The sequence below is a fragment of the Coregonus clupeaformis genome, chromosome 38, assembly GCF_020615455.1.
Source record: "Coregonus clupeaformis isolate EN_2021a chromosome 38, ASM2061545v1, whole genome shotgun sequence".
Classification (NCBI taxonomy): domain Eukaryota; kingdom Metazoa; phylum Chordata; class Actinopteri; order Salmoniformes; family Salmonidae; genus Coregonus; species Coregonus clupeaformis.
In genome coordinates this window covers 1,499,828-1,571,916 of record NC_059229.1, presented here as the reverse complement: position 1 = coordinate 1,571,916, position 72,089 = coordinate 1,499,828, and the positions used below count along the sequence as shown (strand labels likewise).

The window sequence follows — 72,089 nt, the reverse complement described above, 5'->3', positions numbered from 1 at the left end:
AGGTAGCAGTCCTGCTGCTGGGTTGTTTCCCTCCTACGGCCTCCTCCACGTCTCCTGATGTACTGACCTGTCTCCTGGTAGCGCCTCTCCATGCTCTGGACACTACGCTGACAGACACAGCAAACCTTCTTGCCACAGCTCGCATTGATGTGCCATCCTGGATGAGCTGCACTACCTGAGCCACTTGTGTGGGTTGTAGACTCCGTCTCATGCTACCACTAGAGTGAAAGCACCGCCAGCATTCAAAAGTGACCAAAACATCAGCCAGGAAGCATAGGAACTGAGAAGTGGTCTGTGGTCACCACCTGCAAAACCAGTCCTTTATTGGGGGTGTCTTGCTAATTGCCTATAATTTCCACCTGTTGTCTATTCCATTTGCACAACAGCATGTGAAATTTATTGTCAATCAGTGTTGCTTCCTAAGTGGACAATTTGATTTCACAGAAGTGTGATTGACTTGGAGTTACATTGTGTTGTTTAAGTGTTCCCTTTATTTTTTTGAGCAGTATATATATATAGATGCAGAATTTCCACTATGAACACTATAAGATCCATTATAAATGATGCATGTAAGAGATGTGCGAAGGGCAATGTGGAGTTCTGGGATGATAGTGCAAGGTGCTTAGTCTGAGGATGAATAGCGCAGAGTGCCAAGTCCATGGATGAGAGGATCATCGTGGCCGGTTGGTGAAGGCCGTGGCACAGGGGAAGAAACTGTTCAGTACACACAGCGTTCAAAGGATGACTGAGGACAAAACAACACCATGCATTCACTAAACACTGCACTGAGGAAAACAGATTCGTTTTACAGAAATTGTCTGATTGGAAACGACCATTGTCTATCAATTACAGAATCTCAAATTACTTCAATTTGGCATTGGAAGCTTTATTGAATACAGTCAGTAATACAGGAGTCAAATCACATAGGGAGTCTCATCAGATCAGATGTTATCATCAAGCCAGAGCCATCTGTGGAAAGAGGAGTGTCATCAGATCAGATGTTATCAGCAAGCCAGAGCTATCTGTGAAAAGAGGAGTCTCATCAGATCAGATGTTATCAGCAAGCCAGAGCCATCTGTGGAAAGAGGAGTCTCATCAGATCAGATGTTATCAGCAAGCCAGAGCCATCTGTGGAAAGAGGAGTCTTATCAGATCAGATGTTATCAGCAAGCCAGAGCCATCTGTGGAAAGAGGAGTGTCATCAGATCAGATGTTATCAGCAAGCCAGAGCCATCTGTGGAAAGAGGAGTGTCATCAGATCAGATGTTATCAGCAAGCCAGAGCCATCTGTGGAAAGAGGAGTCTCATCAGATCAGATGTTATCAGCAAGCCAGAGCCATCTGTGGAAAGAGGAGTCTCATCAGATCAGATGTTATCAGCAAGCCAGAGCCATCTGTGGAAAGAGGAGTCTCATCAGATCAGATGTTATCAGCAAGCCAGAGCCATCTGTGGAAAGAGGAGTCTCATCAGATCAGATGTTATCATCAAGCCAGAGCCATCTGTGGAAAGAGAAGTCTCATCAGATCAGATGTTATCAGCAAGCCAGAGCCATCTGTGGAAAGAGGAGTCTCGTCAGATCAGATGTTATCAGCAAGCCAGAGCCATCTGTGGAAAGAGGAGTCACATCAGATCAGATGTTATCAGCAAGCCAGAGCCATCTGTGGAAAGAGCACAAGTAGAACAAATATATCAGTGCAAACAGAATGAATGTATCATTCAACATCAGTTTCCACCTAAAACAATGACATGAGCTCTGTCTCAACTCCTCACTTCCTCTCTACTCGCATCCTTCTCAAAACCCATTGGAGGAGGTCTGAGGCGAGGAACCTTGGGTCGTCACCTCCAATGGGGTTTTAGGAGGCGCGATGGTCAGTCCTTGCATCCACAGCTCTGTCTATGAATTTGAGAGTGGTTACAAGGTGTCCCAGGCACTGTTTGTGGCCACGTCACCTCCCTCAGAACCAGGGAACATCTCCAGGTTCTTACAGTGGGGAATCAGCATAATCTATATAGGTCAGAACAATACAGGATATGGAATTAGATTTAGTATGGAGACCAAGTCCCAACATAAAATACTTGACATTGGTTAAAAAGGTCAACAAAAGTATGGCACTGGAGTTTGAGGAAAGTGGAGCGATACACATGTGCCGAGTTGTGTAAGGCATAAGATGAGTTGGTGATTCACTGGTCCAAACTTGGTGTCCTCTGCCTCGTTGGTGTAGTGGTCCAGGGCGATGAAGTAGAAGCCTGACTCCACCTGGTCAAATGTGTTCTCTCTACACACACTGACCTGTCTCCTGAGTAGAAGCCTGATTCCACCTGGTCAAATGTATTCTCTCTAAACACACTGACCTGTCTTCTGAGAACAACTGGAGTGAGAGAGAGGACACTAAGATGTCAGGAAATGTCACAGAGTTCAATTGGAGTTTAAATGTTTTAACATCAATGTTGCATTCAAGGTAACAGTCCATTTTAAGACTGCTGTGGCTGTATCGAGAGGAAACTGTGGATAATAATGTATCCAAATAAGTGATAACAAGGTGTGGAACTGGACTGAGCCCAGCTGTAGGGCAATTCCACGGTACAGAGTGATGCTGACACTCAGATCTTTCACTTTAAAATGAATGTCAAACAAAAACCATTTGCCCTGGCCTGTACCAATCCCTGCCACTTATCAGTCAGCATGGCTCAGTATCGAACAGCCTGCGGTCAGTTCATGCTCAATCCACCTCGTGGAGAGCTATCCTCCTATAGGTTTTCACTTCATCCTTTACCTACACTTCTATTATTGTTTAGCAATGACTATCACATACATTCAGTATAGAACTATCCTTCTAACCAAGAGACAAATATACTATGGCACAATGCCTCCATACAGCGCCAAAGAAATTAGAGGAACTCTCATTACCACTAATGATAGAGTTAAGGGGTTGATTGGTGGATGTCATGGTTACCTGCAGGAAGTCCCCAGAGGGCTGTGCACAGAGGAAAGCTAAGGTAACCTACTTGGAACAGAATGGACTCCTGTATCTCCTGTCTCTGTCAGCTGAGCAGAGAACAACTTCAACCACCACCTATTAGTGACAGTGGACCTGCATGGAAAGAGGGATGGAGAGAGAGAAATGGTTTAAGGTCGTTCTCATTTATTGTAACTTTATCAAATTTGTATTTCAAATCAGATTTTATCTCAAAGTATGTGTTAGCGGTTTACAATATTTACATTTAAGTCATTTAGCAGACACTCTTATCCAGAGCGACTTACAGTTAGTGAATACATTTTTTTTTATACTGGCCCCCCGTGGGAATCAAACCCACAACCCTGGCGTTGCAAACGCTATGCTCTATCAACTGAGCTACATCCCTGCCGGCCATTCCCTCCCCTACCCTGGACGACGCTGGGCCAATTGTTCGCCACCCATGAGTCTCCCGGTCGCGGCCGGCTGCGACAGAGCCTGGATTCGAACCAGGATCTCTAGTGGCACAGTTAGCACTGCGATGCAGTGCCTTAGACCACTGCGCCACTCAGGAGGTAATAATAATAATAATATTGGCTTTTATTTGGTTCAGAGCCTGACCTCTCTTGGCTCCCCCTCCTCAATCACTGACCTCTTCCCCAGTGAGGGTCTGCCCTGTTTGTTCTCCCCCCTCCTCTCCCCCCTCTTCTATCACCCAGTCATGCTGGTCTTCCAAGTCCTCCTCCTCTACTAAACCCCTCCTTGACTTAGTTAAACCAGAGACGGGTACAGAAAACGAAACCACCTTGGCTTTGGTTAAACCACATGATTAGTAAGCCTCCTAGCTAGCTGACGTTAAGACTAGCTTGCCTCATCAATAGCCTGCTTTAATAAATAAATTCTGATGAATAAATAAATATTGAAATCATTGTTGATTAACTAGCTGGTTTCTCTACTGAAAAACAATCGAACTTACCTATTTATTATCGTCAGCCATCATTCACTTTTCACCATCCCATTTCATCTCTACGTAAAAAATCCGGTTAGAGAGCAGTCAAGCCATGATTGGTCCAAAGACCTGACCAATTGCGTTTCAGTAAACTGTTACAGGCCATGTTCATTGAATATAATTTCCCCGTTATAAAAAAAATATAGTAAGCAGTTGCAAGAGCTAAATGGATTTTGGAGCACAAACTGGACAATTGGTGTGAGATAGAAAGGCCATCCATGTGAGGACGAGGTCTATTTGTAGAGAGTCCATTACAGTCTTGACATGTTGTATTTATTCAGGTGAACAAACATCTCTACTCTCGAATTAATTTAGTGTGCACAGAAATGCAGTTTTGCTCCCTCAAAGTCACACTGGCAAGCTCTCAAGTTTCATTTGCGCTCGCGAGACCCGTCCTCTGCACAATTGACCACATTTATTCTCTGTTGACTCAAGCAATGATGTTTGATCTTGCTGGCGGCCGTTCGACTTTTGAATCGGATTTGACACCATCCAACGATAGCCATGTGGAACTATTATTGGAAGCTTTAGCTTACTTCCACATTTTACTGTCACCTTTCTCACTAGGATGAGACTATCTAGCTAGATAGTTAGCTAAATTACGAGCAATATAGTTTACAGCAAACGAGATCTAAAACTGACATTTGATTTGTAATCACTAAATGACTAATGATTACTGAAATGAAGTTAGCTAGCTAGTCTCCTTAGCTATCTAACAAACGGCCTAGCTAGCCATGCTAAATTACTAGCCAGTGATCCGGGTAGCCAATGGATTTATGTCATCTTAAAGATGGACACTTCACAATTCATATATTTGACATTGTGGTCTTGATAACTAATTTGATAATTCACAACACACACACACACACAGCGTCTTGAAGCAAAACTTCCTTGCTATGATTCATTCAGCTAGTTAGCTAGCTAGCTTCTAATGGCTAGTTAGCAAGCTAATTGTTGACACAATGTTGATTGGGTGCACTTCGACAAATAATCCGACTACTAAATTATGTTTTCTGTATTTGGAAACGTTCTAGAATATGTTAGAAAGCTTGATTTTACCTTTGCACTTGATTTTGAAAGTTGACAGCTCTTGTTGGTGACGCTAAGCTAGCTAGAGAACGCCCTATTTTACGGTAACGTCAACCTAGCAACATTGTCACGCCATCATACGGGCTACATTTAAAAATAAAAGTCCCCCTGAAAGAAATGTTACATTACTTTTACAGGACGTTTTTCTGATTTAAAATCACAAGGATTATAGTTTAAAGTTACTTAAACATAAATGTATTGAACAAACTCACAATATATGTTTGAAAATCAATTCAATTATTGATTTACTGTCTCTTTTTTTTTTTTTTTACTATAATAATACAACACATTCACAATACCAACACTGTTGCCAGAAGTATGAATGGTTTTAAACTACTGTAAACTCTTAACAGAACAGGATTGAAATATATTTTGAAGATAACATTTTCACATTGGCCCCGCCCAAGGGTACGTTTTTACAGGGCCACATTTGCTCTTTGGGGGTTTTGGCTGAGTATCTGTAAAGCACTGTAAATAGCTTTATAAAATGTATTTGATTGATTAATCTACACATACAGTAACGTCGGAAAGTATTCAGACCCCTTGACTTAATCCACATTTTGTTACGTTACAGCCTTATTCTAAAATGGATAAAAAAATTATAATCCTCAGCAATCTACACACAATACCCCATAATAACAAAGCGTAAACAGATTTTTAGAAATTTTTGCAAATGTATTCACAATAAAAAACAGACATACATTATTTACATAATTATTCAGACCCTTTGCTATAAGACTCGAAATTGAGCCCAGGTGCATCCTGTTTTCATTGATCATCCATGAGATGTTTCTACAACTTGATTGGAGTCCACCTGTGGTAAATTCAACTGATTGGACATGATTTGGAAAGGCACACCTGTCTATATAAGGTCCCACAGTTGACAGTGCATGTCAGAGCAAAAACCAAGTCAAGAGGCCGAAGGAATTGTCCGTAGAGCTCAGAGACAGGATTGTATCGAGGCACAGATCTGGGGAAGGGTACCAAAAACGTTCTGTTGCATTGAAGGTCCCCAAGAACACAGTGGCCTCCATCATTCTGAAATGGAAGAAGTTTGGAACCACCAAGACTCTTCCTAGAGCTGGCCACCCAGCCAAACTGAGCAATCGGGAGACAAGGGCCTTGGTCAAGGAGGTGACCAAGAACGTGATGGTCACTGACAGAGCTCTAGAGTTCCTCTGTGGAGATGGGAGAACCTTCCAGAAGGACAACCATCTTTGCAGCACTCCACCAATCAGGCCTTTATGGTAGAGTGGCCAGACGGAAGCAACTCCTCAGTAGAAGGCACGACAGCCCGCTTGGAGTTTGCCAAAAGGCACCTAAAGACTCTCAGACCATGAGAAACAATATTCTCTGGTCTGATGAAACCAAGATTGAACTCTTTGGCCTGAATGCCAAGTGTCACGTCTGGAGGAAACCTGGCACCATCCCTATGGTGAAGCATGGTGGTGGCAGCATCATGCTGTGGGGATGTTTTTCAGCGGCAGGGACTGGGAGACTAGTCAGGATCGAGGCAAAGATGAACGGAGCAAAGTACAGAGTGATCCTTGATGAAAACGTGCTCAGGACCTCAGACTGGGGCGAAGGTTCACCTTCCAACAGGACAACGACCCTAAGCACACAGCCAAGACAATGCAGGAGTGGCTTCGGGACAAGTCTCTGAATGTCCTTGAGTGGCACAGCCAGAGCCCGGACTTGAACCCAAACCAACATCTCTGGAGAGACCTGAAAATAGCTGTGCAGCGACGCTCCCCATCCAACCTGACAGAGCTGGAGAGGATCTGCAGAGAATGTGAGAAACTCCCCAAATACAGGTGTGCCAAGCTTGTAGCGTCATAGCCAAGAAGACTCGAGGCTGTAATCGCTGAGGTGCTTCAACAAAGTACTGAGTAAAGGGTCTGAATACTTATGGAAATGTCATATTCACAGTTTATTATTTTTAATAAATTAGCAAACATTTCTAAAAACCTGTTTTTGCTTTGTCATTATGGGGTATAATATGTAGATTGATGAGGGGAAAAAAACAATTTAATCAATTTTAGAATAAGGCTGTAACCTAAGAAAATGTGGAAAAGGTCAAGGGGTCTGAATACTTTCCGAAGGCACTGTATTTGCTTCTATACCATTTAAAAATGAAATACATTATATCACTATACAGCTATTTGCTACTGTACTGTTAATTCTATAGAAGTTGTCTCCAATAAAGGTGTGTGATTCCTCAGACACTGTACTAATAGGATCTGGTGTCATATCAGGAAGATTTGCGTCATTAGGTAGTTTTTTTTGTTGTGGAAAATCTACTGTCAACTCTTACCAAAAATGTATTTTCATTACTGCACTATACAGCTATTTCTTACTGTTCTGTTGGAACTGTACAAGTTGTTTCCAATAAAGGGGGTGATTTGGAACCATCAGACACTCTGCTAATAGGATCCAGTGTCATACCATCAAAGTATGCGTCATTAGGGTATTTTGTTCTGCAGAATGCTACGGCCTTGTTGAAAAGACACATTCCTGTGAAAAAGCATGTGGTAAAAAAAACTAAATTACAGAGACAGTGTTGACTGACAAACAGGCTTGCTTGGCCGAACATCAACTTTTGAATTATGAAATAGTTTAAATGTATATATCGTTATTTGTTAAAACGACTAGCTGGTGTTCTAGGTTTTCCAGCTACTTTTGTTAGTCAGGAATTGAACAGTATATATTGGCAAAATGTAGAAGTGCTTCCCAAAATAAATAGAAATTGGTGGCAATACTCTACAATTGTTGTTCCACATAATATTAATTAGAACCATTGCGCAATTATCATTCTAAATTTGAAGAACACTGAACAAAATTATGATATTATTGTGCAAGCAATACTTATGCAACATATGAGATACATCTTGAACAAGAATTCAAATGTATTTAATTGCACAATACTATACATTCAAAAGGAGTGGTTAGTCAAATGTCATTTGCAGTCGAATATGCACACAGATTTTATTTCCAAAAACAGTGTGATGGGACAAGCTGGGCCTTTACGTATGCATTTTCTCCCAAAACATGTATGGGATAAACCAACTGTGTCTTAGTCCCACAGAAATGCCAAACCTATTGGCAACGGAATTTAACACTGGAGCATTTAAGTTGTAAATGTTTAATCAGAATTGATTTGCCATCAATAGAGTAAGGACTTGATTGTTTCATGTTATATGTAATGTATACTACAGTATTTATCTTTGAGATTTGTTTGGTTTATGCATCTCCTGAATATTACATCAGCTAGCAGGCTCAAAGGCAGATGTGCATCATACAGCATTGACACCTGTCTGGGAAAATACCTAACTTGCTTTATCATTTTCAGAAATATGTTAACAAATGTCCTGATAACACGTGCAGTAAAACAAAGCAAAAACGTCCACAATCCCCATTGAAAGTGTTTATGAATATTATTTTTAACAGATTATATATTTATAATTTGGGTAATATGATGTAAACAGCACTTTCATAAAGTTCACTCAAATGTTCATCCTTTTCTTTAACTTCAGTCGGTAGATATTATGTTCCAGTCATACTACTTGAACAAGAAAGAAGAGCGTCGCTGTGTTGGTTGGGAATCATACCCATCTCACCAGATATGAAGTGGAGCTGTTTTCTCACCAGCCCCACCTACAGCACTCTCCAACTTCCTGTTCTGGATCTGGCTCCACTTAATGTGCCTTCTGTACTGCTGGGGGGAGGAGATGAAATGGGAGGTAAACAAAGATGAAGAGGTCTACTCCACCACTGGCACCAGAGATCAACCATCTACTCTGCCGTACTGCTAAATATCAGATCACCCCCTCCATCTGCTTTCCCTACCCTCACACAATGTCAGCTTCTCTTTCCATGAGGTGGAGGAAGAGACAGAGAGAGAGGAAGAGACAGAGGAAGAGTCAGAGGAAGAGATAGAGAGGAAGAGACAGAGAGACAGAGAGGAAGAGAGACAGAGAGGAAGAGACAACGAGGAAGAGAGGACGAGACAGAGAGGACGAGACAGAGAGGAAGAGAGAGAGGACGAGAGAAAGAAAGGACGAGAGAAAGAGGATGAGAGAGAGAGAGGACGAGAGAGAGAGGAAGAGACAGAGAGGAAGAGACAAGTATGTCAAAATCTTCAACATGGAGGAGTCTGTGGGTGCGTCAGCTATATTGATCTTCTCCTTTTCTCCTCTCTCCACACCAAAAATTTTGAAATGTCAAGCATGAGGCTCCATACAAAACTGTGACCACTGCTTTTAAAAGACATGCAGGTATTACGAAAGCCACCATTCCTTCATCTGGAATAACTTCTTCAAGCACATTGACATCAAATCGAAGAAGAAGAACACCCATATTCTGGATAATAACACTTCCAACCTCATAGAGTGTGATTCCTTCTAGGAGAAGATCAAAGCTGCTGGAGGAATCGACCTCTCTGTTGGAGAAATTACAGAATAGCAACTGCTCAATCCAACAGACCGACAGACACACCCCATGGTAGAATTATAATTCAAGTTTCTAGTCTTGTTCAAATACAGTGAAGATTTAAAAATAGTTTGTTGTTTGTAATGGTATTCTACAGTGTAGGTGCTGGGGCCATCCCGTGCCAACACTCAATTGATGGTGGATGAGCTTATGACCCCCCATGCTTGCCATAGAATTGACATGGATGGATGTGCATAGCGACCAGCTGATGGAACCCATCGTCTGCATGGTGAGAAACACACCTTCACAGCACAGACATACTCACTGTGTTCACTGACATTCACATTCTCTGCTCACAAACATACTGGAACATGCTGTTTCAACGTACACATCAGGGCATTGAAAACTGACTCGTACGTTTAACTGGTGAACAACGCTATTGCTTTTGTTTGTTTTCTCTGTGTGTCCCTCTGTCCTCCAGTCTGACATGTTTTCTCTGTGTGTCCCTCTGTCCTCCAGTCTGACATGTCTTCTCTGTGTCCCTCTGTCCTCCAGTCTGACATGTTTTCTCTGTGTCCCTCTGTCCTCCAGTCTGACATGTTTTCTCTGTGTCCCTCTGTCCTCCAGTCTGACATGTCTTCTCTGTGTCCCTCTGTCCTCCAGTCTGACATGTTTTCTCTGTGTCCCTCTGTCCTCCAGTCTGACATGTTTTCTCTGTGTCCCTCTGTCCTCCAGTCTGACATGTCTTCTCTGTGTCCCTCTGTCCTCCAGTCTGACATGCTACGCTCACTATCCACCACGTGACCCACAGTCAACACTGAAGTTCACAGAGGACTTTGGACAGGAGGGCTGAATGAATGAATTTTTGAATATATGAATAGAATAAACTAATTATTCTCTGAATAAAACATGAATAAAAAAACAAACAAGATGTGCTTGTCATTACTTTTACTTCACATGATACCTGCATTATAGTAGATCACTGGTTAATAAAGACAACTTCCCTTATTTCTACCCACATTTCTGTCCATAACTTTTTTAAATCAGGTAATTATTAGAATAGATTTCTTTACCTTAATCTTACCAGGGAAGACATAGAGACCTAGGTCTCTTTTTCAAATGTGCCGTGCACAATACAACACAAATATACACAAAATATACACACACACATTAAAATACAAAAACTCAGTCAAGGGAAGCACAAGTAAAACATCACAAATCACCCAGAAAAACTGTTACATTAAAACAGATACATGCGCAGTCTGGTGAAATAACATCAATATGCACATGAAATGTTTCCGAGAGGTGAGTGTCTGGCTGGTTGAATTGAGGTAATGGAAGTTTAGTTTAGAAAGTATTGATTTATGCAGATAGAAACTGAATGGATTTCTGAAGGATATGATCCACATGTCATAACGCTTTAGTACATTTCCATATGAGAATATAAAAAAATGAACTTCAAGTTTCACAGAATAATCTGCAGAGCCTGGGGTCTAGCGTTAACACTCCCAGTTACATGTACTCTACTCCCCACTGGAGACCGGGGTTCAATTCCTGTGTCCACCCTCCCAATTTCCTGTCGACCCCTCTGTTTTCGGCTGTCTAAATAAAAAAGTGTTAAAAAGGTCAAATATATATATTTAAAAAAGGTTTAACAGAATGACAAATACAGTCAGTCAATATTAGTTAGATATGTAGTTGCCCAGCTTGGCAACACCATTATAAGGTCAGTGTTGGGCACTGCACTGTGCTTTGCCTCCTGATGTTCTTTCAGGCTTTGTTTCCATTTAAAACAAATCCCACACTGATCACAGTTGTACGGTTTCTCTCCTGAGTGTCTTCTCTGGTGTTGCTTTAAATTTCCTTTCTCACTGAAGCTCTTCCCACATTGGGAGCAGTGGAAAGGCTTCTCCCCTGTGTGTCTTCTCTGGTGTCGCTTCAAAAATAATGACCGACCGAAAGTCTTCCCACACTGAGAGCAGTGGAAAGGCTTCTCTCCTGTGTTGTGTATTCTCTGATGTTTCCTTAGGTCTCCTGCCTGACTGAAAGCCTTCCCACATTGGGCGCAGTGGTGGGGTTTATCTCCATTGTGTATTCTCTGATGACTCTGAAGGCTTCCTTCCAATTTAAAACTCTTTCCACACTGAGAGCAGTGGTGAGGTTTCTTTCCTGTGTGAGTTAGCTGGTGTCTCTTCAGAAGTGATGACTGACTGAAATCCTTCCCACACTGGAAGCAGTTGAAAGGCTTTTCTCCTGTGTGAGTTAGCTGATGTCTCTTTAGCACTCCCGTTTGACTGAAACTCTTCCCACACTGATCACAACTGTATGGCTTTTCCCCTGTGTGCATTCTCTGATGTTTCTTTAGTTCTCTTAACCGACTGAAACTTTTTCCACATTGGGAGCAGTGGAAAGGTTTCTCTCCTGTGTGTATTTTCTGGTGCTCCTTTAGATTTGCTTCTATACTAAAGCTATTCCCGCACTCAGAGCAGTGGTAAGGCTTCTCTCCTGTGTGTATTCTCTGATGTTTCTTTAGGTCTCCTGCCTGACTGAAGCTCTTCCCACATTGGGAGCAGTGGAAAGGTTTCTCCCCTGTGTGTATTTTCTGGTGTCTCTTCAAATTGAATGACCAACCGAAAGTCTTCCTACACTGAAAGCAGTGGTACGGCTTCATTCCTGTGTGAGTAAGCTGGTGCGTCTTCAAGCTGCTTGGGGTCTGAAAACTCTTCCCACATTGACCACAGGGGTAAGCCTTCTTTCTTTTGATAGTATTTTTGTGTGGTATGAGGTGAATAGGACAAATAAAACTGCCTCTGCAATATGAGCAGGGGCGGGGCCTACAAGTGTGCCTTCTCAACTCCTCTGGCTCATAGAAACTAGTGAAGCAGTCCATGCAGTGGTGATGTTCCTGTCTTGAGTTCCTCTGCCTGTGTTTATGGTTTCCTGATGCTGTGGTACTGGGATCGCTGTCTGAGCCTGGGTTGGAGCTCTCTCCTGTGAGAATATGGACAGATATGGGGTTAGAATTAGAAAGGGAACATTGAAAGGGACTTTAAAATACTTTTGATGCAAACAGAAGCACTACAATAGTTTGGGAATTCCCTGTGGTCGCCAAGGCACCAACCTCTCTCCGTACTCCACACCTGAACTTACCTGGGTCACTGATACTATCTACTTCTTCCTCTAGATCCAAGGCACCAACCTCTCTCCGTACTCCACCCTGAATTACCTGGTCATGATCTTTTTTTCCTATCCAGGCACCAACCTCTCTCCGTACTCCACACCTGAACTTACCTGGGTCACTGATACTATCTACTTCTTCCTCTAGATCCAAGGCTCCAACCTCTCTCCGTACTCCACACCTGAACCTACCTGGGTCAGTGATACTATCTACTTCTTCAGTTCCTGGACGTTGAGCAGCTCCTTCCTTGTCCTCCTCTTCTTCTTCTTTCACTGCTCTTTCCTCCACCTCTTCTTCTTCTTTAATGCTTATATCCTCCTCCTCTTCTTCTTTTTTGACTGCTCTCTCCTCCTCAATTTCTCTCTCCTCCCATTCCTCTTTGACAATCACATTGAGTTCCAGTGGTTGACTGCACTCCTCCAGCTTCACTGAGACCATCTCTGGACCCCACTGTGAGCTTCTCTGGGCTGGAACACCACAGCCAGAACCCAGGGACTCCATGGACTTGGGTTCAGACATGGAAGGCTAGAGATGGATCCAAAAGTGGAAGCACAACACGCGAAAGGTGAGTTTCACAAAAACCCTAATAAAAAAGGGATACACCATGCAAAATATTCCATGTACTAGGAATCTCTGCTTTAAATGTAGCTAGCTAGCTAACGTTGCAGTGCAGATGGCAACCATAGCTACGTGTGTGTCATGAACAACATTAGCGTTAGCAATAAGTGGAATCGGTGTTTCGCCTTCAATTTAAAAGTCCCCCAATGAAACTGATGGAAACAAATGCAAATAGTGGAATCATGCCACAATTGGACAAGATAATGCTAAAACAAGGTTGGAATGTTGTTATATAAATTCAACAAGACAATAATTAGTTAATTAGACCCAGAAGAAATCTGTTGAAATCGCAAATGTGAATATATAGACTTCAAAATTGCATTTGGGGCATAGCCTACTTATATTGCAATGTACAGCCTTCCCTATGGATCTGGGGTAGCAGCCTACTCAGTGACACCCACAGATTACAATTATGAAGAAATTACACAAATATTGGCGTCGTAGCTCTTATTGTGGGACTTTAAAAGGTCAACTTTGGGCAAGAGAAACTCCTCTTTCTCAACTTTCAAACAGAAATGGGGTGTTTATTTAAGTGGTTCATCGATGTGGCATTCTGGTCATGTAGCGCGTCACAACCAACATAGCGAGTTTGTTAGCTGAGCTAGCCACTTGTAGCTAGCCAGTGACTCCTCCAGTATGTGTTGACTTCATTTCAAAGGATTTGGCTTTTGGACGGAAGCTGTAGATATCGGTAAGAAATGGCACTTCCGTGGCCAAATATTGTATTCATAATTTGTAAGTATTACATGACCAAAGTCGACCTTTAACTGTGGGAAATAACTTCACAATTCACTATATTGTGGGAATTGGACATTCATATTACACTGTACAGCAGAGGTCTTCACGGGTCCAACAGACCTGAAATTCCGAGTTCCGACCCGGGATCAGGTCCTAAATTCTGACTTTTGTTCCGGAACTGGGTCGGGTCTGATATAATTGCCACAGATCTGGGGTATGTGTAATTCAGTGGAGGCTCCTCAGACGAGGAAGGGGAGGACCATCCTCCTCAGTGAATTTCATAAAAATGTAAATTGTAAAACATTAAAAAGGTTATCCTTTTTAGATGAAACTATAACTAAATATAATCACATCACCAAATAACTGATTAAAACCCACTATTTTGCAAAGAAGGTCTACAGTAGCCTCAACAGCACTCTGTAGTGTAGCACCATGGTGTAGCCGGAGGACAGCTAGCTTCCGTCCTCCTCTGGGTACATTGACTTCAATATAAAACCTAGGAGGCTCATGGTGCTCACCCCCTTTCATAGACTTACACAGTAATTATGACAACTTCCGGAGGACGTCCTCCAGCCTATAAGAGCTCTTGCAGCATGAACTGACATGTTGTCCACCCAATCAAAGGATCAGATAATTAATCTAGTACTGAAAGCATAAGCTACTGCTAGCTAGCACTGCAGTGTATAACATGTGGTGAGTAGTTGACTCAAAGAGAGAGAAAGCCAACAGTTGAACAGTTTTGAACAAATTAATTTCTTCCAAAACGAAGGAGAAGCAAGTGAGAAATAGTGTCATTTTTTTTCACTTACTTAGCTAACAAATGCAGCTAGCTAGTTTAGCCTACTGAAACACCCTGCTCAAACAGAGGGATGCTATGTTAGCTAGCTGGCTATGACTTTCCAATACAACACTGGAACTCTTCCAAATCAAGGTAAGCTTTTGGCATTACTAATTTATTGCCACCGTGGCCCCCGGTGTAACTGCTTACTGACTGTACACTAACGTTACTGCATGATTGTAGCGGGTTTACTAACGCGTTAGTTATATTAGCTAATATGGTAACAACGATGTAGGCTGTTTGTAGAGGTTTGGCTTGGAAAGGTTTTTTTCACCTGGTCACATACAGCTGATTTGTTGTGCATTGAAGTCCACAAGCGAAGGGAAGAGGAGGAATACAACGTGGCTGTTATGAGAGTGAACTCAAGAAGCTGTGCGGCTTGGCAAGGTCGTGTTTCGGGGACGCGTGGCTCTCGACCTTCGCCGCTCTCGACCTTCGCCTCTCCCGAGTCCGTAGGGGAGTTGCAGCGATGGGACTAGACTGTAACTACCAATCGGATATCACAACATTGGGGAGAAAAAGGGGTAAAAGTACAACAAAAAAATTAATGAAAATAATAAAACTTTACGCGTGATCAGGGGTGTATTCATTCCGCCGATTCTGTTGAAAAACGTTTCTTAAACGGAAGCAAACGGAACAAAAACATACCTGAATTTGCCCAATTTGTTAAGTTTGCTTCAGTTTAAGAAACGTTTTTCAACAGAATCGCCGGAATGAATACACCCTTGATCACAGGTACCTGGAATTTGTCCAATAGAAACTCTCGTTTGCAACTGTTGGACTAATGATTACAGATGCAGGCAAGAGTGTGCAAGACGGTATTGAATGTCATCGTCTGTCACCTCAAATCTCTCGACCTGTGTGCACCTACGTTGAATACTTTTTTGGTTACTACATGATTCCATGTGTTGTTTCATAGTTTTGATGTCTTCACTATTATTCTACAATGTAGAAAATAGTAAAAATGAAGAAAAACCCTTTAATTAATTGGTGTGTCCAAACTTTTGACTGGTACTGTATGCCTAGCCGGTTCAACACTTTTGTGAAGGTTTAAACCACTTTTATATAGAACAAGTGTTTTCTTTCATTATGTTGAGACATTTTCTCCAACTGTAATATTGTGTTTGCCGCAATATAATAGAATTACCGGTAGGCCTACTCGCAGTCTCGTCCTCAAACCATAAACAATCACTTTACTTACTTTTGATATGACCCTAATAAAGTTAATAAACTTTTGTTTAGGTTTGGTGTGGTATGGATATTATTAGGCGGACTATGAAGGCAGTGTGCACCTGCACTCCAATACTAGCTACATTACGAGAAATATAGTTTAAAGCGGAAATCAGTAGAAACAACAACAAAGCGGTGAAAAGCTGAGGGACGGGGCTGGAGAAATGTAACCACTTTCAAATTCATAGACAGAGTTATGGATGGAAGGTCTGACCATCCATAATAGCAACGTTATAGTTTTAACCATGTTTTGAGGCTATATAGTGTTTGTAAAAATGTTAATTAAAAAAAATAAACAAACGTATTGTATTTTGGGTTCTGATGAGGTGCAACAGCTCATGAGGCATTTTATAAGTTACATTCTTCAAGAATCAATGGATACATATAATTAATTAATATGTCCAAAAATGGATGTAGCAACTGCTGATTGCCACTTTAAAGCAAACGAGAACTAAAACGGACATTTAATTTGTAATCACTAAAATATGACCAATGGTTACTGAAATGAAGTTAGCCACTTTAGCTACCTAACAAACGGCCTAGCTAGCCATGCTAATTTACTAACTGATCAGGGTTGCCAATGGATTTGTCATCTTAAAAGATGAACGATTCACACTTCATATATTTGGCATTGTCTTGATAACAAATAATAGGGTGATTCACAACACAGCGTCTTGCAAATCAACAAACTAGCTTGCTATGATAGCTAGTTAGTTAGCTAGCTTCTAATGGCTAGTTAGCAAGCTAACGACGTAGCTAGCTAGATCAATAGGCTTATTGTTGATCCGGTGGACAAACAATAGGACTACTAAATTATGTTTTGTGTATTTGGAAACGTTCTAGAATATGTTAGAAAGCTTGAGTTTACCTTGACACTTAATTTTGAAAGTTGACAGCTCTTGTTGTTGTTGTAGTAGCTAGCTACCTAGAGAACACCCTATTTTATGAGAACGAGATTTATGTGCTGTCGCCGCGAGAATAGATATGAGTTCTCAAGACCGTCATGGCTGCGCTAGATGCCTACGTTGCCCAATTTAATTAATTATTTCTTTATGAATAGGATTATATTATATTTTACCCATTGGTTTGGAGATAATGGTGATTTTCAGCTCAGATCATATGTGAAGTGGCTTGAAGACCCTTTTAGCAGTTAATCACGGTTCCACACTTATGAAAGAAAGCAACTTCTTTGCTCAAGCTGTTTATATTTTATCACGTGTCGATATTCCCATTTTGTGGTTGAACGGAATGACTACACATAGTGCATTAGGAAAGTATTCAGACCCCTAGACTTTTTCCACATTTTGCTACGTTACAGCCTTATTCTAAAGTGGATTAAATTAAATGTTTTCCTCATCAATCTACACACAATACCCCAAAATGACAAAGCGAAAACAGGTTTAGACATTTTAGCAAATGTATTAAAATTAAAAAACAGAAATACCTTATTTACATAAGTATTCAGCCCCTTTGCTATGAGACTCGAAATTGAGCTCAGGTGCATCCTGTTTCCATTGATCATCCTTGAGATATTTCTACAACTTGATTGGAGTCCACCTGTGGTAAATTCAATTGATTGATATAGAGGCGAAAGAAACGCACACCTATTTAGGCGAGGTGCTGGCTAACGGAGTAAAACACTTGAAAAAGAAAAGGAGAGCAGCACACTCTAGGAGCTCAGATGCTATCATTTAATATCCTAATAACCAACGTTTCGACAGACAAGCTTTCTTCATCAAATTCAATTGATTGGACATGATTTGGAAAGGCACACACCTGTCTATATAAGGTCCCACAGTTGACAGTGCATGTCAGAGCAAAAACCAAGCCATGAGGTCGAATGAATTGTCCATAGAGCTCTGAGACAGGATTGTGTCGAGGCACAGATCTGGGGAAGGGTACCAAAACATTTCTGCAGCATTGAAGGTCCCCAAGAACACAGTGGTCTCCATCATTCTTAAATGGAAGAAGTTTGTAACAACCAAGACTCTTCCTAGAGCTGGCCGCCCAGCCAAACTGAGCAATCAGGGGAGAAGGGCCTTGGTCAGGGAGGTGACCAAAAACCTGATGGTCACTTGGACAGAGCTTCAGAGTTCCTCTGTGGCGATGGGAGAACCGTCCAGAAGGACAACCATCTCTGCAGTACTCCACCAATCAGGCCTTTATGGTAGAGTGGCCAGACGGAAGCCACTCATCAGTAAAAGGCACACGACAGCCCGATTGGTGTTTGCCAAAAGGCACCCAAAGGACTCTGACCATGAGAAACAAGATTCTCTGGTCTGATGAAACCAAGATTGAACTCTTTGGCCTGAATGCCAAGCGTCATGTCTGGAGGAAACCTGGCACCATCTCTACGGTGAAGCATGGTGATGGCAGCATCATGCTGTGGGGATGTTTTCCAGTGACAGGGGCTGGGAGACTAGTCAGGATGAACGGAGCAAAGTACAGAGAGATCCTTGATGAAAGCCTGCTCCAGAGCGCTCAGGACTTCAGACTGGGGGCGAAGGTTGACCTTCCAACAGGACAACAACCCTAAGCACACAGCCAAGACAATGCAGGAGTGGCTTCGGGACAAGTCTCTGAATGTCCTTGAGTGGCCCAGCCAGAGCCTGGACTTGACCCGTATCGAACATCTCTGGAGAGACCTGAAAATAGCTGTGCAAATTATTGTTCACTGGCTGCAGTCTATTGATTCAGACTAATGAGACAGGTGTGTGCTCACTCAAGATTAGGTTTGGCCCTTAATGCACTCTATTGCTTAACGAGAGAGCAAATTTCCTCCCAGACTACGCCATTAAGCATCATATGCCGTTTTGTCACTGGATGAGACTCAGAAACAAGCCCAACCACATTCTCTGGTTGGTACCATACAATGTCCTCTCTCATTGGCCAAAATAATCTGTTGGCTCCCACACAACTCATCGTCTTGAGTAGAGAGCAGCTCTCTGCATCAACAAATTGCATAAGACCAGGGTAAGGCTCTTCATATTTCACAACACACTTCTCAAATCAGTCCCTCATGTATGTCTGCAATGGGCTGTATTGCACTAGGAGTTGGCTGTGGTGCTGCGTAGGTGGAAGTGGAAGGTTGTGCTTTGTCTGCCTCTGTTTGTTGAATTATCACGGTCTGTGGGCCAAAACAATCACATAGATGTGGAGTCATTTGAGGGGCAGGTAGGTCATCATTCTGTAGCTGTAAGACTTCAGGTGAGTGTGGTGGTGTGTTCTTTGACAGGTATGACTCCATAACCACTATTTTTCTGGATTGTTGATCTTCTGTTTATTTTCTATGGCCTCCTTTTTTCTTACTGGGAAAGCTGTGAGATGGATTTCAGTTCACAGCTTTCTTTTCTCTTGAGGTATCTTTCTTTTTGTTTTCTTAAGATCCTCCTGGTATCTTATAGGATCTTGTTTGATTCTGTTTATACACACTGCATGACCAACAGTATGTGGACACCTGCTCGTCCAACATCTCATTCCAAAAATCATCGGCATTAATATGGAGTTGGTCCCCCCTTTGCTGTTATAACAGCCTCCACTCTTCTGGGAAGGCTTTCCACTAGATGTTGGAACATTGCTGCGGGGACTTGCCTCCATTCAGCCACAAGAGCATTAGTGAGGTCGGGTACTGATTTTGGACGATTAGTCCTGGCTCGCAGTCAGCGTTCCAATTCATCCCAAAGGTGTTAGATGGGGTTGAGGTCAGGGCTCTGTGCAGGCCAGTCAAGTTCTTCCACACCCATCTTGACAAACCATTTCTGTGTGGACCTCGCTTTGTGCACGGGGGCATTGTCATTCTGAAACAGGAAAGGGCCTTCCCCAAACTGTTGCCACAAAGTTGGAAGCACATAATTGTCTAGAATGTAATTTGATGCTGTAGCATTAAGATTTCCCTTCACTGGAACTAAGAGGCCTAGCCCGAACCATGAAAAACAGCTCTAGACCATTATTCCTCCTCCACCAAACTTTACAGTTGGCACTATCCATTTGGGCAGGTAGCGTTCTCCTGGCATCCGCCAAACCCAGATTCATCAGTCGGACTGCCAGATGGTGTTGCGTGATTCATCACTTCAGAGAATGAGTTTCCACTGCTCCAGAGTCCAATGGCGGCGAGATTTACGCCACTCCAGCCGACGCTTGGCATTGCGCATGGTGATCTTAGGCTGCTCTGCCATTTCATGAAGCTCTCGACGAACAGTTATTGTGCTGACGTTCCAGAGGCAGTTTGGAACTCAGTAGTGAGCGTTGCAACCAAGGACAGAGAGAGAAAAGGTGGTGGAGAAGAACAGAAGAGAGATCATGTTTTGAATCGTATGTTTAAATTGTTCTGTCCCCGACAAATATACTGAACAAAAATATAAACGCAACATGCAATAATTAACGATTTTACTGAGTTACTTGGGAGCCAGGCCCACCCACTGGGGAGCTAGACCCAGCCAATAAGAATGAGTTTTTCCCCACAAAAGGGTTTATTACAGACAGAAATACTCAGTTTCATCAGCTGCCCGGGTGGCTGGTCTCAGACAATACCGCAGGTGAAGAAGCCGAATGTGGAGTTCCTGGGCTGGCGTTGTTACACGTGGTCTGTGGTTGTGAGGCAAGTTGGACGTACTACCAAATTCTCTAAAACGATGTTGGAGGCGGCTTATTGTAGAGAAAAGACAGTGCAATCATAATGTTCTGTTTTTTTTTCTGTAATATTGACATGACTAATATGAGTTAAACATATTTTTGTAAAATAACATTATGGCTAAACAATATTAGTTATATATGCGTGGATAAAACAATTGTTTAATATTTGTATTATTATTATTATTATTATATTTACTTACAAATAAAATATGGCCAGAGTAAACTTTTTACAAAAAAACAATTTTAGACAGTGTGAAGGAATAAAAACAATAATTATAATTCACCTAATTTCTATTAGAAAACCACATTGTTTGTTGTTTTTTTACACATTTATTAGTTTCAAATAAGACAATCAACAGTTACAGAAATAAAATGTTCTTGATTTTAGGAAATCACTGATTGTTTTTAGTACTTCCATATTGTTACCGTTGTCGCACAGTGTTGCCATGGCAACATATACAAAAACAGAATACATTGAATTCGTTTTTCTCACTTAAAATGGCCTCAACATTTTTGTTGCATGGTTCTATCATAATGTGTGTAGTGGAGGGTTAAAATTAAAAATACGTATCTTTACTAATTAGGTCCATCAAAAAATGTTTGTACACTCACTCAAGCGTGTGCACAGATAGGTCTGTACCACCAAGTAATAAAATCTACTTTCACATCTGGGTCTGAAGTTAACTTTCTTCTGATGCGGCAGAACACTGCCAAGAGTGCTTTGAAAGGCTGGTCATGGCTCACGTCAACACCATCATCCCGGAAACCCTAGACCCAGTCCAATTCGCATACCACCCCAACAGATCCACAGATGACGCAATCTCAATCACACTCCGCACTGCACTTTCCCACCTGGACAAAAGAAGAACACCTATGTGAGAATGCTGTTCATTGACTACAGCTCAGCATTCAACACCATAGTGCCCACAAAGCTCATCACTAAGCTAAGGACCCTGGAACTAAACACCTACCTCTGGATCCTGGACTTCCTGACGGGCTGCCCCCTGGTGGTAAGGGTAGGCAACAACACATCTGCCACGCTGATTCTCAATACTGGGGCCCCTCAGGGGTGCGTACTTAGCCCCCTTCTGTACTCCCTGTTCACACACGACTGTGTAGCCAAGCACGACTCCAACACCATCATTACGTTTGCTGACGACACAACAGTGGTAGGCCTGATCACAGACAACGATGAGACTGACCTCCTCGCTATAGGCTGAGACCTGGCAGTGTGGTGCCAGGACAACAACCTCTCCCTCAATGTGAGCAAGACAAAGGATCGGGGAGTACAGGAAAAGGAGGGCCGAACAGGCCCCCATTAACATCGTCGGGGCTGTAGTGGAGCGGGTCGAGAGTTTCAAGTTCCTTGGTGTCCACATCACCAACAAACTATCATGGTCCAAACACACCAAGACAGTCGTGCCCTCTTCACGACAACACCTTTTCCCCCTCAGGAGACTGAAAAGATTTGGCATGGGTCCCCAGATCCTCAAAAAGTTATACAGCTGCACCATCGAGAGCATCCTGACCGGTTATGTCACCGCCTGGTATGGCAAGTTCTCGGCATCCGACCGTAAGGCACTACAGAGGGTAGTGCGTACGGCCCAGTACATCACTGGGGCCAAGCTTCCTGCCATCCAGGACCTCTATACTAGGCGGTGTCAGAGGAAGGCCCAAAGAATTGTCAAAGACTCTACTCTCTGCTACCGCACGGCAAGTGGTACCGGAGCGCCAAGTCTAGGTTCAAAAGGCTCCTTAACATCTTCTACCCCCAAGCCATAAGACAGCTGAACAATTAATCAAATGGCCACCCGGACTATTTACATTTTTACACTGCTGCTACTCGCTGTTTATTATCTATGCATAGTCACTTTACCCCTACCTACATGTATGTACAAATTACCTCGACTAACCTGTACCCCCGCACATTGACTCGGTACCAGTTATAATTTTATTGTGTTACTTTTTATTAAATGTTTTACTTTAGTAAATATTTTTTCAACTCTTTCTTGAACTCTGTTGTTAGTTAAGGGCTTGTAAGTAAGCATTTCACTTTAAGGTCCTACACCTGTTGTATTCGGTGCATGTGACAAATAACGATTTGATTTGAAGAGGCAGGGATGTAATTGGTCGTTCCACCAATTTGGTACCTTTTGTGAAGTGCAAATTGGTTTAAAAAAAACGCTGGATTTCACATAATTGTAACTTTCTGTCATAAAGAGCACATGTTCAACTTAATAAAAACAGGTGTTCCCATCTCAAGCGGTTAAATAAAAAAAATGACTGTAGTAAGTGCTGATTAAGTGCAAAATAAATAACAGGGTTGACCGTAACAGGGTTGACCGTAACATGGTTGACGATTTCTTAAAATCAGCCATGACACCCCTTATGACAGGGGGAAGCTTGTTGTGTCCAACAGGGATTGGCAATTGAATGCAAGCTTCACAAAAAAAGAAATAGTTAAAACATTTCTAGCTAACAGAGGATCCCACTCAGTTTTCACAACAAAACACCAGAAAATGACCACACAAAAAAACAGCTCACCTGCTTTTACTCTGAGTTCAGTATTAGATGTTCAATGTTTCCACATGAAATAAATAACAATCTTCAGAAATGACTCAAAGCAACAACTAGGGCTTTACAATGTTTTACAATGATGGTGAAGCTTGGAGACATTTTGGGATGAAGTGGGTTAAAATCTTCCTAGAAGTGACACAGAGGGACATTTCAAAATGCTGAATTTTGGAACTTTAGCAAGTCTATTCATATTAAAAACCTGATTTGAATTCACAATGTGGTCTATATTAAAGGGCACTTCATTTAATATGTCTTAAAATTCAATATTGGATAATAATAGTAATAGTGGAACTACCCTGACATTTTAACTGGTGATATTTTAGGGACGATAACCAGGTGAAACTCGTCCCACATTGAGAGCAGTGGTAAGGCTTCTCGCCTGTGTGTATTCTCTGATGGTTATTTAGGTATCCTTCCCAATGGAAACTCTTCCCACACTGTTCACAGCTGTACGGTTTCTCCCCTGTGTGTATTCTTTGGTGGTTATTTAGGTGTCCTACTCGATGGAAACTCTTCCCACACTGATCACAGTGGTACGGCTTCTCTCCTGTGTGATATTTCTGGTGTTCATTTAGCCGTCCTGCCTGACTAAAGCTCTTCCCACATTGGGAGCAGTGGTAGGGCTTCTCTCCACTGTGTATTCTCTGATGTCTCTTTAGGTCTCCTGCCTGATTGAAGCTCTTACCGCATTGGGAGCAGTGGTGGGGCTTCTCTCCACTGTGTATTCTCTGATGACTCTTAAGGCTTCCTTCCAATTTAAAACTCTTCCCACAATGAGAGCAGTGGTAATGCTTCTCTCTGTGCGTTAGCTGGTGCCTCTTCAGATATGATGACAGACTGAAACCCTTCCCACACTGGGAGCAGTGAAAAGGCTTCTCTCCTGTGTGAGTTTGTTGGTGTGCCTTTAAATGTGATAACTGATTGAAACTCTTCCCGCACTCAGAGCAGTGGTAAGGCTTCTCTCCTGTGTGTATTTTCTGATGTTTATTTCGATTTCCTTCATTACTGAAACCCTTCCCACATTGGGAGCAGTGGAACGGCTTCTCCCCTGTGTGTATTCTCTGGTGTCTCTTCAAATGTAATGACGAATCAAAAGTCTTCCCACACTGGGAGCAGCGGAAAGGCTTCTTTCCTGTGTGAGTAAGCTGGTGATTCTTCAAGCTGCTTGGGGTCTGAAAACTCTTCTCACAATGACAACACGGGTACGTTTTCTTTCTTTTGAGAGTCTGTTGGTGTGATTTGAGGTGAATTGGACAGATAAAACTGCCTCTGCAATCTGAGCAGGTGTGGGGCCTACAAGTGTGTCTTCTCAACTCCTCTGGCTCATAGAAACTAGTGAAGCAGTCCATGCAGTGGTGATGTTTCTGTCTTGAGTTCCTCTGTCTGTGTTGTTTAGGGTTTCCTGATGCTGTGGAACTGGGCTCACTGTCTGAACCTGGGTTGGAGCTCTCTCCTGTGAGAATATGGACAGATATGGGGTTAGAATTAGAAAGGGAACATTGAAAGGGGCTTTAAAATCATTTTTATGCAAGCAGAAGCACTTTAATAGTTTTGGAATCCCCTGTGGTCGCCAAGGCACCAACCTCTCTCCGTACTCCACACCTGAACTTACCTGGGTCACTGATACTATCTACTTCTTCCTCCTCTTCCTCTAGATCTGGAGTAGACACATCCCTGTTCTCCTCTTCTTTGACTCCTCTCTCCTCCTCTTTGACCCCTCTCTCCTCCTCTACCTCCTCTTTGACCCCTCTCTCCACCTCCTCTTTGATTCCTCTCTCCACCTCTACCTCCTCTTTGACCCCTCTCTCCTCCTCTACCTCCTCTTTGACTTCTCTCTCTTCTTCTTCTTCTTTGACTGCTCTCTCCTCTTTGATTTCTCTCTCCTCCCATTCCTCTTTGACAATCACATTGAGTTCCAGTGGTTGACTGCAGTCCTCCAGCTTCACTGAGACCATCTCTGGACCCCACTGTGAGCTTCTCTGGGCTGGAACACCACAGCCAGAACCCAGGGACTCCATGGACTTGGGTTCAGACATGGAAGGCTAGAGATGGATCCAAAAAAGGAAGCACAACAAGTGAAAGGTTGAGTTTCCCAAAATACTGGAAGAGCTTTGCTAATTAAGGGTTAGACCATGCAAAATATTCCATGCACTAGGAATCTCTGCTAAGAAATGTAACTAGCTAGCTCACGTTGCTATGGCGATGGCAACAATAGCTAACTTCAGCAATGTGGAGTTATTATTGGGTTAGCTTTAGTTTACTTGACCCCATGATGAAGGAGATAATCTTCCCCTCGGGGTCAAGCAGTGACGGGGGTCTGTGGAATTCAGCTCCGATTTCATCGGTCCTCTGTAGCTCAGCTGGTAGAGCACGGCGCTTGTAACGCCAAGGTAGTGGGTTCGATCCCCGGGACCACCCATACACAAAAATGTATGCACGCATGACTAAGTCGCTTTGGATAAAAGCGTCTGCTAAATGGCATATTATTATTATTATTATTACATCGACTTCTAAAAATGTGAATTGATAAATGCTTACCTTGTACCTGTGTTTGTCCTGTGTAGTTGCCTACCTTTCTTTGTTTGCTGAAATCCATTATCAATATGGATTTCAGCAAAGGCAGGCAGGCAACTACACAGGACAAACATAGGTTCAAGGTAAGCGTTTCATAATCTACATTTTTTTGAAGTATTGACCTTGGGCGAATCGATGTTGTCAGAGCTGAATTCCACAAAGCCTGGTCCCTGCTCAACTCCGTTGGTGTAGTTCATCAGAAACTTCCTTCACCATGGAATGAAGTTTAGTTAGCTTTAGCCCATTAATAGACGCTAACTACCTTTAGCGCCTATTGACTATAGTATCTTCTGGCCGGCGTAGATTTGTTAAGAGCCCTGATGCTTGCTCTAAACGTTAACGCGGTACGGTTTTGGAAACATAAGGAACGTATCTTTCACATCAGTGAGAAATGATTTTCAGAAAAACGAAAGGTTAAATTACTACACACCGTTATAACGTTAGACACGGCCATATGTCCATGTTACAGCGCTTGTTTACGGAAAACAGACGGGAGACAGAGTCGACTAACTGTGCCAATTAGCTATCTGCATCTCCGAACACCTGTGTAAACTGACGACGAATGCCACAAACTTGTCACTGAAAAACACTGTCAGCTGCAACCATGTTAAAACAGTGTACAGTAAGTGTATATTTTGCATGTGTGTAATTATTTTTGATGTGATATGAAAGTAGAGGGCTTTATGTTTCTAGAAACGTACCGTAATTTAGTCCATTATTGATTACCGTTCTCCTAGCAGTAGGATAATATGCTGGCAGCACGGTCCCCTGCCAAGACATGCATGCTCAATTTAGTGAATGTCGATTATTATTTTGGCACTCTAGTGCAGTACAACCGTTTTCACAGCTTTGCAACCACCTTTGAAAAAATAAAATGGATAATTTGACGTATTGTATTTTAATATTGTATTATTTATACCAGCAGTTCTTTTAGAAGTATACACAAATACTGGTATGTGGAAAGCTATTGTGAGGCAATATTTAAATAAATACACTTTTAATAAAATACAAAAATATACGTTATTTGAATTACTCAATAGTCTGTCAAACTTTTAAAAAATGGGTCTCTTGTGCTGGGCAACGGGTTTAATACAGAGTGCTGGTGAGTCCTTTCTCCATAGCCCCCTATGCAATACACTGTACATGGGATACAGATTTTGGCTTGCAGAGAAAATAAAAACGTTTCTACAGGTCTCAGCTAAAGTGGGATGGAAAATACTCAATAGGGTCTCCTGAAATGTGGTTAGTTTTGGAGGGAGACTGTTGTACATATCCAGCGTTAAATGACTGGATGTTTTATTGTTTGTTGCACCATTCTCTGTAAACCCTAGACACTGTGGTGCATGCAAAAACCAGGAGGCCGGCTGTTTCTGAGATACTGGAACCGGCGCGCCTGGCACTGACGATCATACCACGCTCAAAGTCGCTTAGGTCACTTGTTTTGCCCGTTCTAACATTCAATCTAACAGTAACTGAATGCCTCGATGCCTGTCTGCCTGCTTTATATAGCAAGACACGGCCACGTGATTCACTGTCACTGTTTCACTGTTTCTGATTCACTGTTTCTTTTTATCCTAAACAAACTCCCTAGTCCTTGCCGATGACAAGCATATCCACAACATGATGCAGCCACCGCCATGCTTGAAAATATGAAGAGTGGTACTCAGTGATGTGTTGGATTTGCCCCAAACATAACGCTTTGTATTCATCTCCCGAGTGGCGCAGTGGTCTAAGGCACTGCATCGCAGTGCTAGCTGTGCCACTAGAGATCCTGGTTCGAATCCAGGCTCTGTCGTAGCCGGCCGCGACCGGGAGACCCATGGGGCGGCGCACAATTGGCCCAGCGTCGTCCAGGGTAGGGGAGGGAATGGCCGGCAGGGATGTAGCTCAGTTGGTAGAGCATGGCGTTTGCAACGCCAGGGTTGTGGGTTTGATTCCCACGGGGGGCCAGTATGAAAAAATATAATAATGTATGCACTCACTAACTGTAAGTCGCTCTGGATAAGAGCGTCTGCTAAATGACGTAAATGTAAATGAAATGTATTCATGACATAAAGTTCATTTCTTTACTACATGTTTTGCAGTTTTAGTTTAGTGCCTTATTGCAAACAGGATGCATGTTTTGGAACAGTTTTGTTCTGTACGAGCTTCCTTCTTTTCACTCTGTCGTTTAGGTTAGTATTGTAGAGTAACTACAATGTTGATCCATTCTCAGTTTTCTCCTATCACAGCCATTAAACTCTAACCGTTTTAAAGTCCCCATTGGCCTCATGGTGAAATCCCTGATCGGTTTCCTTCCTCTCTGGCAAGGCCAGTGACACAAAACCTCAATTTAAAAAAAAATAATATGTGGAAAACGTCAAGGTGTGTGAATACTTTCCAAAGGTACTGCAAAGTCAGTGCTAGTAGGAAAAGAGAACTAGCCTTTCTTGTTTCCCTTCACAAGCAACCTTTGGAGCATGGATGACATTAAAGCTTGACCACTGACATTTTTTAGCAGTATTACATGTTTTGCTAATCTTGTTTTCTTGGGATGCTTGCAATGAAATGAATTTGTCGATGCCTCTGAAATATGACCTGGTTCAAAAACAGCCATTATTTTCCCAATCGATCCCCTAGTAAAGTTAAAGACTGGTTTCAACTAAAAGCAGGGGCGGTGTGTTCAATAGGGCGATATGGGCGACGCACTGCCAAACGGGAAAAGGAAGGGATTTTTTTTCTAATCAATTATATCACGGCAACAGTAGTTATCAGTGTTGTAATCTAGACGTCTGATCTGCCACAGTGCCACTAAATGTCCAATCAGGCTAAAGTCGTGCTTCAAATGGCCCCCCCCCCCTTTTGGGGCGATTTCAGTCAGGTTGAAAATCGCCCAGAAGTCTGTCATAGACTCTCATGTAAAATCTATTTTTTTCAAATATCAGAGCTTTCAATACAATCTCTATGGGTTTCTGAGGGCTTGCACTTACGCGCTTTCGTCATACGTAACATATAACCATGAACGTAACTAAGAAAAGAGCGCGTAGCAGCGTCAATCAATTCACTACTTCTATCAAAATGGCTAGGCTTCAGTGCAACTCGATTGTGTCTTTGAAAGAAGTTCCTTTTTGTCGGCGAACAAATGAAGATAAATTGGCAACGAAACAATTAGGACCTCCCAGACCAAATTTAATAATTCAACAGGTTTCTACTAAAGGGGGGAAGTCCTACACCCGAGGATTTTCCAAAAAATTGGTACGAACGAAAAACCTGGCTAGCAGGCTGCGATGTAGCTAATGCAGTCTTCTGCTACCCCCTGCTTACTCTTTCACCCTGAAGGCGGCACGGCAGACAGCACCGCTTGGACAGCGACTGGTGTGTAACGGACATGCACCATCTTTCAGGAAAGATTAAGAAACATGAGCTGTCAAAGACCCACATGGATAGCTGTTTGAGATTGTCTGCTTTGGGGAGAGTGAACATTCCCACTCAACTGGATGAGGGATACAGGCTAGCTGTCCGCCGCCACAACGATGAGGTTAGTGTTGATAATCACAAGTTTACTGGAGAACTGAAACTGACAAGGCTGACAAGATAGGACCCTTTTGTCCATTGTTATTGGATAGGAACAGAACTTATAACCAGCTCCTGACCTCTTAGCACAACATTTTACTCAACATATCATATTCCATATTCACTATAACAAATATATTTACTACGACATTAGCAAGAACCGCCACATCCTCAGCCGGCTAATCCAGTGTGTGAAGTTTTGCGGAGTGTTTGAGTTAGCTTTGCGAGGCAAAGATGAAACTGAGGGCTCCACCAACCCTGGTAAGCCAACACTTTTGAGATCAGTCAATAAATGCTTCTGGTATTGACTTATATGCTGCCCCTGTCTTCATGTTGTTGCTGGACATATTTTTTTAAAATGTGTGTAGGTCACCTAAATCATCAGAAAAATGGCCCCCCCTGAGAATTTTTTCAGGAGCCGCCACTGACTAAAAGTATTTAATCCTCATATTGTGCTTTGAATAAGACCATAATAATCACTTGTATTTTCTCACAAATTAATATTTGGAGAGATGGGAGTAAGGGAGTAAGTCGAGTAAGGCTTAAACTATGTATTTAGATTGTAGTTAGGTATTATTAGGTAGGCATCGTGGGCTGTATATTATTAAGTAGTATAGGTAGGCATCGTGGGCTGTTGTGGGTAGCTGTTGTGTAGTTATTGTAGGTTACTTTTGTATTCGGCGGTGCCGGGTGTAGCACGAAGCTAGCTAGCTAACTCACCTCCTGGATTAGCTGGCGAGTAGCTATTAGCAACGGTAGCAACTAAAAACAATATCCTTTTAGCCAGCTACATTCGTTCGCAGCGACGCCGTTTTTCAAACAAAGTCAACACAGCAGCCATTGCTAGCTAGCCAACACTACCAGCTGGCTGTACTGTAGTAGCTAAATACAATATATTTGTGCTAGCTACCCAACGTTTAATCATTGCTGCGTTATGAAAGGTAAGCTTGGCTTCTTATATGGTGTTGAGTTAAGCTTAAACCATGTATTTAGATTGTAGGTAGGTATTGTAGTTTGGTATTATAGGTAGCTTACTCAGGTAGTTATTGAAGGTTATTGTAGGTAATTATTGTAGGTAAGTATTGTATTCGGCAGACCCCGGCGAAGCACGAGGCTAGCTTACCCACTACTTGGACCAACAAAGCTAGCTAGCTAGCGGGTAGCTACTGGTAACTTTTAGCAACTGTGGTTAGTTGTTTCCAATGTTATTTCATGCTTAAGAGTACCTGTGATTGAGCCAGCTAGCTGCTACCATTCAGCTGTTTTTCTAACCTCATCCGAGGCATTAACGTTAGGTGGTTGGTAGCTGCTGTACTTAATTACAGCTACTGATAACAGTCTGCTGTAGTTTACAACAATTCTAATTTCTAAAGTGGAAGTTGGGAGAGTTTTATTCGGGTGGTTCAGTGAAACAATTATAGTTTCTGAGGTGGAAGTTGGGAGAGTTATATTATTATTTTTTTGGTGAGGGAGGCCTGCTCTCTCCTTTCCCAGATGTTTAGTTCATTTCATTCCGATCTCCTCTGCATTATTGTAGCCATCTGCTGCAGCCTGTCAACTATGCCTCTGCCTATCCCTGTTCTCTCCTCTCCGCACAGGCTACACAAACGCCTCACACCGCGTGGCTGCTGCCTCTCTAACCTGGTGGTCCCTGCACGCACCACACACCTGGAGTTCCAGGTCTCAGGCAGCCTCTGGAACTGCCGTTCTGCCGCCAACAAGGCTGACTTCATCCCAGCCTATGCTACCCTCCAGTCCCTTGACTTCCTGGCGCTGACGGAAACATGGATTACCACTGAAAACACTGCTACTCCTACTGCTCTCTCCTCGTCTGACCATGTGTTCTCGCATACCCCGAGAGCATCTGGTCAGAGGGGTGGTGGCACAGGAATCCTCATCTCTCCCAAGTGGTCATTCTCAATTTTTCCCCTAACCCATCTGTCTATCTCCTCATTTGAATTCCACGCTGTCACAGTCACTAGCCCATTTAAGCTTAATATCCTTGTCATCTATCGCCCTCCAGGTTCCCTTGGAGAGTTCATCAATGAGCTTGACGCCTTGATAAGTTCCTTTCCTGAGGATGGCTCACCCTTCACAGTTTTGGGGGATTTCAACCTCCCTACGTCTACATTTGACTCATTTCTCTCTGCCTCCTTCTTTCCACTCCTCTCCTCTTTTGACCTCACCCTCTCACCATCCCCCCCCACTCACAAGGCAGGCAATACGCTTGACTTCATCTTTACTAGATGTTGCTCTTCTACTAATCTCACTGCAACTCCCCTCCATGTCTCCGACCACTACTTTGTATCCTTTTCTCTCTCGCTCTCCTCCAACACTACTCACCCTGCCCCTACACAGATGGTAACGCGCCGCCGCAACCTTCGCTCTCTCTCTCTCCCACTACTCTCTCCTCTTCCATCCTATCATCTCTTCCCTCTGCTCAATCCTTCTCCCTCCAATCTCCTGATTCTGCCTCCTCAACCCTCCTCTCCTCCCTTTCTGCATCCTTTGACTCCCTGTGTCCCCTATCCTCCCGGCCGGCTCGGTCCTCCCCTCCAGCTCCGTGGCTTGATGACTCATTGCGAGCTCACAGAACAGAGCTCCGGGCAGCTGAGCGGAAATGGAAGAAAACTAAACTCCCTGCCGACCTGGCATCTTTTCACTCCCTCCTCTCTACATTTTCTTCATCTGTTTCTGCTGCTAAGGCCACTTTCTACCACTCTAAATTCCAAGCATCTGCCTCTAACCCTAGGAAGCTCTTTGCCACATTCTCCTCACTGCTGAATCCCCCCCCTCCTCCCTCTCTGTGGATGACTTCGTCAACCACTTTGAAAAGAAGGTTGACGACATCCGATCCTCGTTTGTTAAGTCTAATGACACTGCTGGTCCTGCTCACACTGCCCTACCCTATGCTTTGACTTCTTTCTCCCCTCTCTCTCCAGATAAAATCTTGCGACTAGTGACTGCAGGCCGCCCAACAACCTGCCCGCTTGACCCCATCCCCTCCTCTCTTCTCCAGACCATCTCCGGTGACCTTCTCCCCCTACCTCACCTCGCTGATCAACTCATCCTTGACCGCTGGCCATGTCCCTTCCGTCTTCAAGAGAGCGAGAGTTGCACCCCTTCTCAAAAACCAACACTCGATCCCACTGATGTCAACAACTACAGACCAGTATCCCTTCTTTCTTTTCTTTCCAAAACTATTGAGCGTGCCGTCTTTAGCCAACTCTCTTGCTATCTCTCTCAGAATGACCTTCTTGATCCAAACCAGTCAGGTTTCAGGACTGGTCATTCAACTGAGACTGCTCTTCTCTGTGTCACGGAGGCTCTCCGCACTGCTAAAGCTAACTCTCTCTCCTCTGCTCTTGTCCTTCTAGACCTGTCTGCTGCCTTTGATACAGTGAACCATCAGATCCTCCTCTCCACCCTCTCCGAGCTGGGCATCTCCGGCGCGGCTCACTCCTGGATTGCGTCCTACCTGACCGGTCGCTCCTACCAAGTGGCGTGGCGAGAAGCTGTCTCCGCACCACGTGCTCTCACCACTGGTGTCCCCCAGGGCTCAGTTCTAGGCCCTCTCCTTTTCTCCCTATACACCAAGTCACTTGGCTCTGTCATATCCTCACATGGCCTCTCCTATCATTGCTACGCTGACGATACACAACTAATCTTCTCCTTTCCCCCTTCTGATAACCAGGTGGCGAATCGCATCTCTGCATGTCTGGCCGACATATCAGTATGGATGACGGATCACCACCTCAAGCTGAACCCTGGCAAGACGGAGCTGCTCTTCCTCCCGGGGAAGGACTGCCCGTTCCATGATCTCGCCATCACGGTTGACAACTCCGTTGTGTCCTCCTCCCAGAGTGCGAAGAGCCTTGGCGTGACCCTGGACAACACCCTGTCGTTCTCCGCTAACATCAAGGCGGTGACCCGATCCTGCAGGTTCATGCTCTACAACATTCGGAGAGTACGACCCTGCCTTACACAGGAAGCGGCACAGGTCCTAATCCAGGCACTTGTCATCTCCCGTCTGGATTACTGCAACTCGCTGTTGGCTGGGCTCCCTGCCTGTGCCATTAAACCCCTACAACTCATCCAGAATGCCGCAGCCCGTCTGGTGTTCAACCTTCCCAAGTTCTCTCACGTCACCCCCCTCCTCCGCACACTCCACTGGCTTCCAGTTTAAGCTCGCATCCGTTACAAGACCATGGTGCTTGCCTATGGAGCAGTGAGGGGGAACGGCACCTCCGTACCTTCAGGCTCTGATCAGTCCCTACACCCAAACGAGGGCATTGCGTTCATCCACCTCTGGCCTGCTGGCTCCCCTTCCTCTGCGGAAGCATAGTTCCCGCTCAGCCCAGTCAAAACTGTTCGCTGCTCTGGCACCCCAATGGTGGAACAAGCTCCCTCACGACGCCAGGACAGCGGAGTCACTCACCACCTTCCGGAGACATTTGAAACCCCACCTCTTTAAGGAACACCTGGGATAGGATAAAGTAATCCTTCTACCCCTCCCCCCCCCCCAGTTATCCCACTGGCTATAGGGTGAATGCACCAATTTGTAGTCGCTCTGGATAAGAGCGTCTGCTAAATGACGTAAATGTGCCCTTGAGCAAGGCACTTAACCCTAATTGCTCCTGTAAGTCTCTTTGTATCATCTGGTAGGCTGATTGATTCAGTGTCCTCTGTCTCTGTACAACCCTGTGTGGATGAACCAGTGTCCTCTGTCTCTGTACAACCCTGTGTGGATGAACCAGTGAGAGCTGGTCAAACTTTTAGTTTTCTGCCATTCTCAGTGCAGGTGGTACATAAAGCCCTGAAATCCTTAGATCAAAGAAAGCCTGCAGGTCCTGATCTTTTGGATCCCTGCTTTTTAAATCTGGCAGCTGATTTCATAGCTGAACCACTTACATATCTGTTCAATCTAACCCTGGAATGTAATGAAATTCCAAAGATCTGGAAGTCAGCATTTGTCCTACCACTTTTAAAAGGGGGAGATCCAACTCTTTTAAATAATTATAGGCGAATCTCAAAGCTGTCACCCCTGGTGAAAATACTTGAAACCCTTGTAAGTGAACAGCTAAAGGAGTTTTTATTTACTAACTCTATTTTATCAATGTATCAATCGGGCTTCAGGAAGAAGCATATCCCAATACAGCAGCCATGAAGGTTTTAAATGATATCACTGAAGCCCTTGACAAAAAACAGCACTGTGTCTCACTTTTTATTGATCTCTCTAAGGCTTTTGATACAGTTGATCATGCTATACTAAGGCAGAGATTGTTGAGTGTAGGTCTTTCGGAGCATGCAGTTGCATGGTTTGCTAACTATCTGTCTGATAGAACTCAGTGCACTCAATTTGATGGGCTTATGTCTGTTAAATTGTCTGTCCTGAATGGTGTGCCCCAGGGCTCTGTACTTGGTCCTCTCTTATTCACTATTTATATTAATGATTTAGACAAAAATGTCCAAAATGCACAACTTCATTTTTATGCTGATGATACTGTTATTTACTGTTGTGCCTCATCTCTTACAAAAGCTTTCCAGAACTTGCAAACTGCTTTTTATACTGTTCAACATACCTTGTGTCAATTGAAGCTTATCCTCAATACTGACAAAACTAAACTAATGGTGTTTTCTAATGCAAGAAATAGACCTCTGAACCTTTCACCTGTTACTACCTGTCAGGGCAAGGAGATTGAGGTTGTAACCTCATATAAATATCTTGGAATTCTAATTGACGACGGCCTCTCTTTTAAATTGCATATTCAACAACTTACAAAAAAATTGAAGCTGAAATTGGGATTTTATTTTAGGAATAAGGCCTGTTTTTCTTTTGAAGCCAGAAGGAGGCTAGTATCAGCTACATTTATGCCTTTACTAGACTATGGGGATATTTTATATATGAATGCTTCCGCTCAGTGTTTGAGATCAATTGACACTCTTTATCATGGTACTTTGAGATTTATTTTAAACTGCAAAACCCTTACGCACCACTGTACTTTGTATACCAGGGTTGGCTGGCCTTCTCTAGTCACTCGTAGGCTCAGTCACTGGTATACTTTTATTTACAAAGCCATTTTGGGTTTACTACCTTTTTATTTGGGCATTTTTATTGTTCAGAAATGTGGTGGGTACTCTCTTCGTTCACTGGACTTTATCCTGCTAACTGTTCCAAATGTCCGAACTGAATTTGGTAAAAGGTCTTTTATGTACTCTGCGCCATCGTCTTGGAACACCTTACAAAATAATTTTAAACTGGAAGAACTTGTCCCGATTTGGTGTTTTTAAATCTCTGATGAAGGATTTTGAGGCTGATTCCCTGACCTGTCAATGTTTTTAATTTGCTGTTTTTGATATTGTTATACTCTTGTGAATTCATGAATGGTTTTTACTAGATTACTTGTAGTTTTTCATGTTGTCTGTCTGTAATTTTTTGTAATGACTTGGTGCTGCCTATCTTGGCCAGGACGCTCTTGAAAAATAGATTTTAAATCTCAATGAGCCCTTCCTGGTTAAATAAAGGTTAAATAAATAAAAAATAAATAAAAAAAGTCGCTCTGGATAAGAGCGTCTGCTAAATGACTAAAATGTAAATGTAATGATCCATGAATCCAAGAAGCAAACCTGTTGATTGATTGTGACCAATGTGGATTTAAGAAAACTAGTTGATAAGATGAATCAGGTTAGTTACAACCGGGGTTGGAGCGAAAACCTACAGGAGGGTAGCTCTCCAGGAACAGGGTTGGCATTAAAACCTATAGGAGAGTCGCTCTCCAGGAACAGGGTTGGAATTAAAACCTACAGGAGGGTAGCTCTCCAGGAACAGGGTTGGAATTAAAACCTACAGGAGGGTAGCTCTCCAGGAACAGGGTTGGAGAGCCCTGGTAAAGACCCTACTGAGTATTCCCACCCCACTCTAGCTGATATGGGTAGAACAGTTCTCTCTGCAACCCAACATGTATCCCATGTACAGTCTATTACAGCGTATTGCATTGGGGACTATGGAAGGTGTGGAGAACAAAGTGCTGCTGGATATGTAGGACACAGTCCTCCTCCAAAACTACACATCTTTGGTTAGCAGAGACCCTACTGAGTATTTTCCATCTCACTTTAGCTGAGACAGGTAGAAAAGTTCTCTCTACAGTCCAATATTCTCAACATACCAGTGTCAACATTGTATTTTGTCATTATTGGTCTTAAAAAATGTTTACTAATAAATTACTATGTTGGCACAATAAAAGTCGAAGGTTTATTTGGAAGGTTTCCTCATTACCATACGAAAGTGACATTTGTGCTGCTGGCAGAATACTAGTCCATTATTGGGCTATTTTAGCTTCAGTTTACTGACACATTTTTACCACAGATAGAACAATGAGACAGATGTTTCACTGGATGTATACATCTGAAGCTTCCGGTTGGCTTTTCCACCAAATATGGTGATGAGAGGAAGCCCAGGCCAGGCAGTGGGAGAAGATTGTGCAAGATGGATTTTGTCCAACATTCTGCTAATTTTACATTTACATTTACGTCATTTAGCAGACGCTCTTATCCAGAGCGACTTACAGTTAGTGAGTGCATACATTACTTTATTTTTTTATTTTTTCATACTAGCCCCCCGTGGGAATCGAACCCACAACCCTGGCGTTGCAAACGCCATGCTCTACCAACTGAGCTACATCCCTGCCCGCCATTCCCTCCCCTACCCTACCCTGGACGACGCTGGGCCAACTGTGCGCCACCCCATGGGTCTCCCGGTCGCGGCCGGCTACTACAGAGCCTGGAATCGAACCAGGATCTCTAGTGGCACAGCTAGCACCGCGAAGCAGTGCCTTAGACCACTGCGCACATCGATTAAACATTTGAACGCAATACAGTTCTCTGTTCCCAAAACTAAAATATGTTACGAACAGAGTGGACTAAGTTTTGTAGAATTTACACTTTACCAAAGTTTGTAAAAAAAAATGGCGTTGTTTAGAAGGAGTGGAAGGGCGAACTGATTATTGCAAACGCGCACATCATAGACTAGGCGTTCCCTAACATAAATATGCAAATATATGCCAGAATGCGCCAATAGGATCTCGCTAGCTGGTGCTTGGCTCTGCCCACCTGCTTGCTTGTTCCCCCAACTATGATTAATTTGTTCCCATTGGAAACGACAGGCTGTGGTCTATCTTGAGTTAGTTATTAAAATATGTTATTTTACTGTCAACCTTCTGACTAGGATCGGACGATATCTAGCTCACTACATTACAAGCAATAAGGTTTAAAGCGAACAAGATCTAAAACTGACATTTGATTTGTAATCACTAAATGACTACAGTAATGATTACTGAAAATGAAGTTAGCTAGCCACCTTAGCTACCTAACGGCCTAGCTAGTTAGCGATGCTAATATACTAAAAAGATGAACGAAAGATGAACGATTCACACTTCATATATTTCACATTGTTTTGATAACAAATAATATGGTCATTCACAACTTAGTGTCTTGAAGATCAACATACTTGCTTGCTATGATAGCTACTGTAGTTAGCTAGCTAGGTGTTTCCTAATGGCTAGTTAGCAAGCTAGCTAGATCAAAAGGCTAATCCATGTTGATCGGGTGAACGTGGACAAATAATCGGACTACTAAATAATGTTTTGTGTTTCGAAACGTTCTAGAATATGTTGGAAAGCTTGATCTTACCTTGATACTTGATTTTGACAGCTGTTGTTGTTGTTGTATGCCCTCGTTTAACAGAACGAGATTTGCGCTGTCACCGCGAGAATATATATATATATGTGCTCAAGACCGTCGTGACTGCGCTAGATGCGCAACTTCATTTAATCTGATAATCTTTCTTTATGAATAGGATAACATTATATTTTACCCAGTTGTTTTGGAGGTTTTCATCTCAGATCATATGTGAATTGGCTTGAAGACCCTTTTGGCAGTTAATCACGGTTCCACACTGAAAGCAACTTCTTTACTCAAGCTGTTTTTAATTGATTACAGGTCGATAGTTCCATCTTGCGGTTGAACGGAGCGACTAGACATTGCATTCATCTCAACTTCACTGGTGTTTTTCTTTCAGGTTGAATAATCATAACAATATATTATATCTTATTGACCAAAACAGGTATCTTGAATGATTCCCCAAAAAACCATAATTAACAAGGATGACAACAGTAATGGAATGTCATATTTTAGTTCCAATATAAATCAGGGACTTCTCAGGAAGTTAGAAAGATACAATGAGGTTTTAATGTGAAAATAGAGCCGATCCATTCTATTGAAAATGACATACATTACACACAAGATAGTATCTATACATACATAGTCTATGTTAGACAGACATAGAGGTTACAGTTCAACTTCTGTAGGTCCTGCTTCTATAAAAACAAACAGTAAAAAGTATGGCAGCTCACAGATGGGGGAACACTTTAAAACTGCAGGGGGTGTTTTGAATTTGTCTGTCTTTACAAGTGTGTGTCTTGACTCTCTCTCTCTCCGTGTGTGTGTGTGTGTTGGGTGAGATGGTCCTGGAGCGCAGACATCCACAGGTCAGTTAATGCATACTAGTGTGTGTGTGTGTCTCTGCGTGTGTTTGTGTGTGTGTGTCCGTGTCTAGTTAGGGGAGATGGTCCTGGAGCGTAGACATCCACAGGTCAGGTACTGCATAGCCTTCATGCTAACGTGCATCAGGGGCCCCAGGTTGAACAACATATGGTAGAAGGCGTGCACCGACAGGCCGCCCGTCTCGTCTGCGTACTTCAGTGCCACGATGGGCGTGTACAGAGGGTTGGTAAGGTTCCGGAACCGTGCAGAACTACCCTGCTCAATCACCTTCTTAGTGCACTACAGGAGAGGGAGAGAGACTAGTTAGTGTACTGGAGGAGAGGGAGAGAGACTAGTTAGTGTACTGGAGGAGAGGGAGAGAGACTAGTTAGTGTACTGGAGGAGAGGGAGAGAGACTAGTTAGTGTATTGGAAGAGAGGGAGAGAGACTAGTTAGTGCACTGGAGGAGAGGGAGAGAGACTAGTTAGTGTATTGGAAGAGAGGGAGGGAGACTAGTTAGTGCACTGTAGGAGCGGGAGAGAGACTAGTTAGTGTACTGGAGGAGTGGGAGAGAGACTAGTTAGTGTACTGGAGGAGCGGGAGATAGACTAGTTAGTGCACTGGATGAGAGGGAGAGAGACTAGTTAGTGCACTGTAGGAGCGGGAGAGAGACTAGTTAGTGTACTGGAGGAGCGGGAGAGACTAGTTAGTGCCCTGGAGGAGAGGGAGAGAGACTAGTTAGTGTACTGGAAGAGAGGGAGAGAGACTAGTTAGTGCACTGGAGGAGCAGGAGATACACTAGTTAGTGCCGTGGAGGAGCGGGAGAGAGGGAGAGAGAGTAGGGAGAGAGTAGATAGAGAGTAGAGAGAGTAGATAGAGAGAGTAGAGATAGAGAAGAGAGAGTAGATAGAGAGAGTAGAGATAGAGTAGGGAGAGAGTATATAGAGAGAGTAGGGAGAGAGTATATAGAGAGAGTAGGGAGAGAGTAGAGAGAGAGTAGGGAGAGAGTAGAGAGAGAGTAGGGAGAGAGTAGAGAGAGTAGAGAGAGAGTAGGGAGAGAGTAGAGAGAGAGTAGGGAGAGAGTAGAGAGAGAGAGTAGAGAGCGATAGACTATGCCACACACAGACAGGTGGACTAACCCTGGCGATGTCATCAGGGGTCTGTCCGAGCGTCTCAAAGATGTCGACGGAGGAGGGCAGGTAGACGTTTTTAAAGTAGTTGACGGTGTCTGCATCGGCCCCAGGGAACTCTTTCTGACGGACGTCCTGTATCATCTTAGATTCAAACTCTGTATGGACCGGGCCTGGCTCTATCATAGACATACTTGAGGGGAGGGAGAGGAAGGAGAGGAGGAAGGGAGAGGAGGGAGAGAAGGAAGAGGAGGGAGGGAGAGGAGGGAAGGAGAGGAGGGAGAGAAAGGAAGGAGAGGAGGGAGAGAAAGGAAGGAGAGGAGGGAAGGAGAGGAGGGAAGGAGAGGAGGGAGTGGAGAGGAGGGAAGGAGAGGAGGGAGAGGAGAGGAGGGAAGGAGGGAAGGAGAGGAGGGACAGAGGGAGGGAGATGAGGTAAGGAGAGGAGGGGAGGAGGGAAGGAGAGGAGCGGGAGGAGGGAAGGAGAGGAGGGAGAGGAGAAGAGGAGAAAAGGAGAGGAGGGAGAGGAGGGAGAGGAGGGAAGGAGAGGAGGGAGAGGAGAGGAGGGAGAGGAGGGAAGGAGAGGAGGGAGAGGAGGGAGAGGAGAGGAGGGAGAGGAGGAAGAGGAGAGGAGGGGGAGGAGGGAAGGAGAGGAGGGAGAGGAGGGAGAGGAGAGGAGGAAGAGGAGGGGGAGGAGGGCAGGAGAGGAGGGAGAGGAGGGGAGGGATAGGAGGGAAGGAGGGAGAGGAGGGAGAGGAGGGACAGGAGGGAAGGAGAGGAGGGAGAGGAGAGGTGGGGGAGGAAGGACGGAGAGGAGGGAGAGGAGGGAGAGGAGGGAGAGGAAGGAGTGAGAGGAGGAAGGGAGACGAGGGAGAGGAGGGAGAGTAGGGAGAGTAGGGAAGGAGAGGAGGGAGAGGAGGGAATGAGAGGAGGGAGAGGAGGGAGAGGAGAGGAGGCAGAGGAGGGAAGGAGAGGAGGGAGGGGAGGGAGAGGAGGGAGGGAGAGGAAGGAGATGAGGGACAGGAGGGAAGGAGAGGAGGGGAAGGAGGGAAGGAGAGGAGGGAGAGGAGAGGAGGGAGAAGGGGGAGGGAGAGGAAGGAGTGAGAGGAGGAAGGGAGAGGAGGGAAGGAGGGGAGGGAGAGGAGGGAAGGAGAGGAGAAAGGGAGAGGAGGGAGAGGAGGGGAGGGGGAGGAGGGAAGGAGAGGAGGGAGAGGAGGGAAGGAGAGGGGGGAGAGGAGGGGGAGGAGGGAAGGAGAGGAAGGAGAGGAGGGAGAGGAGAGGAGGAGGAGGAGCGAAGGAGAGGAGGGAGAGGAGATGAGGGGGAGGAGGGATAGGAAGGAGTGAGAGGAGGAAGGGAGAGGAGGGAAGGAGGGGAGCGGGAGGAGGGAAGGAGGGGAGGGAGAGGAGGGAAGGAGAGGAGGAAGGAGAGGAGGGAGAGGAGGGAAGGAGAGGAGGGAGAGGAGGGAAGGAGAGGTGGGAAGGAGAGGAGGGAAGGAGAGGAGAGGAGGGAAGGAGGGAAGGAGAGGAGGGACAGAGGGAAGGAGAGGGGGGAGAGGAGGGAGAGGAGAGGAGGGAGAGGAGGGGGAGGAGGGAAGGAGAGGAGGGAGAGGAGGGAGAGGAGGGAGAGGAGAGGAGGGAGAGGGGAGGAGGGGGAGGAGGGAAGGAGAGGAGGGAGAGGAGAGGAGGGGGAGGAGGGAGAGGAGAGGAGGGGGAGGAGGGAAGGAGAGGAGGGAGAGGAGAGGAGGGGGAGGACGGAAGGAGAGGAGAGGAAGAGGGAGAAGGGAAAGAGACAAGAAGAGGGGGGGAGGGGGGAGAGGGACAGAGTTAGAAAAGGTGGTGGAGAAGAACAGAAGAGAGATCATGTTTTTAATCGTATGCTTTAATTGGTCCGTCCCTGACAAATATATTAAATAAAGAAATTCATTTTGGGAAATGTAGTTGTGTTAGAGAAACTCACGTGACGTTAAACTTGAGCAGCTGTACAGCCAAACACTCACAAAACCCTTCCATGGCAAACTTAGAGGCAGCATACACGTCATTAAACACAACGCCTGAGATGAGAGAATACTATTTTACTATTTTATTACGATCACATCTGTTGACAACCATTATGTAAAAAAACTAAAAGGGTTTCATCCCATTTTCAAATCAACAACAGACATAATATTATATGAAACAGCGATTTCATTGGATTTCTTCACCATTATATCATATTCCGAACAGTTTATGATGTTGTACATATAATATGCCATTTAGCAGACGCATTTATCCAAAGCGACTTACAGGCATGTGTGCATACATTTTTACGTATGGGTGGACCCGGGGATTGAACCCACTACCCTGGCGTTACAAGCACCATGCTCTACCAATTGAGCTACAGAGGACCACATGGACCCACTGTAATCCTTCACCATCAAAACATAGACGTAGACATCACCTTTTCTGTGTTATTATGTTTGGTTCAGCAGATATTTAGAAAAATACGTTGTCCGGCAATGGCATAATATAAAAATGTCCGCTAGGAGGCGTTTTGGCGATGCCTCCATATCTGAAAATGTTCAAGGCCTCAAACTGTGCAAGTGTACCGAGTTTCATGCTTTTATGAAAAAGTTAACATATCACCTCAAATTTGGCACATATCGCCTGGACCACTATGATGTGTGTCCCCTCATCTTTTTCATATCAGCCAATCAATCAATCAACCAATCAATCAATCAGTAAAGCATAGTTCCGTACCCTGTAGTCCCATGACACTGCTGACCACTATGATGTGTCCTCCCCTCCTCTTCTTCATATCTGGCATCACCTCCTTGATCATCCGGATCACACCGAAGAAGTTGGTCTCAAACACACTCTTCATCTCAGCGATACTGATGCTTTCCACCGGTCCCACCAGCCCTATACCTGCATTATTAACTAGAGAGAGAGGGAGGAGGAGGGAGAGGAGAGGTGGGAGGGAGTGGACGGGAGAAGGAGGTGGGAGGGAGTGGATGGGAGAAGGAGGGGGGGAGAGAGAGAAGAGATGGAGAGGGGGAGGGGGGAGAGAGAAGAGGTCGAGTGGGGGAAGGGAGAAGGAGGGGGAGAGAGAGAAGAGGTGGAGAGGTGGAGGGGGAGGGGGAGAGAGAGAAGAGGTCGAGTGGGGGAAGGGAGAAGGAGGGGGGAGAGAGAGAAGAGGTCGAGTGGGGGAGGGAGAAGGAGGGGAGAGAGAGAAGAGGTAGAGGGGGGAGGGAGAAGGAGGGGGGAGAGAGAGAAGAGGTGGAGAGGTGGAGGGGGGAGGGAGGTGGGGCTAGAGAGAAGAGGTAGAGAGGGGGAGGGAGAAGGAGGGGAGAGAGAGAAGAGGTAGAGAGGGGGAGGGAGAAGGAGGGGGGAGAGAGAAGAGAGAGGGAGAAATAGGGAAAGAAGAAGGAAAGCGTGACAGCCATGTTCATAAGGGTGATCAGAGCGCTCCAGTGTCTTCAGTTGGGTTCCTGTCATCACCACAGGGTGGCAGTAGAACCAAAAGTATTAGTCCAGTCTGTCTATAACCAGGTATTAGCCCAGTCTGTCTACACTGAGCTATAACCAGCCATTAGCCCAGTCTGTCTACACTGAGCTATGACCAGGGCAGGGGCAGTGTGTTCATTAGGGCGATATGGGCGACGCACTGCCAAACGGGAAAAGCAAGGGATTTTTTTTCTAATCAATTATATCACGGCAACAGTAGTTATCAGTGTTCTAATCTAGACTTCTGATCTGCCACTAAATGTCCAATCAGGCTAAAGTCGTGCTTCAAATGGCCCCGCCCGTTTTGGGGCGATTTCAGTCAGGTTGAAAATCGCCCAGAAGTCTCTTATAGCCTCTAATGTAAAATCTATTTTTTTCAAATATCAGAGCTTTCAATACAATCTCTATGGGTTTCTGAGGGCTTGCACTTACGCGCTTTCGTCATACGTAACATAACCATGAACGTAACTAAGAAAAGAGCGGGTAGCAGCATCAATCAATTCACGTACTACTATCAAGATGGCTATAGCGTTCAGTGCAACTCGATTGTCTCTTTGAAAGAAGTTCACATCAAAGAGACAACCACAAAGTGCAGGAGCGCTTTTTTGAGTTCCTTCCCATCTCGGAATCAACCTCAGTCTCAATCGCCAGTGTGCTTTTGGAGAGACTGAACGGTCTTTTTGCCGACGACGTGAAAGTCAAACTCATTGCGCAAGCTACGATGGAGCCAGTGTGATGAGGCGAGAGAAGGCAAAAGGTGCGTGAGCATTTCAAGAAAGGCCATTACGTGCATTGCTATGCGCATCAGCTGAATTTGATCATGCAGCAAGCTAAAAAGTAACTAGTAAACTAGTCCTCAGCATGCCTGATTTCAATGAGAAAGTCATTGACCGCTTTGCTGCATTGAAAGAGAGAAGAGAACAGTTTCAGTACAAGTAATGTAGCCTCTCTCTCTCTTTGTCCCTCCCTGTCTGTCTCTTTAACACACACACGCCCAAATCAGTTCACAGTTGATGTTGTTTAAAATAGTTATTTTTCATTTTAAAAAAAGTAAACAATTTTTTTTTACAAATCTATACAATTGGCCAGAATATGGTTGTTCATATTTACAAAGCCATACAGATAGCTGTGTTTACCTTTTCTAGAAATTATTTTCAAATTCTGTTTTCAGGCAAAATGTCTATCACTGTTCATTTTCACAAATCTATACAAGAGGGCAGAATATGGAAGTCTATAAAAATGTCTTATTACCAATAACTTGCATCAATGTTTTCAGTAGCCTCTATCAAAAGCTCCTGCTTGCTCAGGTGCACATATTTCCAATTCAACCATGAGGCCTTTTTGAAGCAAGTAATGTGTATATCAGTATTGACTTATATGCTGCCCCTGTCTTCATGTTGTTGCTGGACATATCTTTTTTAAAATGTGTGTAGGTCACCTAAATCATCAGAAAAATGGCCCCCCCTGAGAATTTTTTCAGGAGCCGCCACTGGACCAGGGCCTGTATAGTATATATCAGCCAAACTCAACTGGCGGACCTAGAAAAGGGTAAATACGGACCGCGGGTCCCAACTTTTTAGGAACTCAGTCGAGCTTTCAACTTACTGCTGTTGAGAGTTGTACAAGGCTGATAAATGACAATATCCCTCCGGACCTTTGCCACCTAGAAAATGTGTGTGACCGGACCTTCTCAAATAGTAGTTGAGTACCCCTGGTATACGTCAAGCATCTAAGGAGTGATGATCTAGGGTCGGTTTTGCTTTCTAGATCACAATGAATAACACTACAATGGCGGGGGGGTAAAGTCCAAAGTGTAGGCGCTTGATACATACGGCCCCTGACCTGAGGTCAGTTTTACTGTGGCGTCCCCAGTCTCTCAATTTACTATGATCTGAACTAAGATCAGTTTTGCATGGTTTATCCCTATTGGTTAAAGTCAGGATTGAGGGAGGTTAAGATAGATGTGTGTAAGAGTTTTTATAGTTGAGAACGTACAACAACACATCGTCTTTTAGACCTTGAAAATGTCCTAAATGGCACCCTGATACCTACATAGTGCCCTACTTTTCACCAGAGCCCTGTGGGCCTATGCGCCCTGGTCAAAATAAGTGCACTCTATAGGGAAATGGCACCCATTTGGGACGTACCCCTTCAGATACGTTTATAGATTTTCAAATCATAAAAGTGTTCCTTAGTTATTGTGTTTTTATTTTGACAGAAGTGTTGCCTTGCGTCATGAAAAACAAAGCTGTTCCTTACTGAGTATGTAGAGATTAGGGTACCATTTGGGACATAACCCCTTCAGATAAGTCCATAGACTGTGTTCCTTACTGAGTACGTCTACATGTCTGTCCTTGATTCCGTTGATACACTGTTTGACTGACTCGTCCGTACACACGTCCAGCACAGCTAGAGAGAGGGTCTTCCCGTACGCATCACCCGCTGCCTCCACAAGCTTGTCTTTACGCTTCAGGTCTCGCATGGTGGCAATGACTGCAGAGAGAGAGGAGAGGGGGGAGAGGGGGGAGAGAGGGGGGGAGAGGGAGGAGAGTGGGGAGTGAGGGGGGGAGTGAGAGGAGAGAGGGGGGAGGGGGGGAGAGGGGGAGAGGGAGGAGAGAGGAGAGAGAGAGGGGGAGGGGGGAAGGGGGAGAGAGGAGAGATGGGGAGAGGGGGGAGGAGAGAGGGAGGGGGAGGCGGTGAGGGAGGCGGAGGGAGAGGAGAGGGAGAGAGAGAGGAGAGAGGGATGGAGAGAGAGAGGAGAGGGAGGAGAGATATGTCCAGAGAGAGAAAGAGGAGAGAGAGATGCACACACAGAGAGAGAGAGGAGAGTGAGAGATGTACACAGAGAGAGAGAGAGAGAGAGAGAGAGAGAGAGAGAGAGAGAGAGAGAGAGAGAGAGAGAGAGAGAGAGAGAGAGAGAGAGAGAGAGAGAGAGAGAGAGAGAGAGAGAGAGGAGCGAGAGAGAGAGAGCGAGAGAGAGAGAGAGAGAGAGAGAGAGAGAGAAGAGAGAGAGAGGAGATAGATGTACAGAGAGAGAGATGAGAGAGAGGGAGAGAGATGTAAAGAGAGAGCGAGAGAGAGAGAGAGAGAGAGAGAGAGAGAGAGAGAGAGAGAGAGAGAGAGAGAGAGAGAGAGAGAGAGAGAGAGAGAGAGAGAGAGAGAGAGAGAGAGAGAGAGAGAGAGAGAGATAATAGGGTCAAACAGAGTTCACTGGATTAAACCTGATATTGAGTAAACATAGATTACACTGTGTGTCTGTGTGGAATGTGTATGTTGAGAGGTCAAGGAGAGGAGGAGAGGAAAGGGCGGATGCAAACATCAACAATCAAGACAGGAAGGAGAGAGAGAGAGAGAGAGGGGGAGAGAGGGGGAGACAGAGAGAGAGACGTGAACCAAGAGGCAGAAAGAGAGAAGGAATTGTGTGAGGGAGAGAAAGGAGGGTTGAAATTGTCATTCTGAGAATATATACAGTGAGGGAAAAAAGTATTTGATCCCCTGCTGATTTTGAACGTTTACCCACTGACAAAGACATGATCAGTCTATCATTTTAATGGTAGGTTTATTTGAACAGTGAGAGACAGAATAACAACAACAAAATCCAGAAAAACGCATGTCAAAAATGTTATAAATTGATTTGCATTTTAATGAGGGAAATAAGTATTTGACCCCTCTGCAAAACATGACTTAGTGGCAAAACCCTTGTTGGCAATCAGAGGTCAGACGTTTCTTGTAGTTGGCCACCAGGTTTGCACACATCTCAGGAGGGATTTTGTCCCACTCCTCTTTGCAGATCTTCTCCAAGTCATTAAGGTTTCGAGGCTGACGTTTGGCAACTCGAACCTTCAGCTCCCTCCACAGATTTTCTATGGGATTAAGGTCTGGAGACTGGCTAGGCCACTAAGTGGGGCAGTAAGCGGCCTAGCCAGGGCCCCTCCTGGAGGTTTAGGTATTGTCCGCCAGGCATTATGACACAGAGAGCAGTGGTAATGGTCCTACTCTTACTGATTAGTCTTTAGGTTAAGCAGGGAGGAGACAGAATAACCATGACGTGTAAGAAACATACACACTCTGACGTACACAGGGCTTTGCATAGCAGACAGACAATCATGTAACCGTGCTGTGTGTTATAACCTGCTATGTAAGTGTTCTCTCCTATGTGTGTCAGTGGTTTAACCTGCTATGTAACTGTTCTCTCCTATGAGTACCAGTGGTATAACCTGCTATGTAAGTGATGTACGTTGTGTATCAGTGGTATATCCTGCTATGTAGGTGATATTTGTTGTGTATCAGTGGTATATCCTCCTATGTAGGTGATATTTGTTGTGTATCAGTGGTATATCCTCCTATGTAGGTGATATTTGTTGTGTATCAGTGGTATATCCTCCTATGTAGGTGATATTTGTTGTGTATAAGTGGTATTTCCACACACAGCCACTTACAGACAGTTACACGTATATAGTTACAGCTACGCTTACAGTTTGCGTAACAGTTAGAGTTATTGTTACAAAAACACTTACATACACGGACAATCATGTAACCCTGCTGTGTAAGTGTTGAAACCTGCTGTGTAAGTGTTGAAACCTGCTGTGTAAGTGTTGAAACCTGCTGTGTAAGTGTTGAAACCTGCTGTGTAAGTATCAAATGGCACCCTATTCCCTACATAGTGCACTACTTTAGACCATAAATCATGTTTTTTTTTTATATAGAGATCATAAACTACAGGTTTTTATAATTCAATATATCTGACTGTTTGGACATAACCTACTGTCATCACCATTAGGCTGAGGTACACCACACACACACACACACACACACACACACACACACACACACATACACACACACACACACACACACACACACACACACACACACACACACACACACACACATACACACACACACACACATACAGACTTTATGTCTCACACATCCAGTGCCTTGGGAAAGTATTCATACCCCTTGATTTATTCCACATTTTGTTGTGTTACAGGCTGAATTCAAAATGGATTCAATTGTTGTTATTTTTTGCTCAGCCGTCTACACACAATACGCCACAATCACAAAGTGAAAACATGTTTTGAGAAAATGTTGCATATTTATTGAAAATGAAATATAGAAACATCTACAGTGGGGAGAACAAGTGTTTGATACACTGCCGATTTTACAGGATTTCCTACTTACAAAGCATGTAGAGGTCTGTAATTTTTATCATAGGTGCACTTCAACTGTGAGAGACGGAATCTAAAAGAAAAATCCAGAAAATCACATTGTATGATTTTTAAGTAATTAATTTGCATTTTATTGCATGACATAAGTATTTGATCACCTACCAACCAGTAAGAATTCCGGCTTTCACAGACCTGTTAGTTTTTCTTTAAGAAGCCCTCCTGTTCTCCACTCATTACCTGTATTAACTGCACCTGTTTGAACTTGGTACCTGTATAAAAGACACCTGTCCACACACTCAATCAAACAGACTCCAACCTCTCCACAATGGCCAAGACCAGAGAGCCGTGTAAGGACATCAGGGATAAAATTGTAGACCTGCACAAGGCTGGGATGGGCTACAGGACAATAGGCAAGCAGCTTGGTGAGAAGGCAACAACTGTTGGCGCAATTATTAGAAAATGGAAGAAGTTCAAGATGACGGTCAATCACCCTCGGTCTGGGGCTCCATGCAAGATCTCACCTCGTGGGGCATCAATGATCAGGATCAGCCCAGAACTACACGGCAGGACATGGTCAATGACCTGAAGAGAGCTGGGACCACAGTCTCAAAGAAAACCATTAGTAACACACTACGCCGTCATGGATTAAAATCCTGCAGCGCACGCAAGGTCCCCCTGCTCAAGCCAGCGCATGTCCAGGCCCATCTGAAGTTTGCCAATGACCATCTGGATGATCAAGAGGAGGAATGGGAGAAGGTCATGTGGTCTGATGAGACAAAAATATAGCTTTTTGGTCTAAACTCCACTCGCCGTGTTTGGAGGAAGAAGAAGGATGAGTACAACCCCAAGAACACCATCCCAACCGTGAAGCATGGAGGTGGAAACATCATTCTTTGGGGATGCTTTTCTGCAAAGGGGACAGGACGACTGCACCGTATTGAGGGGAGGATGGATGGGGCCATGTGTCGCGAGATCTTGGCCAACAACCTCCTCCCTTCAGTAAGAGCATTGAAGATGGGTCGTGGCTGGGTCTTCCAGCATGACAACGACCTGAAACACACAGCCAGGGCAACTAAGGAGTGGCTCCGTAAGAAGCATCTCAAGGTCCTGGAGTGGCCTAGCCAGTCTCCAGACCTGAACCCAATAGAAAATCTTTGGAGGGAGCTGAAAGTCTGTATTGCCCAGCGACAGCCCCGAAACCTGAAGGATCTGGAGAAGGTCTGTATGGAGGAGTGGGCCAAAATCCCTGCTGCAGTGTGTGCAAACCTGGTCAAGACCTACAGGAAACGTATGATCTCTGTAATTGCAAACAAAGGTTTCTGTACCAAATATTAAGTTCTGCTTTTCTGATGTATCAAATACTTATGTCATGCAATAAAATGCAAATTAATTACTTAAAAATCATACAATGTGATTTTCTGGATTTTTGTTTTAGATTCCGTCTCTCGCAGTTGAAGTGTACCTATGAAAAAAATTACAGACCTCCACATGCTTTGTAAGTAGGAAAACCTGCAAAATCGGCAGTGTATCAAATACTTGTTCTCCCCACTGTAATTTACATAAGTATTCTCACCCCTGAGTGAATACTTTGTAGAAGCATCTTTGGCAGCGATTACAGTTGTGAGTCTTTCTGGGTAAGTCTCTAAGAGCTTTCCAATCCTGGATTGTACAACCTTTGCTCATTATTATTTTCAAAATTATTCAAGTGCTGTCAAATTGGTTTATAATCATTGCTAGACAACCATTTTCAGGTCTTGCCATAGATTTTTAAGTAGATTTAAGTCAAAACTGTAATTCAGTCACTCAGGATCATTCACTGCCTTCTTGGTAAGCAAATCCAGTGTATATTTGGCCTTGTGTTTTAGGTTATTGTCCCGCTGAAAGGTGAATTCATCTCCCAGTATCTGGTGGAAAGCAGACTGAACCAGGTTTTCCTCTAGGATTTTGCCTGTGCTTAGCTCCATTAAATTTATTTTTTATCCTGAAAAACTCCCCAGTCCTTAACGATTACAAGCATACCCATGACATGATGCAGACACCACTATGCTTGAAAATATGGCGAGTGGTACTCAGTAATGTGTTATATTGGATTTGCCCCAAACAAAACACTTTGCATTCTGGAAAAAAAGTTAATTGCTTTGCCACATTTTTTGCAGTATTACTTTAGTGCCTTGTTGCAAACAGGATGCATGTTTTGGAATTGTTTTGTTCTGTACAAGCTTCCTTCTTTTCACTCTGTAAATTAGGTTAGTATTGTGGAGTAACTACAATGTTGTTGATCCATCCTCAGTTTTCTCCTATCACAGCCATTAAACTCTGTTTTAAAGTCACCATTGACCTCATGGTGGAATCCTTTCCTCTCCGGCAACTGAGTTAGGAACGACGCCTGTATCTTTGTAGTGACTGGATGTATTGATACACCATCCAAAGTGTAATTAATAACTTCAACATGCTCAAAGGGATATTCAATGTCTGCTTTTTTTTTTTACCCATCTTTACCCTTCATCGCAAGGCATTGGAAAACCTCCCTGGTCTTTGTGGTTGAATCTGTGTTTGAAATTCACTGCTTGACTGAGGGACCTTACAGATAATTGTATGTGTGGGGTACAGAAATGAGGTATTCATTACAAAATCATTTTAAACACTATTATTGCACACAGAGTGAGTCCTTGCAACTTATTATGTGACTTGTTAAGCACAGTTTTACTCGTGAGTTTATTTAGGCTTGCCATAACAAAGGGGTTGAATACTTATTGACCTAAGACATTTCAGCTTTTCATTTTGTATTAATTTGTAACAATTTAAAAATACCTAATTCCACTTTGACACTATGGGATATTGTGTGTAGGCCAGTGACAAAAACATCTAAATTGTATCCATTTTTAATTCAGGCTGTAACACAACAAAATGTGGAAAAAGTAAAGGTGTGTGAATACTCTCTGAAGGTACTGGGGGTTACTCTCTTACCGTGATAGCGCTGTTTCTCGTCCTTGGCGAGCATCACCGCCATCCTCAGCCCGATCCCGGAGGAGCAACCGGTGATAAGCACCACTTTTTGTCCTGGGCTCGACATGGCTCTCCTAACGTTTTTCCCTTAACGTTCAAATAACTAACGTCGCTTCTCTTCTCTCTCCAGTTGGCACATCGGGAATGAGCAAGCAGCAGCGCAAGCTGTGGCAAGATGACAGGGGCTTTGAGTTGAGAGCCACTGTAAGCGGATAACAGACACACGCACACACACACACACACACACATACACACACACGCACGCACACACACACACACACACACACACACACACACACACACACACACACACACACAGCGCTGCAGAGTCACATAGATAGCAAACACAAGCCCTGCACGAGGATTATCTAACCGGTAGGCTACACTGTCGGTTGGTCATCTGGTGCGGCTTCCCCGCCTCATCTGTTGAGCTCAATAGAACAGTATTGACTAGGCCAGAGATGGGGTCTGTTGTTTACTGTTGCGAGTTAGAATAATAGAATGCACAAGGTGCAATTTCGAAATTTGGTTGCACATTAGCAGATTTCCTCTTGTTATTTCAGTCATTGATAGTCACTCAATTAACCCATGTCAGCTAACAGTTTTTAGATGGGTATATTAGTCTAGCAGCCAGCTGTCTAAACTTCTAGTAATCATGGTCGAATTACCACCTGGGGGCCCCCATTGATTTTGTTAGTGTAATATTCATATGTGTCACCATACTGAATTGTAATTGGATGCATCATACTGTGCAATGATTGGTTAAGACCACCCAGGTGGTGAGGTCATTCTAAGATGATCATGGCCAGAGACACATGGACATGCACGTTATAGCTAGTTAATAAAGAGCTACGTTTATAAATATCCTGTCGTCCTGCATTTTATTATTTTGTACAAAGCGTACAAAACAAGACATGGTGTCAGAGTAAAAGGACTAAAAGATGGATTTTGCTGGAGTTCCTTCACCTCGAATGGATTGGGGGTCTACAAATCTACCCGATGCATGGCGTAAGTTCAAACAGCATGTGGAGCTGATGTTCACGGGTCCTCTGAAGGAAAGAGGAGAAGAGGAAAAGTGCAGCTACCTGCTCCTCTGGATCGGTGAAAAAGGGGAGAGACATTTACAACACATGGACACTTACCGAGGCTGAATCAAAGGTACTGAAAACATACTACGATCGTTTTGAAGCATATGTTTTGCCAAAGACCAATACAATTTTCGCTAGGTACAAATTCCATGAGAAAGTACAAGGCGCTAGTGAATCGTTTGAACAGTTTGTCACTGAGCTGCGTCTGCTTGTGAAAGACTGTGATTATGCAAACAAGGATGAGATGGTCAGGGACCGTATTGTATTTGGAATACAATCACCGCGAGTGAGAGAGAAACTTTTGAATGTTGGATCAGAGTTAACGCTGGACAAAGCTATCGACATAGCCAGATCTCACGAGCTAGCACAGGTTCAGATGAAAACCATTTCAGGCGGCAGCATGAGCGCATCACGTGAACAAGCAGTGCACGCAGTCAGGCAGACATCAAAGCACACCTCCAGTGCCCAGAGAGCATGTTTCAGAACGGAGACAGACAGAACTCCAAAACAGAGCGACACAGACTCCAAACGCCCCCAAAACATGTGGATATTGTGGATACAAAGTGCATGGCGAACAGGGGAATTGCCCAGCTAAAGGCAAACAGTGTACTAAATGTGGAAAATGGAATCACTTTGCAAAAGTGTGCAGAGTTTACCGTGGAAAAACAGTACATACAGTGAGTGAAGATGAAATGTCAATCAAAGAGTCAAATGCTGATGAACTGTTTATTGATTCAGTGACACAGAAAAGTCAGATATCAGAGACAGAGCAAGCCTTTGCTGACATTGAGATAGGAAGACAAGGCACAGAGCTAAAATTCAAACTAGACACTGGTGCACAAGTAAACATTATTCCTCTGAGTAAGTACAGAAGCTTGACATCTGAGTGTGAGCTACAGCCCACCACGCGCAGACTGACTGGTTATGGTGGTGAACAGCTCCCAGTAAAAGGCACATGCACTCTCAAATGCAAATACAAGGAAAGGGACATGATGTTGGACTTTTACGTTGTTGACACTCGAGCACCTGCAGTGCTAGGTCTTAAAGCATGTTTAGACATGGACCTTATCAAGCTAGTTTTATCAGTGACAGCACCAGTAGAGATAGAGAATGTCATGGAGGAGTTTGCTGATGTTTTTACAGGAATAGGACTATTCCCAGGAGAATGTACCATTCACCTTAACCCAGACGCAACCCCTGTGATCTACCCACCGAGAAAGATTCCACTTGCTCTCCGCGCCCGTCTGAAGAAAGAGTTGGAGAGCATGGAGCAATCTGACATCGTCACCAAGGTTACAGAACCGACGGATTGGGTCAACGCGTTAGTGGTGGTGGAGAAACCACGGACAGGCAAGCTCAGAGTATGTCTCGACCCAAGAGACTTGAACAAGGCTATCAAACGCCCCCCATTACCCCCTTACCGACGCTAGATGGCATCACACACAAGCTAGCGGGCGCACGCTACTTCAGTGTCATGGACGCCAGATCAGGCTACTGGGCTATCAAGCTCACAGAAGAGTCATCTAAGCTCACAACGTTCAACACACCGTTTGGACGCTACAGGTTCCGTCGCCTGCCTTTTGGGATTATCTCAGCCCAAGACGAGTTTCAGCGAAAGATCGACGAGGTGTACGAAGGCCTCGACGGAGTCGTGGCAATTGTGGACGACATCCTTGTCTATGGTCGAACCAAAGAGGAACACGACAGAAACCTCAGCGCGATGCTGCAAAGGTCCCGCGAGAGAGGAGTCCGGCTCAACCCCGAGAAGAGCACAGTCGGCGCTACAGAGGTCAGCTACTTCGGGCATCTTCTCACAGCGAATGGAATCAAGCCAGATCCGCAGAAGATCTCAGCCATAAAGGAAATGGAGCCACCAAAGAACCGCGCAGAGCTGGAAACAGTGCTTGGCATGGTCAACTACTTAGCCAAGTTCGCACCCAGCCTCTCCAATGCTAATGCACCCCTGCGTCAGCTGCTAAAGCAGTCCAGTGAGTTCCTCTGGGACAACCAACACGACATCGCTTTCCAGAAAGTGAAAGACTTGATCACGAGAGAACCAGGACCAATCCTTGCCTACTACGACCCCAACAAAGAGCTCAGACTCCAGGTGGACGCGTCAAAGTATGGACTAGGGGCAGTGCTACTGCAAGAAGGAAAACCCATCGGCTACGCTTCCAAATCTCTCACAGACTGTGAAATCAACTACGCTCAAATCGAAAAGGAGCTGTACGCCATTCTGTTCGGATGTAAGCGTTTCCATCAGTATGTCTATGGACGACAAGTCATTGTGGAATCAGACCACAAGCCCCTCGAGTCAATCATGAGGAAACCGTTAGCCGCAGCCCCGCCAAGGCTACAGAGAATGATCCTTCAACTACAAAAATACGACTTCACAATCACTCACCGTCCAGGCAAAGACATCCCTGTCGCAGACACACTCTCCAGGAAGTTTCTTACCTACAAGGACAGCAGCCTCAGTGAAGGCATGGACATGCAGGTGCACACTGTGTACAGCAACTTACCAGTTAGTGACACAAAACTGAAGGAGATCCGAGCAGAAACAGAAAAAGACACACAACTCACACAGCTGAGGAAAGTCATACAGTCAGGATGGCCTGAGGAGAGGAGAAAATGCCCTCAGAGCGTCTCAGAGTTCTGGAACCATCGTGACGAACTATCACAGATCAACGGAATCATTTTCAAAGGAGAGAAAATCATCATTCCTACCAGTCTCAGAGAAGAGATTTTGACAAAGATCCATGCTGGACACATGGGCATGGAAAAGTGCAAACAGAGAGCACGGGACATTTTGTTTTGGCCCGGAATGTGCAAACAAATAGAGGACATGGTTGGTAAATGCCCCACCTGTCTTGAACGACGCCCTCGAACACCAAAGAGCCAATGTTACCTCACCGTATCCCAGACCGACCCTGGCAGGTCGTGGGCAACCGATCTGTTCACGTGGAACAACGAGGACTACATTATAACAGTGGACTACTACAGCAGATACTTCGAACTCGACAAGCTTCACAGCACCACATCTGCAGCTGTGATACACAAGCTGAAAGCAGCCTTTGCCAGGCATGGCATTGTAGAGACTTTAATATCTGACAATGGGCCCTGTTACAAATCAAATGAGTTTGAATCCTTCACAAAAGCATGGGAGTTCACACACGTCACCACAAGCCCACATTACCCTCAAAGTAATGGCCTTGCTGAAAAATCTGTGCAGATCGCTAAATCACTCATGGACAAAGCAAAAGCAGACAAGAGAGACCCCTACCTCAGTCTCCTTGAATACCGCAACACTCCAGTTGACAACTTCAAATCACCAGCCCAGCTGTTGATGAGCCGCAGACTTCGCTCAATCCTCCCCAGCACCAACCAGCAGCTGCAACCTGAGGTCGTCAGCTACAAGGAAGTGCATGCAAAACGTGCACAGAGACAGCAACAGCAAAAGCGATACTACGACAGGTCCGCCAGACCACTGCCACCACTGAACGACGGAGAGTCAGTTAGAATCCAGGAGCATGGCTACTGGAAGCCAGCAGTCGTCATCCAACCAGCTGACACTGAACGTTCATATCACGTTCGCACCGCAGAAGGAGCGGTGTACCGCCGCAATCGTCGTCACCTACTGAACACAAAAGAACAACACACTGACGAGATGAACTGTTCCCCTGAAAGAGAACGGGATGGACTAAACACAGACACAACACAACATACACCATACTTACCTGCAACACCACAAGAACTGTTGACTGACACAGAAGCATGCTCAGCTTCATATCACACAAGGTCAGGAAGAGAGGTCAAGCCTAGAGCTGTCCTAGACCTGTGAAATGTCAAAGGGTGTAGGCGGATCGCTGCCCTAAAAGAGTTTCCAGACTGTAAACTTGTTATTGAAAGTTAACTTGAAATGCTTTGGTATTGTATTTGTTTGATATGTTGAGATGTCATTGCTACAGTGAAAAGCTGAGTTGCTGAGAAATATTTGTTCTAAAAATAACAATATGCTGAATCATTGTTTGTCTGTTATGTTGATGCAGTTGGTGCAGTTTAAATGGTTACTTACCTCGAGTTCAAACTACAGAGCATATATTCAAAAGAAACGCTTTATTGTTCCACATATTTTTTCTTTTTTTAAAAGAAGGGGGATGTAATATTCATATGTGTCACCATACTGAATTGTAATTGGATGCATCATACTGTGCAATGATTGGTTAAGACCACCCAGGTGGTGAGGTCATTCTAAGATGATCATGGCCAGAGACACATGGACATGCACGTTATAGCTAGTTAATAAAGAGCTACGTTTATAAATATCCTGTCGTCCTGCATTTTATTATTTTGTACAAAGCGTACAAAACAAGACAGTTAGTAATTCTCACTCAGATATCACATTAAGAACTGTAAACATTTCTCTCCACCCTATTGCAAAATGTGTAGAATTGCAGCTAACTTACTTTAAAACCGCAACATGTTCTCTACACCGCATGGCAAACTGGGTAGAACTGCAACACATAACTCGTGGGACAGCGGCGGCGGCGCGACTGCGGCCCATCATGATGAGTTCAGATTTTTTGTGGCCCCCACCCCCATCAAAGTTGCCAATCCCTGGACTAGGCTATATATCCATAACAAGGAAAAACTAACAATAATAATATAATATTTAGCAGACGCTTTTATCCAAAGCGACATACATTTTTACGTATGGATGGTCCCGGGGATCGAACCCACTACCCTGGCATTACAAGCGCCATGCTCTACCAATTGAGCTACAGAGGACCACATGTACTACTCTGGTGGATAAAGACTGAGTTTACAGAACAGTATGCTGCCTACACTATGAAACGTGCAAGATTTTAGGAAACACTGATTGCGAATAAAATTATTAATATTTGTTTTTAGTAATTTAACGTTTTTTAATGGCAACTTTTTAAAATAACTAATAATGCTGAAAGACTTCTAAATTTACCTAAATAAATAAAAAACTTGATCTTTGAACAAATTGTGATCATCACTGCCTGGTTAAAATACCAATTAGGTTACCGTATATTAATATTATATATTAATATGTTGGCTTAGATTGAATATTTGGGGCGGCAGGTAGCTTAGTGGTTAAGAGCGTTGTGCCAGTAACCGAAAGGTCGCTGGTTCTAATCCCTGAGCCCACTAGGTGAAAAATCTGTCAATGTGCCCTTGATCAAGGCACTTAACCCTAATTGCTCCTGTAAGTCGCTCTGGATAAGAGCGTCTGCTAAAATGTAATATATTAATATGTTGGCTTAGATTGAACATTTAGACATTATTCATATAATATATAAATATTTTGGCCTAGGTTGAACAGTTAGACATTGGCAGTTTTTTTTACCCAAATGTATCTTGTGTTTAATTGATTTTAACCTGATTCCATTTCAGACCACTTTTATTAATCACTTTCAGATCGTTATATTAGATGAAAACTGCTCAGACACCTCTGTAGCTCAACTGGTAGAGCATGGTGCTTATAACGCCAGGGTAGTGGATTCGATGCCCGGGACCACCCATACGTGAAAATGTATGCGCACATGACTGTAAGTCGCTTTGGATAAAAGCGTCTGCTAAATGGCATTGTTATTATTATTACAGTATCTCCGGTTGATCCTTGTGGTGAAGCTTTGGTGAAAGTGCTGAGGTTTGGCGCCACCGTGTGGCCTAGATATCTCATTAAAGAGGAAAACAGAAAGTAATTAATGTCAGATTCTCACTGACAAGATGGTCTTGTCTCTTCCCTAACAATGGGAGTTTTTGTCGCAAAGGAGGGAAAGCAGGCGGTCTGCTTATCGTGGACAGATATTTGACGAGAGTGAAGGAGATTGGCCTCTTCCTCTCTGTCTAAGTCTAGAAAGATGTCAGAATACAGATATGATGTCATCGTTTTAGCACTAGGCTTGCACAACCACAGTTTTCAAAACAATCAATCAACACAATTTATTTATTTTACTAGGCAAGTCAGTTAAGAACAAATTCTTATTTACAATGATGGCCTAAACCGGCCAAACCTGGGCCAATTGTGCGCTGCCCTATGGGACTCCCAATCACGGCCGGTTGTGATACAGCCTGGAATTGAACCAGGGAGTCTGTAGTGACGCCTCAAGCACTGAGATGCAGTGCCTTAGACCGCTGCGCCACTCGGGAGCCCAACTTGATCAAATTGTTTAATCAGCTCAATCAACTTGATCAGATTGTTTAATCAGCTCAATCAACTTGATCAGATTGTTTAATCAGCTCAATCAACTTGATCAGATTGTTTAAACAGCTCAATCAACTTGATCAGATTGTTTAATCAGCTCAATCAACTTGATCAGATTATTTAATCAGCTCAATCAACTTAGATTGTTTAATCAGCTCAATCAACTTGATCAGATTGTTTAATCAGCTCAATCAACTTGATCAGATTGTTTAATCAGATCAATCAACTTGATCAGATTGTTTAATCAGCTCAATCAACTTGATCAGATTGTTTAATCAGCTCAATCAACTTGATCAGATTGTTTAATCAGCTCAATCAACTTGATCAGATTGTTTAATCAGCTCAATCAACTTGATCAGATTGTTTAATCAGCACAATCAACTTGATCAGATTGTTTAATCAGCACAATCAACTTGATCAGATTGTTTAATCAGCTCAATCAACTTGATCAGATTATTTAATCAGCTCAATCAACTTGATCAGATTGTTTAATCAGCTCAATCAACTTGATCAGATTGTTTAATCAGCACAATCAACTTGATCAGATTGTTTAAATTGCCAGCGTCTTGGGATCATGTAGCCCTAAACTGTACTCATGCAGATACAAAACAACAGTAGTAGCCAATAAGGAGATGAAGCTACAACAGGACAAACTTAACAAACATAAATGCATTGAAGACGCCATCTTGCTCGTCCAACATTGATTTGGATTCAATCGATTGAAATGTGTTTTATTTTTTTATCAATATTCATTGACCAGATGATCACACACACGCACGCACGCACACACACACACACACACACACACACACACACACACACACACACACACACACACACACACACACACACACACACACACACACACACACACACACACACACACACACACACACACACACACACACGTTTAAAACTTCCTACCTGAGGGAAGAGGGTAGATCACCTTGGAACTATGGAATATATCTACAGCAGGGAAAGGGGGAATGTGTGTGTGTGTGTGTGTGTGTGTGTGTGTGTGTGTGTGTGTGTGTGTGTGTGTGTGTGTGCATGTGTGTGTGTGTGTGTATCTTTTTGTCACCTGGATACCTGCTGGCTCCTCACATCTCAACATGTTTATGTGCCTGCGTCCAAAATGGCCCCCTATTCCCTGTGTAGTGCACCACTTTAGACCAGGGCCCTATAAGGTATAGGGGGCCATTTGGGACAGAACCCTGTGTGTTAAAGTGTGAGTGTGGGAAAGAGGGAGGGAGAGAGAGAGAGAGAGAGAGAGAGACAGACAGACAGACAGACAGACAGACAGACAGACAGACAGACAGACAGACAGACAGACAGACAGACAGACAGACAGACAGACAGACAGACAGACAGACAGACAGAGAGAGAGAGAGAGAGAGAGAGAGAGAGAGCGAGACAGAGAGAGCGAGACAGAGAGAGCGAGAGAATTACATTTGATGATATGAGCTCCACAAAATAATCTGTGTGAAAGCATTGAGAAACAATCAAAACCATCTCACAGGTTTCAATGTCAGCTTTAGCCAGTTTGTCAATCCTGAGTGAAGAACAGATGTGCTACATTAGAGAGGTGATCTTGTTCCCATAAAAGGGAGGAGGGCAGGAGAGAGAGAGAGAGAGAGGAAGAGGAAGGGATAGAGTGAGACTGACTGGTGTTCCAACAGAGGTCTCCTGTAAGCCACATGACTATGTTAGCCCACTGACTTCACTGAGTTTAAGCCAAGGTATTGGCTGGGGGAGCAACTCTAATATTTAGGTCTCTAATATTTAGGTCTCTAATATTTAGGTCTCTAATATTTAGGTCTCTAATATTTAGGTCTCTAATATTTAGGTCTTGAACGCTAACGGTTATTCATACTATTCACGGAACTACCTCCGTTACAAGAGGAAGGAGGAAGATGGCTGAGGAAGAGGAGAGGAGGAAAACTAGAGGAGAGAGAAGATCACTGATATATGATGAATCAACCTTCAGACACAATGTCAGGATTCACTGATCTATGATGAATCAACCTTCAGACACAATGTCAGGATTCACTGATCTATGATGAATCAACCTTCAGACGCAATGTCAGGATTCACTGATCTATGATGAATCAACCTTCAGACACAATGTCAGGATTCACTGATCTATGATGAATCAACCTTCAGACACAATGTCAGGATTCACTGATCTATGATGAATCAACCTTCAGACACAATGTCAGGATTCACTGATCTATGATGAATCTACCTTCAGACACAATGTCAGGATTCACTGATCTATGATGAATCAACCTTCAGACACAATGTCAGGATTCACTGATCTATGATGAATCAACCTTCAGACACAATGTCAGGATTCACTGATCTATGATGAATCAACCTTCAGACACAATGTCAGGATTCACTGATCTATGATGAATCAACCTTCAGACACAATGTCAGGATTCAGTACAGGAGAGACCTGGGGCTGTGTGACTCTATCTGCCTCCAGACACAACGTATTCACTATAAAAACCTCTTTGTATCCTCATGAACTGATAGCTCTTATCCTTACACACACACACACACACACACACACACACACACACACACACACACACACACACACACACACACACACACACACACACACACGTACACACGTACACACACACACACACACACACACACAGACCAGACAGACACACACAGACACACACACACACACACACTCATATCAACTGGCTCACTGTTTATCCACATTAAAAGTGATGAAACATGAAGGTTGATTACAACCCTGACTGGAAGCAGAGAGCCTTACAGAATCCTCCTCTTAAATAGTAATCCTTAGGCGGTGTGTATGAGTGGTGTGTGAGTGTGTGTGTGTGTGTGTGTGTGTGTAAGGAGCGGGTTGGGCAGAGACAGGCAGTGGAATTTGGAATCTGCAGCAGCATATTTTTATTAGCAGGGCAGCACAGTTTTCCTGTCCTAGCTTGCTTGCGTGTGTGTGTGTAGTAATGGAACACTGTAAATAAAATCTACATGTTTCAGCTAATCATGATTAAGTAACTGCTTCCACAGCTTTATATAGTTTACTCCACTTTATGGTCAAAGTGTTTCCTGTTGGCACAAACTTAGCTACAACTTGAGAAAACATTTAGTAAAAATTCAGTCAATTTAAAATTATGTGTTTGCTCAACTTGTCTCATATGTTCATTCAACTATAAATTATTAGTTGGGCATCTTAACTTAAAAAGGCTGTTCAAATGGTTACATACACACACAGTGCTTTTAACATTCAATGTTTTTTCAATTTACATATTTGACGCACGTTGATATTGTTCATGTTCATTTATACAGTAATTATTATTTAACATGTCCTCTCCTGGGATTTGAACTCACAACCTCTTGGTTCATGGCCTTCCGATCTTCAGGACCATGTCTGTGTCAGCACCATGTCTGTGTCAGCACCATGTCTGTGTCAGCACCGTGTCTGTGTCAGCACCATGTCTGTGTCAGCACCATGTCTGTGTCAGCACCGTGTCTGTGTCAGCACCGTGTCTGTGTCAGCACCATGTCTGTGTCAGGACCGTGTCTGTGTCAGCACCATGTCTGTGCAGTGGCGTGTATTCATGGATGCCAAGGGAAGCCAGGCTTCCCCAAACAATTGACCAAGAAAAAAAGAAAATGAAATACAATAATGTATCTTTCGTCTCTTTCTGTTTCATAATCTCCCTTCAATTCACCGGAGAAAGCATCCGAGCGAGCGAAACAGCGCCCCTCTGTCTCTGTATGTGTAGGCCATCTATATGATGCTGTCTGGTCAAAAAGAGTATGACATGTTGCCGACCGTAGCATTGAATGCAAGGGAAGCCAGTGAGCATTTGGCCTCCCTTGAAATAATAGCCAATAAGCGTTGAGCTAAACTGTGAATGGTTCTGGGGCACCAAAAAAAATTGTCAAGTGAAGCCAGTTTGGAATCTGCTTCACTCCAATCACATCGCATCAAGAGAAATACGTCATTGACAGAAACAACTTGAATTGTTGCATCTTGTTGTGTTGTTGTCTTCCGGTGGTTAGCTAGCTAGCTAAAATTGGTCCTTTCCTAAATTAGCCATGGATGGAGATGGGGATTTGGACTTGGGGTTTTACTTCATTGTCCGTACTGGCCAATGATTATAATGGCGATTCTGATCCAACCATTAATTCATAAGTGGTTGTGCATCCTGGCCTGAGAGTATGGAAGTTCAATATGTAGCTTGATGTAGTAGGATAATGCTAACTAGCTAACGTTGCCCATGAAAGGAAATTAGGCTAGCGAGCAAGCATTTTAGCCAGGTAGCCTAGGACAACAAAAAATAAAAGCGTGTGCTGTATGACAGTCATAGACCATTTCGTCAACATGAAAGAGAGGAGGATGGCATTGACTCAAGTCGGGTGAGTCAACATGTTTTTTCTACTTGCACAAACGCACACACACACACACACACACACTCAAATCAAAACCATGGCAAATCAGAACCATGGACAGCCACATCATATTTAGCTTTTGTTGATTGGACTAAATTGTTTTTGGTATCTTTTAGTTGTCACTGTATTAGACTAAGCAGAGGTGATTTGATGATGTTGAAGTTGAAATGGTGCTGGAATAGTGGAGGCAGCTCTTGTTTTCATGTATGTCAATGTGTATTAAATATGTAAGTTGAAAACATTGTATGTTAAAATCACGGTATGTGTGTGTGTAACTAGTTCCCCAGCCTTCTTTAAGTAAATAATAATTTCCAGTTGAATGAACATATAAGACAATTTGACCAAACACATCATTTTAAGTTGACTTAATTTTTGCCTACGTTTTCTCAAATTGGAGATACGTTTGGGTGAACACATTTTTAGTTCACCTAACACTTGGACTGAAAATTATAAACTTAATAATAATTAGTTGAAACAACAGTGAAAGAGGCAGGTAATAAGATGAAGTAGGTTAGTTGTGCATGTTCCATGTCTTTTGCATTGGACCAATTATAACATGCAAATAATGAGCTAAAACTGTGAGAGAAAGAGAGCGAGAGAGGGAGAGAGAGAGAGACAGAGAGACAGAGAGAGAGGCAGAGAGAGAGAGAGAGAGAGAGAGAGAGAGAGAGAGAGAGAGAGAGAGAGAGAGAGAGAGAGAGAGAGAGAGAGAGAGAAAGTGTATTGGGGGTAAATCAAAGGAGTTAATTGCTGCTGTTGATGAACGGTTGCACGAGCTGGTTCCACACACACTGTAATTTATGAGCCTTGTCTTCAACAGGCACGAGACAACCGCTTGTTAACCGCAACAACTCCGCTCCCTGCGCGAGACAATCTTCTGGGAGGGAGGGATCAAAGGAAAAGAGAGAGAGAGAGAGAGAGAGAGAGAGAGAGAGAGAGAGAGAGAGAGAGAGAGAGAGAGAGAGAGAGAAGAGTTGACTGGTTGCAGTGGGTGAACGACTATTGTTTTTTTTTTCAGGAGGAAATAAATACAATAAAAGGGATTTGCTTTATATTTCTGACTTTTTGTCCATCAAAAGGATAAGATCCGGATAAGAAAGAGAAGAGAAAAGAGGGGAGAAAAGAAAGAGCGGGGTAAAAGGATTCAACGTTTTGTTGGATGTGTTTCCTTTAGGTCAAACTCCACCTATTTCTTAACAGAAGTTGACTTCGAACCGGATAACGATTATCGGGATATAACCAGTTCCAGTTTTTACCGTTTGCCGCGCACGATATCATTACCACATCCACCTGGTCACTGCGCGCTCCCAGACATGGACGCAGGTCCTTGCAGCAGCCGATAAGCACACGCGCTATACCCGCGCAGTCTCGAGCCCCTAAGCACAGGTGTGTGTGAGCCGCGTGGAGGGAGGTATAGGAGCCAGCCGCACGGGACAGTTCCCGGTTTACCGAGAAAGACTTTGTGCCAGGAGATGGACCGACTATGGAGCTCAACGCGCATGGCATCGCCTCTCCTCCTCCTTCTCCTCCCCCTCCTCTCCATCACTGTTTTTCACGAGGCGACGGCGGCACAAGCAGGTAGGTGAAAGCGTTTTTTTTAATGATCTTGTCAACGTTTTCATTACCTATCAACCTTTAGTAAAAAATATCATTTTTGGAGTCCTAAGAAATAGTGTGTCAGTGCTGAAACAGCACGATCTTATATTGGGTTACTGGGTTACTGGGCTACTGAAACTTTTACTTTTGGATTATACACTCACACACACACACACACACACACACACACACAAACACACACACACAAACACACACACACACACACACACACACACACACACACCGCTGGTTCGGGCTTGTTCAGCTGCAGGGCACACCCCCGGGGTAGGCACATGCTCCATTCCAACCAACTATCCTGCTCAAATCCCTGAGGCATCACCATGACAGTATTTACTGGTGTTTGCCAACCATGATGACTTAGAAAATAATAACTTGACAACCAGGAGTGAAACGTTTTGATACCCACACCTACCCAGCCTGTAGCCTATAGGCCTACCATACTGGTCTGACCCACACCTACCCAACCTGTAGCCTATAGGCCTACCATACTGGTCTGACCCACACCTACCCAACCTGTAGCCTATAGGCCTACCATACTGATCTTACCCACACCTACCCAACCTGTAGCCTATAGGCCTACCATACTGGTCTGACCCACACCTACCCAACCTGTAGCCTATAGGCCTACCACACTGGTCTGACCCACACCTACCCAGCCTGTAGCCTATAGGCCTACCATACTGGTCTTACCCACACCTACCCAGCCTGTAGCCTATAGGCCTATCATACTGGTCTTACCCACACCTACCCAGCCTGTAGCCTATAGGCCTACCATACTGGTCTTACCCACACCTACCCAGCCTGTAGCCTATAGGCCTACCATACTGGTCTGACCCACACCTACCCAACCTGTAGCCTATAGGCCTACCATACTGGTCTTACCCACACCTACCCAGCCTGTAGCCTATAGGCCTACCATACTGGTATTACCCACACCTACCCAGCCTGTAGCCTATAGGCCTACCATACTGGTCTTACCCACACCTACCCAGCCTGTAGCCTATAGGCCTACCATACTGGTCTTACCCACACCTACCCAGCCTGTAGCCTATAGGCCTACCATACTGGTCTTACCCACACCTACCCAGCCTGTAGCCTATAGGCCTACCATACTGGTCTTACTGTCATCCAAGATCACCAAATACTGCTTTAGGCCTATAATGGACCTATAACTCACTCTACACATAAATCACACAGTTTGGTGAGTAAAATAGGAGACTCTCTCTCTCTCTCTCTCTCTCTCTCTCTCTCTCTCTCTCTCTCTCTCTCTCTCTCTCTCTCTCTCTCTCTCTCTCTCTCTCTCTCTCTCTCTCTCTCTCTCTCTCTCTCTCTCTCTCTCTCTCTCTCTCTCTCTCTCTCTCTCTCTCTCTCTCTCTCTCTCTCTCATCTCTCTCTCTCTCTCTTTCTCTCACACATATCTCTCTCTCTCACATATCTCTCTCTCACACATATCTCTCTCACATATCTCTCTCTCACACATATCTCTCTCACACATACCTCTCTCTCGCTCTCTCTCACCTCTCTCTCTCTCTCTCTCTCTCTCTCACATATCTCTCTCTCTCTCTCTCACCTCTCTCTCTCACATCTCTCTCTCTCTGTAGGATCTATTTGGTGTGAGTTAACAGACCTGTGTCTCAACTTGTCTTCCATACCTGTGACTGTACTCTCAACATACTGCTGCTGTACTGCTTGAGTGTGTGTGTGTGTGTGTGTGTGTGTGTGTGTGTGTGTGTGTGTGTGTGTGTGTGTGCTGCTGTACAAGAGTCAGATGTCTTTCTGCTTCTACTTGTCTTCTGCTCTTCAGGGTTTTCCTGCTGCTGTGTTTCTGCCTCTGCATTTCTTCTGCTCTTTGGGGTTTTAGGCTGGGGATCTGTAAAGCACTTTGTGACAACTGCTGAGCTTCCTCCTACAGAGACTGTTCCTAGTGGGGTTGGAGCAAAAACCTGCACAACTAGTGGTTCTCCAGGACCGGAGTTACAAAACACCTGCTGTAGGCCTAAACAACACACACACACACACACACACACACACGCTTCCACAACACCCCTCCCCAACCCCCACACACCTGGTTGTCAGAGCACGGCCCTGTGAGTTATGCTCATGGTCATCGTCAAGTGAAGGTCCAGTGTGTGAGGTACGGTTTTACCTGAAGTGGTTCAGTTGATCTCTCTGACTGACTGATCTCTTTATGTCTGTCTGTCTGTCTGTCTGTCTGTCTGTCTGTATGTCTGTCTGTCTGTCTGTCTGTCTGTCTGTCTGACTGTCTCTCTCTCTTTCTCTCTCTCTCTCTCTCTCTCTCTCTCTATCTCGCTCTCTCTGTCTCCTCTCTCTCTCTCTCTCTCACTCTCTGTCTGACTAATCTCTCTCTCTCTCTGTCTCTCTCTCTCTCTCTCTCTCTCTGTCTCTCGCTGTCTCTCTCTGTCTCTGTCTGTCTCCGTCTCTCTGTCTGTCTCTCTCTGTCTGTCTGTCTCTGTTTATCTCTCTCCTCTGTCTCTCTCTCTCTGTCTCTCTGTCTCTCAGTCTCTCTGTCTCTCTGTCTCTGTCTGTCTGTCTCTGTCTCTGACTAAAAGTAACGACCTAACTCATTAAATAAATTGAGTAGTGGCTACTCAAGCATCTCCAATGGGCAGTAGAACTCAAATCATAAACGTGGTACTATCTCATAGTATCACTTAGTAAGATTTCTTATAACTTATTGTTTTGGAGTACTGTTAACATTAGGCTATTGAGTTAATATAACTTTATTTATTTGTGTTCTGCTAATCTAAAGTTATTGAGTTTTTATAAGTTATGATTACTTAATATTTTTTAAAAGTCAATCTAACTAACTAACAACTAAATAAGTTGTTCTTACTTGATTCTATTATGTTTTACATCTTTACTTACAATAATAAAGTAGTAGTCAGACATTGATATTTGAGTATAATTATTACGTTTTTGCAAGTTAAGAATACTTAATAGTGCCACCTGGCTCTGTTTCTAGAGGATTGTGGGTAATATATATATTTTTTTACTTTATGATACTTTTACACAATGTTCTATGAATGTTTGAAGAAAGAAAAGTATATTTCTAAAATAGTACTACGCAGTTTGTTGTGTAATTAATCATGATGAATGGATATAAAAACCGTCGGACAAATTGACGTTCAATAATGAGACAAGCCATTTCCACCATCAACAAGGTCATGTGCACCACTCTTAAAGGAAAAATCCACCCAAAACCACTAATTACTATAGTTTACAGTGTTAAATAACAAAAATATGTCAGAACAAATTTTTTTGTGAACAAATGTTTCATTTTGTCGTTATAATAATGTTGGTAGCAACATCTGAAAATCATTTTGGAAATCTTTAGCAGCTACAAAACCCACAGTGCAATACTCTCTCTATGGGCTGGCTGGCTAGCTAATGCTAATGCTAATGCTAATGCTAATGCTAATGCTAATGCTAATGCTAATGCAGCTACACACAACAATACCAAAGTCAATATCAGCATGTGAAAGGTAAAGGGGGATACCTAGTCAGTTGTACAACTGAATGCATTCAACTGAAATGTGTCTTCCAAGTAGCTAGTTAGCTGTAAAATCGCCTAAACAAACTGCACTATCAATTTAGGAGTCTACAATCTCCCCATGTTCGACCTGCAGATCGATGTGCCCCTCAGAGTGGAGTCTGACATTCACAACGGCACCATGCAACGGCACCATGCAATGCATGCTGGACTGAAGAGGCAGACAAATAGGAGAAACGTGCCACACCCTCAGTTAAATTACACATTTCTCGAGGTAGGAATAGCGCAAAAATATGATCAATGGCTCATTTGAGAGAAGACAGCCTCCCACGTTATTATATCAGACAGTATTGAAATCTGACATGATATACGTTTTCGTGATCTTAAAGTCGTATTCCTATTAACATCCAGTGTAGTGAGACCAGATTTTTCGCAATGCTACGTCATACCGGACGAATTTCTGCCCAGGATACACATGAAAACAAGAAATGACCCAGGGAATGGATAGAACATCGTTCAGAGATGCACAAAAACAATACAACTTTCAAAATGGGTGACTCTTTCCTTTAATGACAGAGGCTAATGCAGCATCCTGTACTGGTTACAGCTCTACCTCCAGTTACTGCTAGAGGAATGAGCACTGTGCTCAACAATGACTGGTTACAGCTCTACCTCCAGTTACTGCTAGAGGAATGAGCACTGTGCTCAACAATGACTGGTTACAGCTCTACCCCCAGTTACTGCTAGAGGAATGAGCACTGTGCTCAACAATGACTGGTTACAGCTCTACCTCCAGTTACTGCTAGAGGAATGAGCACTGTGCTCAACAATGACTGGTTACAGCTCTACCTCCAGTTACTGCTAGAGGAATGAGCACTGTGCTCAACAATGACTGCTTACAGCTCTACCTCCAGTTACTAACTGATTACACATGATCTACATTTTAATAGTTTATAGACATTCCAGGTGTACAGTTGGTGAGTTGAACGAGGGACATACAGTTGAAGTCGGAAGTTTACATACACTTAGGTTGGAGTTTTCAACCACTCCACAAACTTCTTGTTAACAAACTATAGTTTTGGCAAGTCGGTTAGGACATCTACTTTGTGCATGACACAAGTAATTTTTCCAACAATTGTTTACAGACAGATTATTTCACTTATAATTCACTGTATCACAATTCCAGTGGGTCAGAAGTTTACATACACTAAGTTGAATGTGCCTTTAAACAGCTTGGACAATTCCAGAAAATGATGTCATGGCTTTAGAAGCTTCTGATAGGCTAATTGACATCATTTGTGTCAATTGGAGGTGTACCTATGGATGAATTTCAAGGCCTACCTTCAAACTCAGTGCCTCTTTGCTTGACATCATGGGAAAATCAAAATAAATCAGCCAAAACCTCAGAAAAAAATGTGTAGACCTCCACAAGTCTGGTTCATCCTTAGGAGCAATTTCCGAACACCTGAAGGTACCACGTTCATCTGTACAAACAATAGTACGCAAGTATAAACACCATGGGACGCGTCTGTCTCCTAAAGATGAACGTACTTTGGTGTGAAAAGTGCAAATCAATCCCAGAACAACAGCAAGGACCTTGTGAAGATGCTGGAGGAAACAGGTACAAAAGTATCTATATCCACAGTAAAACGAGTCCTATATCGACATAACCTGAAAGGCCGCTCAGCAAGGAAGAAGCTACTGCTCCAAAACCGCCATAAAAAGCCAGATTACGGTTTGCAACTGCACATGGGGACAAAGATCGTACTTTTTGGAGAAATGTCCTCTGGTCTGATTAAACAAAAATATAACTGTTTGGCCATAATGACCATCGTTATGTTTGGAGGAAAAAGGATGTAGCTTGCAAGCGGAAGAACACCATCCCAACCGTGAAGCACGGGGGTGGCAGCATCATGCTGTGGGGGTGCTTTGCTGCAGGAGGGACTGGTGCACTTCACAAACTAGATGGCATCATGAGGAAGGAAAATTATGTGGATATATTGAAGCAACATCTCAAGACATCAGTTAGGAAGTTAAAGCTTGGTCGCAAATGGGTCTTCCAAATGGACAATGACCCCAAGCACACTTCCAAAGTTGTGGCAAAATGGCTTAAGGACAACAAAGTCAAGGTATTGGAGTGGCCATCACAAAGCCCTGACCTCAGTCCTATAGAGAATTTGTGGGCAGAACTGAAAAGGTGTGTGGGAGCAAGGAGGCCTACAAACCTGACTCAGTTACACCATCTCTGTCCGGAGGAATGGGCCAAAATTCACCCAACTTATTGTGGGAAGCTTGTGGAAGGCTACCCGAAACATTTGACCCAAGTTAAAGAATTTAAAGGCAATGCTACCAGATATTAATTGAGTGTATGTAAACTTCTGACCCACTGGGAATGTGATGAAAGAAATAAAAGCTTAAATAAATCATTCTCTCTACTATTATTCTGACATTTCACATTCTTAAAATAAAGTGGTGATCCTAACTAACCAAAGACAGGGAATTTTTATTAGGATTAAATGTCAGGAATTGTGAAAAACTGAGTTTAAATGTATTTGGCTAAGGTGTATGTAAACTTCCGACTTCAACTGTAGTTAGCTATTGTAGATGGCTGAGACTGTCACTATTGGCTCCTCCCTTTCTTCTATTTGGTTGGGGAGAGCCAATAGTATCACTCGTCTTGTGGATGTCATCGATTGGTTTGATGATAATGATGTCATATTGCTGAGTCACATCTTTAATGATACTTCCTGGGGCCAAAACTGTAAAGAATAAATAAAGGAAAAATACAATTAAAACAATCATAAAAAACAGAGCCCACAGATAAAGGAAAAATCCAATAAAACCCCAAAGATACAGTTTATAGAAGCATCTAGAACTGATTAAAAGCTTTTCTGTTCAGTGACATCACCTTTATTGAGACCCAAATTAACCATATAACTTTATTGAGACATATCCCCTCGAACCAGAGAAATAATAAAAAAGAATGCAAATAATTTCCGTCCTGATTCACCCAGGGGCTATTGTCTTGGCGAGCAGCAGCTTCCTGGACCGGTTCTGCCCTGGGATTGGTCAGGGCCATGTGTACCAGCTGGCTGCTGATAGGTTGGGATTTATATGCATCTGGCTGGCTGTGGTATTCTAGATGGAGGCAGAGAGGAAAGATAGACAGTGTGTGTGTGTGTGTTTGTGTGTGTGTGTGTGTGTGTGTGAGTTAGTAGAATGTGCTTGAACCTACCGGTTCCTGTGTCTGTATCATCCCTCATCTTCCTCCTCTTCTCTCCATCCCTCTCTTCCCCCACATCTTCCCACTCTTCTCTCTTTCCCCCTCTTTCCCCCTCTTCTTCCCCCTCTTCTCTCCATCCCTCTCTTCCCCCACATCTTCCCACTCTTCTCTCTTTCCCCTCTTTCCCCCTATTCTTCCCCCTCTTCTCTCCATCCCTCTCTTCCC

At 43.8% G+C, this 72,089-nt stretch overlaps 3 protein-coding genes across 4 annotated transcripts in view; 1 reads left to right on the top strand and 2 right to left on the bottom strand.

Moving 5' to 3' along the window:
* Positions 1 to 10,182: 10,182 nt before the first annotated feature.
* Positions 10,183 to 25,036, bottom strand: LOC121534251 (zinc finger protein 271). Its single transcript, XM_045211665.1, has 5 exons — positions 24,904 to 25,036; positions 23,570 to 24,744; positions 15,127 to 15,312; positions 12,850 to 13,183; positions 10,183 to 12,471 (listed from the first exon to the last, which is right to left on the bottom strand). The coding sequence occupies exons 2-5, from the start codon at positions 24,638 to 24,640 to the stop codon at positions 11,153 to 11,155; spliced, it is 2,910 nt and encodes a 969-aa protein (XP_045067600.1). The 5' UTR covers positions 24,641 to 24,744; positions 24,904 to 25,036; the 3' UTR covers positions 10,183 to 11,152.
* Positions 25,037 to 38,644: 13,608 nt separating this feature from the next.
* LOC121532873 (retinol dehydrogenase 8-like) lies at positions 38,645 to 57,316 on the bottom strand. 2 transcript variants are annotated; one of them, XM_041838666.2, is made up of 7 exons: positions 57,299 to 57,316; positions 51,706 to 51,909; positions 45,899 to 46,060; positions 42,821 to 43,000; positions 42,042 to 42,135; positions 40,097 to 40,280; positions 38,645 to 39,257 (listed from the first exon to the last, which is right to left on the bottom strand). In XM_041838666.2, exons 2-7 carry the CDS (start codon positions 51,809 to 51,811, stop codon positions 39,027 to 39,029), a joined length of 957 nt encoding a protein of 318 aa, XP_041694600.1. In that variant the 5' UTR covers positions 51,812 to 51,909; positions 57,299 to 57,316; the 3' UTR covers positions 38,645 to 39,026. The 2 variants fall into 2 exon arrangements, with proteins under 2 accessions (XP_041694600.1, XP_041694599.1); XM_041838665.2 differs by lacking the exon at positions 57,299 to 57,316 and having other exon boundaries at positions 51,706 to 51,948.
* A 7,151-nt stretch (positions 57,317 to 64,467) lies between these two features.
* LOC121533046 (collagen alpha-1(XI) chain-like) overlaps positions 64,468 to 72,089 on the top strand; it is a 77,160-nt gene continuing 69,538 nt past the window's right edge. Inside the window, exon 1 of the mRNA XM_045211695.1 lies at positions 64,468 to 65,091. Within this exon, the coding sequence (XP_045067630.1) occupies positions 64,986 to 65,091 (106 nt within the window). The 5' untranslated portion in view covers positions 64,468 to 64,985. The remainder of the gene's footprint in view (positions 65,092 to 72,089) is intronic.

Coding starts and splice junctions, on each gene's coding strand:
- LOC121534251 (XM_045211665.1), bottom strand. CDS start 24,640: ATGGACTGCTTCACTAGTTTCTATGAGCCAGAGGAGTTGAGAAGACAC. Junction 15,313..23,569: donor AGGGTAGTTCCACTATTACT/ATTATTATCCAA, acceptor CATCGCTGCAAC/TCCCCTACGGACTCGGGAGA. Junction 12,472..12,849: donor AGATAGTATCACTGACCCAG/GTAGGTTCAGGT, acceptor ATATTCTCACAG/GAGAGAGCTCCAACCCAGGC.
- LOC121532873 (XM_041838666.2), bottom strand. CDS start 51,811: ATGTCGAGCCCAGGACAAAAAGTGGTGCTTATCACCGGTTGCTCCTCC. Junction 42,136..42,820: donor CAGTGTCATGGGACTACAGG/GTACGGAACTAT, acceptor CTCTCATCTCAG/GCGTTGTGTTTAATGACGTG. Junction 39,258..40,096: donor CCCCTGATGACATCGCCAGG/GTTAGTCCACCT, acceptor CCTCTCCTGTAG/TGCACTAAGAAGGTGATTGA.